The sequence below is a fragment of the Aquarana catesbeiana genome, linkage group LG03 (assembly GCF_042186555.1).
Source record: "Aquarana catesbeiana isolate 2022-GZ linkage group LG03, ASM4218655v1, whole genome shotgun sequence".
NCBI lineage: Eukaryota > Metazoa > Chordata > Amphibia > Anura > Ranidae > Aquarana > Aquarana catesbeiana.
The window spans coordinates 485004400-485076488 of record NC_133326.1 but is presented as its reverse complement, the minus strand read 5'-3'; positions in this window follow the sequence as shown (position 1 = coordinate 485076488).

The following is a 72089-nucleotide window of genomic DNA, read 5'->3' as shown; positions in this document are numbered from 1 at the left end:
CTGTCCTGAGACTAAAGACAACTGAGTTAAGGCAAAGTAAGCAAAGCTACCATTAGTAAAGCGAAGAAAGGAAAAAACGAATATAGGCAAAAGCTGTCACAAATCCTGCATAATTCAAAGAAGGAAAAATTGGATGTTACCACCAGTGAACAACACATGTTAAAGCGGTCAGTTCTTGAAATACAGATAGCTAAAGTTTTCTTTAAGTGTTAAACATTGAGCTTGATTCAACACCTTCTGATCCAAGGCTCCTTAAGCTTGGCATACACATAGAGGTTTTTTTTTTTTATTTAACTAGCGGGTTGAACAAAAAAAAATTAAATACTCAAGATCTCTGCATCCACTTAATAGATGTGAATGCTGTGATCTCTCCCTCTTTGCTATTTTATTTTGACAGCAGGGCTTTTACCACCCGCCCCATCATAATACACAGATCAGCCATTGGCTGCAGTTACTAATTGAATTCTGGAAGCAGGTTTGACAGAAGCCGTTTGATAGACAGTGTTTGACAGTGACGACCACACATGGATTGAATTTGGATGCTCCTAAACCCAACTTTAAAGGTCCTATAATTTAGTTGGTGGCCTAACTGATTAATAAGGTGGCCCAGGTAGCAAAAAGGGATTAAAACTACAGGTAAATTCAAGCGTAACATGTAATATTAGCTACATATATCGCTAGATTTACTGATTGTTTGCCATGCCGTTTTATTGAAGCTAACATCTACTTATGCTTTTTTGTTTTATAATCAGTTTATGCTGTCCAGGTTTGTGACATGGAAACTTTTAAGACTGAACTTTCAAATTTTTTCAGAAGTTCTTCATAAGTTGTTGAATAGTTCTATTAAATATAGGACTATTTGGTATTTGTTGGACAAGAACAATAGTAATCTATACTTATAACAAGGCAAAGAAACACAAAGTGTTCCCATTCTTTCAATGCTGCTTTGGAATGATATGCTTACTTTAGTAACAGCAGAATTCGTTTTGAGGTTTACGTAGGGTTGTATAATAATGTTTTACCATTTTAGTAGGGCTTTGGAAACATTAGAAATTGCAGTAAGGTAGGGTAACAATGCAGTGTGCTATGGCATCAAAATGACTTTAACAAACATGAAGGATGCTTGTGCATGCCTAAATAATACCTAACCATGGCCATCTGGACATGAGCATACAAGCTTCACTGATATTCCTCAGAGATTGCTGTTTGAATATGGCAACTGCAGTGTTACATTGTCTCTCTACTTATTCCTGAAACCTCATAGGCATAACTTCATATGCCTGTGTATGATATAAAGCTATCTTTTTAAAGTATTCTATGTGTTGTTAAATCATTGTGTGACATTGTGTTAACAGCCTCCAAATTTTAGGGACTTACCATATTGATAGGGCAAAGTGGCTGCAAAACACCTCTCCCAATCTTGCCAGCAGTTCGCTGCCACTCCCTATTCTATCACAGCCAGTGGCACTACCCAAGTATAGGGTCCTCCTCCTCTGTGAAAGTGCTTAGGCCTTGCAGCCAATCTCTAGGAAGTGATGGCGAACCTTTTTAAGCCCGAGTTCCCAAACAGCGACATAAAACCATCTTATTTATTTCAATGTGCAAACATGGAATTAAACCTACCAGTGGCTCTGTACAGAGGACGGAACTGATCATCCCTCTGAATGAGCCCTAATGGACCAAAAACGTACGATTATACTTTTTTAAAGGAGTACATTACGCTCATAATACAGGGATCAGGAATGCATTATGCTCAGAATACAGAAATCAGGAATGCGTGGTGCTCAGAATATAGGGATCAAGAATGCGTTGTGCTCAGAATACAGGGATCAGGAATGCATTGTGCTCAGAATACAGGGATCAGGAACGCGTTATACTCAGAATACAGGGTTCAGGAATGCATTGTGCTCAGAATACAGGGATCGGGAATGCGTTGTGCTCAGAATACAGTGATCAGGAATGCATTGTGCTCAGAATGCAGGGATCAGGTGAGGTGATGTGAAGGCCAGTAGAGGACACTGCTATGGGGGTGGCCCTTCCAAAACAGTATCCTCTGCCCCCTTCACATCACCTCCCCCCAAACAGTAGTGTCCCTCCCCCTTTCCCCCATAGCACTGTCCTACCTTTGTATGTGCAGCCACAGTCCTCCACATGGTCATGCATAAGTGTCAGAGACCTTGTACAGGCAGCCACTCTCCTATTGACTCTCAAAGTCCAGGAAGGGAGGAGTCACTCTTCTCTTCCTCGGTATCCAAAGGCATCGCAGAGCTGCTTAAAGCAGCAGGCACTCCATTTCCTTCCCACTGGGCTGCCCTCGGTGCATCAATGGAGGGTTTTACTCACATCTGCCGCCCCGCTGCCCGATCGTATTGATGTGAGCAAGGGAGCCGGCTGCTTCGTACCTGCACCGCCAGTGCAAGTGACTACGTGGCTGGAGGATTCCCCCCCATGCTGGCGGCGCGCTGCGTGCCCACAGAGAGGTGTGTGATAGGTTCCCCATCACTGCTCTAGCCCCAAGCATGACTGACTATAGGAGTAACATCACCACTCCCTCTGATCACCAACACTGGTGATTACAGTGGTGCCTGCATAAGAGGAGGTGGGGGGGACTTTGCAGAGGCACAGTCACTCTTCCTTGCATGAGCAAGTTGACAGCGTCTTTTTAAAGATTTTTTTTATGGCCCATATACAGTGAGTGGCACAGCATTCTCTTAATAGACATTTACCCGCTGCAAACTATTTTATTGTAATGTACTAAGCTACATGCTTGCATGCTTCCTTGCAGCAATACAACAATTTTTGGAGATTGAAATAACCATACAGGGCAAGGCAACAGTTCTGCTTAAATATTTCCCATCCCAGCAACACATACTCCCTTTGCCTTTGCTTCTTAACAACTGTTACGATAAATTATTAAATTATCAGTCACACAGGGAGGGCAGTCAGCTGACTGATAGCCTTGCAGAGTGAGAAGTCAGAGTAAATCATTGTGTAACAACAAAATTAAAATGAAAGCCCCTTCAAAAGAAGAAAATGAACACTCACCTTTCTGGTAGTTTTGGACGAACGGTTTGGTCCGAGCATTCATTTGGGCCGTAGTTTGGCTGCTATGAATTTGCATGGTGTTCGGCAATTGTTTACCCCGCTGAACACCCTGCATAGTGCATTTTGTTTTTAAATTTTGGCTTGGCCGTATTTTTCTTTCTTTTTTTTAATAGCCGGGTCCCGGCAATTGCAACCGCGAGCCAATTTAAATGTGATTTGACTCATTTTTTTTTTCTTTAGTATTTGAATTTTTGTTGCAGCATGTTCTATACACGCTACATATGTTCCACTTTACAGGCAGACTAAAGGGACCCCCCCCCCCCGGCACTTTATTAAGGGGCCTCTAGTCAAGATGTCACAGGCTTTTGTTGTTTTGACCGATTAAATGTTACATTTCAGTTTTGCAATAAATCTTTGATAGCTACATCCTACTGTCTTTACTTTTGCCCCCTTTTAGGCATACTGACCACGTGACCATGGCACACCCCAGGTCAATTCTCCATTTCTTCTTCCTTTCCTAAAACATTCCACAAGGAGACTCCAAGTAAAAGTCAAAGGCTGACCACAGGTCAGCCTGTGTTTGTAGGAGGAGTCGGGCTGCATAAAGCCTGCCCTCCCTCCCTCCTTCCCTGTCAATGCCAATCCACAAGGAGACTCCGAGTACACTTGATATTGTGCTTTGGCGCAGGGTAACCAGAGACCCAAAAATTTGCCCCTAGTCTTCAGCTGTGGGGCCATGGACTGTTCTGAACCAATACCACTGTAGTTAGGAAAGACTGTCCTCTAAACAATACTACTTATGAGAGTTTTGAAGTATTCCAGGCCAAGTTCTTCTCCCTCCTCTTTTAAGATCTACAGGCAATAAACTTTAAAAAGATACCCACTAGACCAGTGGTTCTCAACCTCAGTCCTCAAGTACCCCCAACGGGCCATGTTCTGGGAACTTCCGTTAAATAAAATAGCTCTTATCAATACCATGTCATTGATATTGATTTAAAGCAGCTTTGCAAAGTAAAGGAAAATCTAACAACATGGCCTGTTGGGGGTACTTGAGGACTGAGGTTGAGAACCACTGCACTAGACTATTCATTGGAGCCAGAGTGAATGAACAGTTGCTTGGATGACTGGCGGCATATGTACAGTTTGGCAAAGAACCAGTGGCACCTGCAGGAGTAGTGCTACAAACATTTTTAGCAAGTATATATAATCCTTTTATAATCCCATCATTTTTCATGTAATTGAGATGAACAAACCAGACATAAAACATACTTGTAGTCTAGCCTGAATGATGACCACGGCTCCATCCATAGATACTGTGGAGGAATAAGTGCGACCCCCCCAGTGACAGGCAAGATTTATGAAAATAAAGGAAAGAAAACCTGAAAACGAAATCTATTGCAGTTGTCAGGGGTTAGCTGTAATATATTAAACTGCTTATTTTGGGGTTTAGTTACACTTTACAGATTGCATAGTTTAAAATTTACAATAAAAGCAGAGAAATCTGGGTGCAAATGTGCACAGCTTTATATACAGTCTCCTATAAGTCCAGATATGAATGTGCACACAGCACATAGTTAAATGATGGCCTGCACCATGTTGTAGGTTTAATTTAGTAATTAAACATTTTTAATGAAACATTTACATTTCATGCTGTTAATGAAGTCAGCTGCAGCGGCCTCTCTGGAAGTAAGCAATGTTATAATGACTGAGAATGTCAGGTCTGCCAAATTTCTTTCTTGGTGATTGATAAGCATATGTTAATTGACGAGGTTCACCAGCGCCTGTGACTTGCTACAAGCATCACGAGTTTTACAATGCAAAGTTGCCTGTCTTTGTATTTCTCTGATCAAAAAACAGCTCTCATCAAGAAAAGATTGATAAATGAGAAGATATTTTAGGAAGTTGTCGTGATTAGTTTTCCCCGCTTCGCCTGCCCATCTTTCTTTCTGAAAGAGAAAAAAAAAAAATCTCTGCTCGTGTCTCCAAGCCCCCCCATGCTGTGTTACATGTCCCTTTTCTGACAGGGAACAACGCAGACTGCAGTGACAATGTGATATGACGCACACAGAACATGGAGTGCCTGCCTCAGGCAAGCAAGGAATTTGGATACTGAAAACTAGCAAATCAACGTGTTTGGGAAAACCAAGTTTAACTCTGTCTCTTACATACAATGTACAATCTATTCTTACAATAGAAATTCAGTTTTTCAGTGTTTCTAGTGATTGTGGCTGGAATGAAAAGCACAAAACATATGATTCACTAATGAGAAAAAGTTCAAAGATGTGTCAAGCTCAGTATCAGAGTATTTGGCAGTCTTCCCTGCAGCCCGGTGGTCCTGGGTAGGGATGAGTTTTGGGTTAGGGTCAAAAATAAGTTTGACCCAAACCCTAGTCATTTGTAAATCAAGAAAATGGCAGAATAATGTAGCTGTTTGTGTCTACCGCAACTGCCTGTGGTTAGGTGACTTAGAGGGCCGAGCACGGGTTTTTTTTTCTTATATTACAGCCTGCTTCCTATAAAAGCTAAATTTCTCAGCAGCATTGTGTTAGTGTACATTGGAGAAGATGTGGAGTAGATAAGGATAAATCACAGAGTGCTTTTAGGGAGAGGTAGGTGCTGATGCAGAAAAATGGTATATTACAATCAGCCACATATACACACAATGCATTCTGGAGAGATCTGGAGAGCAGATAGGACTAAATCACAGTCAATAATATACAAAGTCAGATTTTGTTGGAGCTTTGGAGCACATAGGTAGAGATTACGCAGTTGCTGCTATACTCATACAAATTGCAATGCTTGAATTTTGATCTAGTTGCTGGGTCATTCCTAATGAGTTATAATTTCTGTAACTCATATCCCAGGGATGTAAGAAAGCACAGTGTGCGTGACCTCATTTATCTGAGTCGCGCAAGCTGTGCTGTGAGTCTATACACCACTGAGGAGAGAGGAAACAGAGTCCAGGTTGTCCAGGCGCTGGCAAGCTGAGGAATTAAGAATAGGAAGTACTGAATGTATTGAATGTGCAAGTATGCTGTAATTAAATATTGTGCAGATCGTTTGTGAATGCAGTACAATCTGTTACTCACTCTGATAGATACAATGGCAAAACTGCTTTGATGGTGATGAGATATTTGTGAGTGTATTCTCTTTAAACCTAACTCAGTGGTTGTTTGTTGAGATGCTCAGTGACTTGCCTGTGGTGGGCTGGTGGGTCACAATGGCTACTGAGGAAGCCCAATCACGGGGCGTAATGCATATAGGTGGGAGGGGCCGAGGTTGTGTCAGGGCTGGGCCCAGCCTTTCCTTCTCTGAGCTGGCCGCTCAGCTACTTGCCAGCTCCTATCTCTCCACAGTGACTCACCTGTTGATGATATCCTGCTCGTCTGTCCTGCCTACTTAAGCCATCCAGTCAAGAAGATCTCTGCCTTCGCCTTGGTCACATCTCTAGAGACGCTCTCCTGTGTTCCTGTTAAAGACTTGCTTGTCATTCCTTCTGGCTCCCCGATGTTTTGGCTTGTTTGACTATCCGTTCCGGTTCCTGAACTCCAGCTATGTTTTGACAATGTTTACTCTGTTTACCTGTTTTTTTTTAATTATTAAACAAGTGTGATTTAACTGTACTTCTGTCTCAGTCTGATTCATGGTTTTTGACAGGTTGTGACATCATATCCAGTACACTGTGGATAATTGAATGCATGCTTTTATATGGAAGCTTGTAAGTGTTTTTAAACCTTTTTAAACTGTGAATAAATGTTAAGATAGACTATAAAAAGAAAGGGGTTGAACTCTGCTGATATAACGCCCACATTCCTGGTAATTTGAGAGACAAAAAAAAGACAGGCAAACTCTCTCTATGACAAGGTATGTGAGGTTTAATTAATGCATTGTAATTTTATTCAAACCACTGTATATTTATACTTAGACTACTGCCCTTCTCTCACCCCCTGTCCATACCAGGTGATCCCCTTGTGCCCCATGTGACTGTCCGGTAGCCAAGAGGGCTCTATACTCCTCTTCCTCTTTTCTAGTTCTGTTTTTGTTTGTTGTTTTTATTTTGGTTGGATTCACCATAAATTTTGAGTCCACCATTGGTCAGCCGTGTGCTCTATCTCATCGCTCAGGCATAGTGAGTAGCTGTTGTGTTATTCTATCCTCCCTTCACCTTTACCCCTATGTCCCAATGATTAATGAATGTTCTATGTTCTGTTTTCTAGATTGTATTTATCAAGATTATAAAAAAAACCTATCCTGAAGAAGGAGCTCTTCTGACTCTGAAACATGTTGGTATATGGTTTTCTGTAACATCACTGAGCGCTAAGAATTAGTCTATGGTTCCTGACCAATTTTTTCATGTATTTAACATGTAATTTTGTATTGATTTGATGATACCCCCTTATTTTTTATTTTTTTTTTTTTTATTTACAATTTTGATACTGATAAATATACGTTTCATACAATATTAATTGTTTGCACCTTTCTCAAGCCTTTAAAGTCCCAAATGTGAGGGGAGTTTTTCTTTTCATTAAAATGTTAAGATAGAGAGCGCTATGGTTCTCCTTCTTGTGTCTTTTGTGGGGCTGCTTTGACTACTGAGCAATAATTAAGGAGTGGGCCGGGTGGAGGAGGAATATGATTTTTTTTCTTCTTCACTGATGTGCGCTTATGAGGCTGCACTGATGAGCACTGATGGGCACTGATAGGCTTCACTGATGGGCACTGATAAGGCAGCACTGATGGGCACTGATGAGGAGGCACTGATAGGTGGCACTGATGATCAGGCACTGTTGAGGCTGCACTGATGGGCACTAATGAGGCAGCACTGATGGGCACTGATAAGGCGGAACTGATGGACACTGATGAGGGGGCACTGATGGGCACTGATGAGGAGGCACTGATGAGGTTGTACTGATAGGTGGCACTGATGGGCACTGATAGGCTTCACTGATGGGCACTGATGAGGCTGCGCTGATAGGTGGCACTGATGAGGCGGGACTGATGGGCATTGATAAGATGGAACTGATGGGCACTGATGAGGGGGCACTGATGCGCACTGATGCGGAGGCACTGATGAGGCTGCACTGATAGGTGGCACTGATGGAAACTGATAGGCGGCAATGATGGGCACTGATAGAGGGCAATGATAGGCATCACTGATAGACACTGACAGGTAGCACTGATGGGCTGAAACACGGATCTCTGTCTTCCCACAGTACAAGCACCCTCCACACAGTTAGAAAGCACTCTCTAGGAATACATTTAACCCTTTGATCGCCCCTGATGTTAACCTCTTCCCTGCCAGTATCATTACAGTGACAGTGCATTTTTTTAGCACTGATCACTGTATTACTGTTACTGGTTCCAAAAATTGTCAAACGTGTCATTTAGTGTCCAATTTATCTGCTGCAATATTGCAGTCCCACTATAAGTCACTGATCACCGCAAACAAATCAATATACGCTTATTGAGATTTTTTTTAACAAAAATATGTAGCAGAATACATATTGGCCTAAATTGATGAAGAAATTCAATATTTTAATTTTTTTATTGGATATGTTTTGCTACAGAATGTAAAAAATATTGTTTTCTTTTTTCAAAATTGTCTGTCTTTTTTTGTTTATAGCGCAAAAAATAAAAAATGCAGAGGTGATCAAACACTATCAAAAGAAAGCTCTATTTGTGGGAAAAAAAGGACCTAAATGTTATTTGGGTACAGTGTTGCACGACCGCGCAATTGTCAGTTAAATTAACGTAGTGCCGTATCACAAAAAATTGCCTGATCATAAAGGGGAGTAAACCTTTCTGGAGCTGAAGCAGTTAAACCCTGTGGTATCTATCAAGCGTTTTTAGACCTCCTGTAGTTTATGAGGTATTTTCCAAAGGTGAGCAGCATTGGAGCACTGGGTGAAAAGGGTGCACACATCTGCAATTTTCTGTATGAGCACTGTGAGGATCACGTGGGAAGCCATGTGTAATATTAATGTGAAAGATTACAACACTTTTTTCACGGATTATATCATGTTTGTGTATTTCAGTTTTGTTTAGCATTATGGACATTTCATAATTACATATAGACGGTGTTTATTCATTTTATGTTTGTGTAGATATCAATATCAATGTTTTTGTGTGGTTTAGTCACATATTGGCACTATTATGCTGCGTACACACGAGCGGACTTTCTATCCTACTTGGTCCGGCACACTTTCCGACGGACTTTGTCCGCCAGGTGCGCCGGACTTTAAAACGGACGGACTTGCCCACACACGCCGGGACTTTCCGGCGGGCTAAGTCCGCCCGTCTTTCCGACGGACTTTCGCCGGAGTTCCGGCGGACTTTCAGAATGAACGGACTTGCCCACACACGGACAAGTCCGTTCATTTTGAACGTGACTCAGGTGCGACGGGACTAGAAAAGGATGTCAATCTTGCCGCTTTTATCCGCGAGATTGACACCTTGCTAGCCCCGTCGCGGGGCATACCAGGCCCTTAGGTCTGGTATGGATTATAAAGGGGAACCCCGCTACGCCGAAAAAACGGCGTGGGGTCCCCCTAAAATCCATACCAGACCCCGATCCGAGCACGCAGCCTGGCCGGTCAGGAAAGGGGGTGGGGACGAGCGAGCGCCCCCCCCCTCCTGAACCGTACCAGGCCGCATGCCCTCAACATGGGGGGTGGGTGCTTTGGGGGAGGGGGGCGCCCTGCGCCCCCCCCCCAAAGCACCTTGTCCCCATGTTGATGAGGACAAGGGCCTCTTCCCGACAACCCTGGCCGTTGGTTGTCGGGGTCTGCGGGCGGGGGCTTATCGGAATCTGGGAGCCCCCTTTAATAAGGGGGCCCCCAGATCCCGGCCCCCCACCCTATGTAAATGAGTATGGGGTACATGGTACCCCTACCCATTTACCTAGGAAAAAAGTGTAAGTAATAAAACACACTACACAGGTTTTTAAAATATTTTATTAAACAGCTCCGGGGGGGGGGATCTTCCTCCGGCTTCGGGGGTCTTCTTCCGGCTTCGGGGGTCCCTCCGCTTCATCTTCTCCCGGCGTCCGGTTGGTTCTTCTCCGCTCTCCGGCCTCTTCTCCCGGTGTCGCAGGTCTTCGGCCGGCCCCTCCTTTCTCTTCATGTAGCTCTATTGCGAGCGGAGGTCCGGACTTCTGGGCTTCTTGGCTTCTTGGCTTCTTGGCTTCTCTTCTCTTCTCTTCCCCCAGATGTTGACACGACGCTCTCTCCGGCTGGACTGGTCTCTGAGGGCTGCGTTGTGACTTATATAGGCGGAGACCCCGCCCCCATATGATGTCACAGTCCCTGGGCATGCTGGGACTGTGACGTTTTAGGGGGCGTGGTCGACCACGCCCCCTAAAACGTCACAGTCCCAGCATGCCCAGGGACTGTGACATCATATGGGGGCGGGGTCTCCGCCTATATAAGTCACAACGCAGCCCTCAGAGACCAGTCCAGCCGGAGAGAGCGTCGTGTCAACATCTGGGGGAAGAGAAGAGAAGAGAAGCCAAGAAGCCAAGAAGCCAAGAAGCCAAGAAGCCCAGAAGTCCGGACCTCCGCTCGCAATAGAGCTACATGAAGAGAGCGGAGGGGCCGGCCGAAGACCTGCGACACCGGGAGAAGAGGCCGGAGAGCGGAGAAGAACCAACCGGACGCCGGGAGAAGATGAAGCGGAGGGACCCCCGAAGCCGGAAGAAGACCCCCGAAGCCGGAGGAAGATCCCCCCCCCGGAGCTGTTTAATAAAATATTTTAAAAACCTGTGTAGTGTGTTTTATTACTTACACTTTTTTCCTAGGTAAATGGGTAGGGGTACCATGTACCCCATACTCATTTACATAGGGTGGGGGGCCGGGATCTGGGGGCCCCCTTATTAAAGGGGGCTCCCAGATTCCGATAAGCCCCCGCCCGCAGACCCCGACAACCAACGGCCAGGGTTGTCGGGAAGAGGCCCTTGTCCTCATCAACATGGGGACAAGGTGCTTTGGGGGGGGGGGCGCAGGGCGCCCCCCTCCCCCAAAGCACCCACCCCCCATGTTGAGGGCATGCGGCCTGGTACGGTTCAGGAGGGGGGGGGGCGCTCGCTCGTCCCCACCCCCTTTCCTGACCGGCCAGGCTGCGTGCTCGGATCGGGGTCTGGTATGGATTTTAGGGGGACCCCACGCCGTTTTTTCGGCGTAGCGGGGTTCCCCTTTATAATCCATACCAGACCTAAGGGCCTGGTATGCCCCGCGCTCGCCGCAATAGGAAGATTTGTTTTTCCTATTGCAGCGAGCGCGAGATGCAATACCATCCCCTCGTGTCGTATTTGGTCTGTCGGACCAGCCTACACACGAGCGGGCTTTCCGTCGGACCAGCACACACACGAGCGGACTTTCCGCCCGAAACTGAGTCCGACGGAAAGATTTCAAACATGTTTAAAATCTAGGTCCGGCGGGCTTTTGGGAAGAAGTCCGCCGGAAAAGTCCGCCGCCGCCCACACACGGGCGGATTGTCCGGCACACTCTGGTCCGCCGGACCAAGTATGCCGGAAAGTCCGACCGTGTGTACGCGGCATTAGATGTTGCATTTAGAGATTTTTATGAGAGTTCAAGTATTTTAATTAGCGCTGCACTATTTTTGTGAATATAGAGATGCTAGCAAACTAATAGTAAACCATGTTTAGAGGTGATTTCCCAAGTAAAGAGAGAGAGAGAAAGAGAGAGAGAGAAAAAAAGAAATAAAAAAGCAAAAAAAAAAAAAAAACGGCCGGGCGGTGGTTCCGTTATCCTGACTGGACGTCATAGGATGTCTTTCAGGATAATGAGCCGAGGCGTGCCCGTGGGGGTGCGCAGCGCGGCGATCAGTGGTGCTGTGTGTAGACATGTGCAGGATGAAAAAATTAGTTTAATTTCGTTTCGAAACGCTATTTAACTAAATACGTTTAGTTAAATTTGTTGCATTCATTACATTAGTTTTCGGGATTCGTTTAGTTTCGTATTCGAATTTGAAAAAATTTGCCCGCATTCGAAAAAATTCGACTGCATTAGAAAAAATTTGACCAAATTTAAAAAAGTAAAGTATATATAACCATTTTGCGAAATTCGAATTTGGTATAGAATTGAATCGAATTCCAATAGAAAAGATTAGAATAGAATAGAATAGAATAGAAAATAATATAAAAGAATAGTATAGAAAAACAATAGAACAGAATAGAAAAAAAATATAATATATTCTATTCTAATCTTTCCTATTCAAATTCGAATTAATTCTGTACCAAATTCCAATTTCGGAAGATGGTTATTTATATATATATATATATATATATATATATATATATATATATATATATATATATATATATATATATATATATATATATAATATTTTTTTCTATTCTGTACTATTGTTTTTTTCTATTCTAGTCTTTTTTATTAGAATTCTATTTCATTCTATTTCTATATAACCATTTTCCGAAATTTGAATTTTGTATAGAATGAATTCGCATTCAAATAGAAAAGATTAGGATAAAATAGAATATAATAGAAAAGAATAGCATAGAAAAACAATAGAATATATATAAATAACCATCTTCTGAATTTGAATAGATAAGATTAGAATAGAATGGAAAAAAATAGAAAAGAATAGCATAGAAAAACAATAGAACAGAACAGAAAAAAATATAATATATATATTATATATATATTATTATATTTTTTTTATAGTCTATTCTTTTCTATTATTTTCTATTCTATTCTAATTCGATTTCATTCTATATGAAATTATAATTTTGGAAAATGGTTATATATATAATATTTTTACTTATATATGTGTATATATATATATATATATATATATATATATATATATATATATATATATATATATATATATATATATATATATATATATATATATATATATATATATATAATATAACCATTTTCCGAAATTTGAATTTCGTATAGAATGATTTTGAATTTGAATAGAAAAGATTAGAATAGAAAATAATAGAAAAGAATAGAATAGAAAAACAATAGAACAGAATAGAATAAAATACAATATATGTTTTTTTTCTGGTTTATTCTTTTCTATTATTTTATATATATATATATTCTATTGCTTTATTATTTTATATTTTATTTTATTGTATTTTTTAGAAAATCAATTTCTATTTTTTTAGAATTTGATCCGAATTTGTTTTCAAATTCGATTCAAATTTGTTTTCAAATTAGTTCGCTTTTTTTCGGATTTGTTTAAATTCGTTACTTTTGTAATTCAGAAATTCGGATGCATACAAATTTACGAATAATGAAAAATTTGTTCGAATTTTGATTCATAACGAAACGAAATGCACATGTCTAGCTGTGTGTCAGTCTGACACACTGCAAAATATCCGATCTGGGTAAAGAGCCTCTGACAGATCGCATCTGACAGACGCGACTAGAGGAGAGCCGATCGGCTGCTCTCCTGACAGGGGGGTCTGCGCTGATTGATTATCAGTGCAGCCCCCCTAGGATGCCCACATAGGACCACCAGGGATGCCCACCATTGATGACCACCAGGTATGCCACCTATGGTCACCAGGGATGCCAATCTGTGCCCACAAATTATGCCAATTTGTACCCACAAATTATGCCAGTGTCCATCAGTAATGCCTGCCAGTGCCTTTTATCAGTGATGTCCATCAGTGCCATCTATCAATGCCCATCAGTGCCACCTATGAGTGCCCATTAGTGCTGCATATCAGTGCCCATCAGTGCTGCCTAACAGTGCCCATCAGTGCTGCATATTAGTGCCCATCATCAGTACCCATCAGTGCTACCTTTCAGTGCCCATCAGTGTCACCAATCAATGCCCATCAGTGCCACCTATGAGTGCCCATTAGTGCTGCATATCAGTGCCCATCAGTGCTGCCTATCAGTGCCCATCAGTGCTGCCTATCAGTGCCCATCAGTGCTGCATATTAGTGCCCATCATCAGTGCCCATCAGTGCCACCTCATTGGTGCCACCTCATCATTGCCCATCAGTGAAGGAGAAAACTTATTTATTTACAAAATTTTATAACAGAAACAAAAAAAATTCAAAATTTTTGGTCTTTTTTTATTTGTTTAGCAAAAGATAAGGTGATCAAATACCACCAAAAGAAAGCTCTATTTGTGGGAACAATTCTGTTTGGGTACAGTGTAGCATGACTGCGCTATTGTCATTTGACCTCTTCCCACCCGGCCACTGCACATAAACGGCCTGGTGGGGTTTCCCTCCTTCTGACTGGACGTTCACCCGGACATGCCGCATCTCAGAGCGGCAGGAGGGCAATGTGATTTGCCCTCCTGATCCGCACGATGGCTGTGTGTAATCACAGCCATCGTATAGTAAACATGGGGGAGGGGTGGCATGTGACAGGAGATCGCGCCACCATGTGCCAGCGCAGCAGCGCGATCCCGATCTGCCTGTGCCCCCCAGAGACAGTGGAGCAGTACAACACAGGAGGGCCCTGTGATTGGCCCTCCTGATCACATGACGACTGTGTCCAATCACAGTCATCATGTAATGTAAATAGAGAGCGTTGTAACTGCTCTCATCTCTTCCTCTCCTCACACAGAGCCTGTCAGTGAGGAGAGGAAGAGAGATCTGTGCTGCAGCCAGGAGAACAGTGAGTTTTATAGCTGTTTGTCTGCTGTTTACCCACTGATCACCCAGCTAGTGTCCCCAAAACACAGTGTCCCCAAAACACCTGTCAGTGAACATCTGCCCATCAACAACTGGCACATCTGTCTGCCAACAGCGGGCACTTCTGTCCGCCAACAGCGGGCACATCAGCCCGTCATCATCAGGCACATCTGCCCGCCAGTCATCAGGCACATCTGCCCGCCAATCATCAGGCACATCTGCCCGCCAATCATCAGGCACATCTGCCGCCCACCATCAGGCACATCTACCGCCTGCCATCAGGCACACCTGCCACCCGCCATCTGACACATCTGCCGCCCGCCAACATCTGGCACATCTGCCGCCTGCCATCTGGCACATCTGCCGCCCGCCATCTGGCACATCTGCTGCCCGCCATCTGGCACATCTGCCGCCGGCCATCTGTCACATCAGCCCGTCATCAGCTGGCACATCAGCCCGTCAACAGCTGACACATCAGCCCGTCATCAGCTGGCACATCAGCCCGTCAACAGCTGACACATCAGCCCATCAACAGCTGACACATCAGCCCGTCAAGCCGCCCACCATCATCAGGCACATCTGCCTGCCATCCTCAGGCACATCTGCCCGCCAATCATCAGGCACATCTGGCCGCTAACATCAGGCATATCTGCTGCCCGCCATCAGGCACATCTGCCGCCTGCCATCAGGCACATTGCCGCCCGCCATCAGGCACATCTGCCACCCGCCATCTGACACATTTGCCGCCCACCAACATCTGGCACATCTGCCACCTGCCAACATCTGGGACATCTGCCGCCCGCTATCTGGCACATCTGCCACCCGCCATCTGGCACATCTGCCACCCGCCATCTGCCCACGATCAGGCACATCTGCCCGCCAACATCAGGCACATCTGCCCACCAACATCAGGCACATCTAGCCACCCACCATCTGGCACAGCCGCCTACCATCTGGCACATCTGCTGCCCGCCATCTGACACATCTGCCACCTGCCATCTGGCACATCTGCCCGCTAACATGATGAAAAGATCTTACAGTGCAGAGGAGGCTCTCCAAATACTCCAGAGTATGTCGGACGAGAGTAGCGGTGAATTTTCTCCGTCAAACTGGGATAGCGACTATGAGCCAGTGGTAAGCAGTTGCCCCCGAGATGGAAACAGAGGAGGATAGAATCCTAACAAGGAGAATCGGGAGAAATGAGCAGGAGGAGACATTCACCAGCAGCGCAGCACTCCAGGGCATCCACCAGCAGGCATCCACCAGCAGCGCAGCACTCCAGGATGATATGCAGGCATCCACCAGCAGCCCAGCACTCCAGGATGATATGCAGGCATCCACCAGTAGCGCAGCACTCCAGGGCATCCACCAGCAGGCATCCTCCAGCAGCGCAGCACTCCGGGATAGGCAGGCATCCACCAGCAGTTCTGCAACCTTCCTAGAAGATAGGCCAGATGCTAGCAATGGATCTCATCGACGAGGCAGTGCCCATACTAGCCTTCCAGATGTTCTACTGTATCCAACATGGCTGTCCAATACGTCAGTAGAACCTGTAATACCCCTTTTTATAGCCCAGCCAGGCCCTCAGATGCAGACGGAAAATGTAACCCCACTTTATTATTTTCATTTATTTTTTACCAATGATCTCCTAACCTACATTGTGGAGCAATGTAATCTATATGCCAGCCAACATATAGCCAACAATCCAAGTTCCTCATATGCCCGTCCTTTTGTTTGGAAACCCCTCACCGTGGAAGAATTTAAAATTTTCCTTGGCCTAACCCTCAACATGGGGCTGACAAAAAAAATGAACTCCATTCCTAATGGTCTACCCAACCTATCCACCACATGCCGGTCTATTCGTCATTGATGCCCAGAACCCGTTATGAGATGATCATGAGATTTTTACACTTCAATAACAATGCCCAATGCCTCCCTCATCCCAGTTACGATAAATTATTCAAAATTCGGCCCCTAATCAATTTTTTTTGCACCAGCTTCAAGGAGATGTTTACCCCTGATAGAAATATATGTGTGGATGAATCCCTAGTACACTTCACCGGAAGACTTGGAGTAAAACAATACCTCCCCAGTAAAAGAGCCAGACGTGGGGTAAAATTTTATAAGGCGTGTGACAGGGCCACGGGTTACACATATGACTTTATAATTTATGAGGGAAAAGACAGACAGCTAGCTAAACGCCCCTGGCCTACATGGGAACAAGTGGCAAAATTGTCTGGCAGCTGATCCAAACATTCCTTTGGAAAGGTTACCACCTATATGTAGACAGTTTCTACACTAGTCTCCCACTTTTCCGCCATTTGTACCTAAAGAACACTGTGGCCTGTGGGACAGCACAGACCAACCGCAAAGGCTTCCCACAAAGATTGGTCGCCAAGAAATTGAAGCAGGGTGAAATGGCCAGTATGCAGACTGAAGAAGTACGAGCGGTGAAGTGGAGAGATAAAAAAGAGATGTCTACATCCTTTCAACAATACATAATGACACCTTGGTAGAACTTCAGAGAAGAGAAGGCCCCATACAGAAGCCAAAATGTGTGCATGAGTACAACCTATACATGGGGGGGGATGGATATGAACGACCAGATGATGCAGCCCTACTTGGCCACCAGGAGATCACTATTTTGGTACAAGAAAGTCGCCATTTATTTGATGCAACTTGCCCTATTTAATTCATATATAATTTTTTCTAAGTGCACCCAAAGTTCCCTAACCTATTTAAAATTCCAAGAAGACGTTGTCACAGCCCTTCTCTATCCCCAAGACCAAGCCCCTCAACTAATTCGCTCCGATTCATTAGCCAGACTCCATGAAAGGCACTTTCCCGAAATCCTCCCTCTTACCCAAACAGGTCGCAAACCCCCAAAAAAATGTTGTGTGTGTGCAAGTAGAGGAATTCGCCATGACACCCGATACTACTGTCCCTCCCAGCCAGGCTTCTGTATTGGAACGTGCTATCAGAGCTATCATACTTCACTACACTATTAGTACAGTGAAGATGATTTTTTTCCACTATCTGCCATTTCTGTGAATGACCCGGACTGTTAACGACTATGCCTCTGCCAAACATGTTTCTGCCTTCAACGTGAATTGACCTGGACTGTTAACAACTATGCCTCTGCCAAACATCTTTCTGCCTTCAACGTGAATTGACCCGGATTGTTAAATGACCATGCTTTTTGCCTGCCTCCTGAACTGATCATTTGCCCTGCCACTGTACAGCACAGGGGTCTCACATATGTGAGGGGCTCCAGAAACGGTTTTCCAAGTGGAGAAAACATTTTTCTCTGGGTTTTTAGTTTTCTCAGATTAGGGTCTGGAGACTTGGAGGCTTCCTAGAGATTTGGGTGGGAAGAAGCCTCTACCCCTGTCCTCAGGTCTTACCTGACCAAGGCCCAATGTACAAAGTGCTGCCTGCTGCCACCTGAACTGGTCATGCCTCTGCCTGCCACCTGAACTGGCCATGCCTTTGCCTGCCACATGACCTTGCCATGCCTTTGCCTTCCACATGACCTTGCCATGCCTTTGCCTGCCACCTGGACTGGCCATGCCTATGCCTGTTACATGAACTGCCTGCTAAACCTTGGACTGTACTAAACCATGTTCATACTTTTCCATGTATGTCTGCTGCCTGGACAATTCCCGGACAATTCCTTTGGCTGTCTGGACAAATGCTTTGGCTGCTCTGGAACGGTATTCCTGCCTGCTAAAACCACAGGTGAGCTTTTTTTTTTACCTTTTGCTCAGCAGAATGTATTTTGGGGTGTAATTCTTAGTGTGTACATGCTGTGTGTTAGAAGCCTGATGGTGCTATATGGATGTTGGGCCTCTGTATGTGGCCAGACTGTGGAAAAGTCTCACACATGGGGTATCGCCATACTCAGGACGAGTAGCAGAATGTATTTTGGAGTGTCATTTTGGCTATGTGCATGCTATGTGTTAGAAAGATCTTCTAAATTGACAACTTTGTGAGCAAAAAATAGGTTTTCATTTTCTTTCCACATTTTCCAAAAACTTGTGGAAAGAAATGACATGTTCAAAAGACCCATTATGCCTCTTAGAATATACATTGGGTTGTTTTCTTTCCAAAATGGGATCATTTTGTGGGTAATTCCATTGTCCTGGTGCGCCAGGGCCATCAAAAATGTGATAGGTACTCAGGAAATGAAATGTGTAACTTATGCCTTTAGAACGCCTGATGGTGCTATATGGATGTTGGGCCTCTGTATGTGGCCAGGCTGTGGAAAATTCTCACACATGGGGTATTGCCATACTCAAGACGAATAGCAGAATGTATTTTGGGGTGTAATTGCAATTATGCCTGCACCGTGTGTGAGAAATAACTTGTAAATATGACAATTTAGTGAAGAAAAAAATCTATATTTCTTAATTTTCCAAAGCATTGTGGGGAAAAAATTTCAACTTAAAAAAATTCACTATGCCTCTTACTAAATATCTCAGACTGTCTTCTTTCCAAAAAGGGGTCATTTGGGGGGTTATTGTACAGTCCTGACATTTTAGGGCCTCAAGAAATGAGATCAGTGCATTAGGCCATCAGTGCATTAGGTTTGATACATTTTCAATAATGCGTAGCATGGCTTGTAGACTCTATAACTTTCACACAAACCAATGATCATACAATTATCAGGATTTTTTTACCAAAGACATGTGGTAGAATAAATTTTTGCCTAAATTTTCGACAAAATTGATTTTTTTTGGTTTCTTTTAAAAGAGAAAGTAGAAAATTTTGGATTTTTTTCAAAATATTCGCTCTTTTTTCGCTTATATCACAAAAAATAAAAAATGAAGTGGTGAATAAATACCACCAAAAAGAAAGCTGTATTTGTGTGAACAAAATGATAAAGATTTCATTTGGGTACAGTGTAGCATGACTGAGTAATTGTCATTCAAAGTGAGAGAGCACTGAAAGCTAAAAATTGGTCTGGGAAGGAAGGGGGTGAAAGTGCCCAGTATTGAGGTGGTTAAAAAGTGACAGCGCTGAAAGCTGAAAATTGGCTTGGGCAGAAAGGGGGGAAGGTGCCTGGTATTGAAGTGGTTAAGTAGTTATAATGGCTAATACCTTATTTTGCAGTGCACCCATGTTTTTTTGTGTTGCCATGAAATATGGCTGTTAATCCTGCAGAGTGACACACTGTTGTATGGTCCTGCAATTATTTCTCTACTATGTGTGAACTCTGCCTGACCCAAGTGAACGCTTACATAGTTACATAGCTACATTGGTTGAAAACAGACACAAGTTCATCAAGTTCAACCATATGAAAAGAAATAAAGAAATCAAGAGATTGATAAAAATCGGTAACTTCTAAACATTTAACCCCTAGGTGTTCAAAAGGAAGACAAAAAGCATATTCCAATTTGTCTTAAAGCATGTGTTGCATCATGGAATTTACTATGTATTGCATGCCTTTCTGCAATAAAACATTTTTCAAGAACTATTATATTGGGGTTTATTTACTAAAGGTAAATACACTTTGCACTACAAGTGCACTTGGAAGTGCAGTCGCTGTAAATCTGAGGGGAAGATCTGAAATGAGGGGAAGCTCTGCTGATTTTTATCATCCAATCATGCGCAAGCTAAAATGCTGTTTTTTATTCTCCTTGAATGTCCCCCTCGGATCTACAGCGACTGAACTTCCAAGTGCACTTTCAGTGCACTTGTAGCGCAAAGTGGATTTGCCTTTAGTAAATAACCTCCATTGCCTCCCTAAACAGCCCACACATGAATACATTTTTTATTTTTTCATTCAGCCGCCATGTATTCTGACAGCGGGGAGGCACTGATTTGAGTGGCAAAAATCTGACAGAATTTTGATCCATATAGGGCCAGCTTAAAACTATTAGAGCTGTAAGAATATTATGAGTTGTAAAATATGTATGCTTGTACATGAATGGAGCCATTTAGCTAGTGAGTGTAGATTTTTCTTTAACCCAGTTATAACAGTATAGGGCACCTGCAAATCATGCTCTTCAGATGAAAAATTGCCATAACCTTACACCCACACACATTGATTTTTGCATTATCTTTTTTTTTTGGTTTGTAGTATTATGCTTTGACCTGACACACCAGGAGTTCTTAACCTTTTTATAATAACAAAGTCTCAATGGCTTTCACATTATGTTCTAATAGGTACCAGCATGACTTCACAAGTTTTACATAGCTTGGTTTTACTTTATACGTGGATAGCTGTGAACAGAAAAAATAAAATAAAATCATTAGAAAGTTATCACATTTATTTATATACAACAGCATATCACAAATACACGAGCTGGCTTTTGTCAAAGATCCAGTGCCATGCTACCATTGTGTGGTTCCTATGCGCCTGGTTAAGAATGTTTGTTAGCTAGTTTTATTTAATTTTGTCCAAATTCATCGTAATTACAAATGTTTTGCATTTTGTCATTTTTTTTGCATCCTATAACTGATAGCGTGGAAAATAAGCCTTTTGATAAAACACACATGCTACATTCCTGTCTAAAATGATGGAAAATCCTCCTATTTCTCCAATCACATGTTGTTGTAATGGATTGCTTTGAAGGCATTTCAGCACAGGCAAAAAAAAGAATAAAAAATCACAACCAACTTCCTTCCCCATCCTGTTCCTTATTTAGCCACAAGAAAAGCATCACTATTAGCACTGTTTCTACTTCGCTCCCTAATAAATTGATTATCTTGACCTCAGGAAAATCAATTAAGAACAGTTATGACTACATAAAATTTCACTTTACATGAATATAAACAAACGGTGGCCTCTGTGATGTATTGATAAAGTAAACAAAATTAGGGACTTGTACCATCATCCAGAAATCTAGAGTTTAAGGAATATTGGGAGCTTGATCCCCAGTCAGGCTGCCAAAAGAAATGAAGGGCGTTTGGACTATTGCGGTACAGTAAAACATGTTACAATGTGAATAATATAACAAATTAAAAATTGTAAAAGATTGATTTATTGATGCAGAAAACAAATCATCAGTTACATGGCAAAACATGGTAGCAACAGTAAAATCATTATTCTTAGTATTTCTTCTACTATTTTACACCCCACTCATCCACTTGTTCTCTAGGTTGGCTATCCTAGTATACCCAATTGGTTAATTGATTACCCTGATCTATTTTCATTATTTCTGTAGCTCCCCCAGGTCGCCACGGTGGATCAATTTGATGATATAAGCCCTGCGTTTGGGGCCTGCTGGGACATGGGTAAGCAGCTCCGCTCCTTTCCCCTTTTAACCTTTTTAATATCATGTCTACTCTTGATGCTGTATTATGAAGTATTTCAGCAACTTTATCATGTATACTTTTATTATTTGTTAGGTTTAGACTGTTTAGTCAGAAACATAATCTACAGATTCCCTCCTGATGAAGCGGCCAGTATCTGCGAAACTAGTCGAGGAATATGATATCTGAGATTAATGGCTCTACTGTATAATCCTCCCCCTTTGGGGTTAATGATTTTACTGTTGCTACCATGTTTTGCCGTGTAACTGATGATTTGTTTTCTGCATCAATAAATCAACCTTTTACAATTTTTAATTTGTTATATTATTCACATTGTCACATGTTTTACTGTACCGCAATAGTCCAAACGCCCTTAATTTCTTTTGGCAGCCTGACTGGGGATCAGGCTCCCAATATTCCTTACACGAATATGTAGGGTTGCCACCTTTGTGGGAAAATACAAACTAACATAAGATTCAATGCTTATAGTAGCTCATACATGAGATCCAGGGCTGCAAAAAAGAGAGCTAACCACTTGGCCATCATACTACTACTCTGGAACTTTCGCTTTAAAGCGGGGGTCCACCTATCTATCGTTTTTTTTTTTTTTAGTTCATTCACAAACTTTTCTTCTCAGCATTACATACTCACATATTGTGTGTAATATGTCCGCCTGTGTCAGATTTCGTCGGAAAGAATAACTTATATTATTCACTGCAGGCGGTTTCCATCTTCATTGTGGGCATTTGAAGCCCACAAGCATTTATTTCCTGGATGTGGTGAATGCTGTGCTCCCAGCATTCACCGCTCATTCCCGCACATGCTCAGTGGCATCCTGGGAAGCCTGAGACTAGCTCCCAGGAGTCTGGGAGAGGCTAGAAACACGCCTACTCCCACGGGAGGAGAACCACGAAGTGCAAAGAAGAATAGAAAAATAAAAGGTAATTACGGCGATTTAAATTTTTTTAAATGGCATGTCAGCATCTAGGCAAGGAAGAGAGTACATACAGATATTGTTCAAAATCTGGGTGGAACCCCGCTTTAAGAACTCCTGACCCCCTGACATGCCACATTTGGCATGTCATTTTTTTTTGGGGGGGAGCGGGTACGTAGTTTTGACAGGTACCCAGCTCCCACAAGTTCTCCTCTCCCCCCTACAATCTTCTGGGACACATCACAAGTCCCAGAAGATTGCCCGGCCATTCAGGATGTGCAGCGCAACTTGCGTATGTGCAGTGCGCACCCAGCTGTGAAGCTTCAAGCTGTCACAGCCGGTTGCCCACACTAGTGATGTCGGTGCAGGGGAAAGAACAGAGGCTTCGGGAGACCGCATCGCTGGACCGTGGGACAGGTGAGTGCATACCTCCCAACTTTTTGGGGTTGGGAATAAGGGACACCTATCAGCAAAAGTATGCAGACATAGGACACACCCCTTGCCATGCCCCCTTAACCACTTGCTTACTGGGCACTTAAACCCCCCTCCTATCCAGACCAATTTTCAGCTTTCAGCACTGACGCACTTTGAATGACAATTGCGCGGTCATACAACACTGTACAATAAAATGAAATTTTTTATCATTTTTCCCTACAAATAGAGCTTTCTTTTGGTGGTATTTGATCACCTCTGCAGTTTTTATTTTTTGTTAAAAAAATGTAAAAAGACTGAATTTAAAAAAAAAAAAAAAATTGTTTTTAATATTTTGTTATAAAAAATTTAAAACAGGTAATTTTTCTCCTTCATTGATGTACGCTGATGAGGTGGCACTGATGGGCACCAATAGATGGCAGTGATGGGCACTGATTGGTGGCAGTGATGGGCACTGATGGGTGGCAATAATGGGCACTGATTGGCACTACTGGTGGGCATTGATAGCTGGCACTTGTGGACATTGATAGCTGCCACTTGTGGGCATTGATAAGTAGCACTTGTGGGCATTGATAGGTGGCACTGTGGGCACTGTTAGGTGGCAATGGCAGGTGGCACAGATGAGGCAGATGTGCCTCTTCCACTTCGGGACCGATGTCCCTTGCAGCTGAGCAGGTGAGTAGAAAACAAAAACGATTACCGATCTTTTGTTTACATCATGTGATCAGCTGTCATTGGCTGACAGCTGATCACATGGTAAGGGGCCGGGATCAGATTGGTGATCACCTGAGTCTCAGTGACTCGGTGACCACAGCGCGCTCGACAGCTGGGAGCTATGGGTGAGTGTGTGTTTATTTAAAGGCAGCAGCTACACTTTTTGTGCTGTAGCTGCTGACTTTTAGACCCCTTTCACACTGAGGCGTTTTTCAGGCGCTACAGCGATAAAAATAGCGCCTGTAAAGCGCCTGAAAAAAGCCTCAGCTGCAAACCCAGTGTAAAAGCCCAAGTGCTTTCACACTGGGGCGCTGCGCTGGCAGGGCGTCACAAAAAGTCCTGCCAGCAGCTTCTTTGCAGCGATGTAGGAGTGGTGACTACACCGCTCCTCCACCGCCCCTCCACCGATCCTCCACCGCTCCTCCACCGCCCCTCCACCGCTCCTCCACCGATCCTCCACCGCTCCTCCACCGCCCCTCCACCGCTCCTCCACCGATCCTCCACCGCTCCTGCCCATTGAAAACAATGGGGCAGCGGCGTGATACCGCCGGCAAAGCACCACTGCAGCGCCATTTTGCGGGTGGATTTAACCCCTATTTGGATCTTGTTTTGTTAAAATCGCCCCTGCTAGTGGCCGAATAGCGCTGCTAAAACGCCAGTAAAGCAGCGCTAAAAATAGCGCCGCTTTACCGCTGACGCCCGAGTTGGCTCAGTGTGAAAGGGGTCTTAATAAACGCAGAAAAGGTAGTAAAAGGCATTGTGTTGATCAAGATAAGAAAAGATTTGTGTGTAATCAAATCAGGTGAACATAAGAACAGCAGCAGTTTGCATAATCTTTGTTTTTTTATAGATAAGTTCACCTTTAAAAAAAAAAAAAAAAAAAAATGCATGCACTTTTTTTGCAGGTAAAAAAATGGGCATTTACTATTTTTTTTTTAGCAGCCTGGAAAGCATTATGCCAGTGATCGGCAGATCACTGATGCCATGCAAGTCCCCTGCAGACTGTCAGTGCAGGCTGTCTGCCCGTAAATAGTACGGCCAAGCAGATTCACACTGACAGGAAGACTCAATTAACTACTACAGCACAAAACAAAGCCGTGGTAGTTCATTGAGATTTACAAGCCAACAGCCACAAAGGCTGTCTGTAGTTGTAATTCATTCATTCACAGAACACTGCTGCCAGGCAGGTGGAGCCACACATGGTTGTTTTCTTTAGATTTTGGCAGCGAGCGAAGAAGATCCGCCACTTGCTACCAAAATGGGGGATCAGGGGGGTGTGGGGGCTGGTACATTTACATGTTACACCCTGAACATGAATGTAACATGTAACAAAATGTGAACTTATCCTTTAAGCTGGCCTTACATGGATTGACTTCTGTTCAACCGCCCTGTCGGTCAGATGATGGAAAATTATTAAAATGTCAGTTAACATTTACTTGTGCACAATGACTCATAGAGCAGTAGTACAGCAACTCGACCATGAACTAAGTTTCCGGAAAGTCAGCAGCACTGCTTAGACAGATTAGATGGACACAGAACTTTGGACACCATGCATGCCACCATATATATATAAAAAGACAAAGATATTATGAAGCTATGATACATTTAATGAAAATAGTAGCAGGGTTCAGTTGTAACTTTAATTGAAGATAATTTTACTATTCACTTTAACCTTTTGAAATGTTTGTAAAATGAAATATTAATCTTAGATTTACTGTATCTAAATATAAGTCACGTATACTGTACATGTTTAATTTCAGGTTGATTGGTTTCTATTGTTTAATTGCACTGTATTTCACCCTAGCATCTACTCACCCACTTATATTTCATGTAGACTTTCACGTTAACAATTTATCTCTATAGCAATTTTTTTTTTATAGCTACATCATTGCTCTGCTATCAGCATGTCCACTTGTTCCTCACAGTAGGGGTCATATTCAGCTATTTATAACATGCCTTTTTCTGATTACTGAGATACCCTGGTACTCTAGAAGTTCTCTATATCTAAGATTGTTAACCTACTTCTGGAGAGTAGTGAGGCTTATGGTCATTTCTGGTGAGTGATGATGACATACTCTGAAAATATCATTTATGTCTGGAGACAGCTGATATGCAAGCCACAGGATATGTGCACAGCCATGTCATTAAAAACCAAAAAAAAACTCTGCCTTAATAAACACAAAAACCTACCCACAACGTGTGAAAATGTGTTATAAATCACAACTCAGCATTAAATAAAATGTAAACAGAAGCTGCCAACATAAATACCCACATAATGATATTAATAAGAATCTAAAACTATACATGTTGCATCAGTAACCAGCACGCATGCTCGAAAACATAATAATGTCAGACGATGTGCCCCGCCCAGTGCTGCGTTTCGTTATGGATAAGACCTTCAGGTGGAATGGAAGCCCATTTTGTATATTGCAAGTATTATTTCCATATTTGCTGATTTTTGCTCACAAATGTTTTTCTTTAAAGCGTATACACTAATATTAAATTGGAGTTTTAAACAGTATCACACTATGTGCAGTGTGTTTCCTTTTTAGTTGTACAGTACATGTGGGAAGAGGTGTATTGGTTTGAGTGGCTGAATACTTGCAAAACCATAGTCCTGTGTTGTTGAATGTATACCCTGGAAACCATCCATGTGGGTCCTGTGAGTTGTCCATGAGATCCTAGGAAAGACATCCGAGCAGGTCTGGAGCAGGAAAGAACATGAGATGGTGATGAAAAAACAAGTGCTTTTTGACTTCCTTGTGATATAGGGGTCATATTACAGGGTGATGAGTTTGGCTATCTTTTCTGGTGGTGGTGGCTGAATTGGTTTGCTTGTATCCCGACACAAATAAATTTGGATTTTTTGTTTTCACAAGCACATTTGTGGAGTTTTGTTATCGCTTTATTATTTTTAATATAAAAAGGACTTTTTGGGCCCTTATTTCAAACATAAATTGCACATGGTGTTTTGTAGATTTAAAGGGACATTACCTATATTTGATGTTTATGAACACTGAGGATATCACTTTACATGTAGGGTTTTAGATATCATATTAGATAAGCCATATCATATTACTCAACATATAAAATACTTACACATATAATATAAAGTTCTTTATCTAATTGCTACTACTACCTGACTGTTCCTGAAAGAAAAAGGCTGATTATTTTGGATTCTCTTTGGCAGATATAATTCTTGAGTTCCAGGAGTGTCGACATTAGCTCGCCAGTTAACCAGTTAACCTGTCAGGAGTGTTTGGGCTGCAAGACAAAACCCACCCATAGGGAACATATGATTAATTTGGTGTTCAAAACTAGCTGCAAGGTAAGAGAGCTAACCGCTTATCCATCTTACTGCTTTGGACTGGCACTTTGGCTAGTTAAGCAGAAATATGTGTGCAATTGTCCTGTGTTCCCTGCTGATAAATTTACAAAGATGGATAAGATGCTGTCAAATCCACAGGATGATATTCCAAGTAGGGGTGGTTTGGTATTCAGGGAGCAGGGACCGTAAACACTCTTGTGCCCTGGCTGTAACAGTCAAATATTTCTGGATGTTGTGCTCACCTTATTGAAGAATTTTGTAAAAGGTAAATACTTCTTGTCCTGGACCTAATCACCGCATACATTATACAAATTTATCCATAGACAGTGGCTCTTCGAGACTTGTGGAAGTTATAGTCAATAGGAGTTGCAACTTTTAGAGGCTGAAGTCTGCTTCTTCTCGAGGCTCAATCTTCGCATTCCTTATAGAAGCTGTTTTAGAGGTGACCAGTACTTCTCTTTATTAACCAGACATAAACTGCACTCTCAGCTTATAGCTGACACCTCAGGCTAGAGGTCCCTAGTACTGCAGAGGCAGTTGATGGCACATATTTAATTATTTTAGCACCTCCTGATGTAAAAATAATATCTACAGACTAAAAGAGCTGTATTTTTTTAACCAGGTTAATACATTTCTCATTTATTGTTTGAATTTTTTTAGTTCCATAAGTATCAGTAACTTCAAATGGTGATATGCATGCAAAACTAGTCAGTGCTCACCATTATTTGCAAACTGTCAGTTCCAAATTTGGAGGCTTTCTATAAAAATACAGCATTTAAACTAATTAGGAAACTCAGCTGCAGGACATTTTCCAGGTCATGTGCCTAGAAGCTAATTTGCTCAACAATGTGTCTTTTTTTGAGAACGCCTATCAAAACCCAATTGTGTGCAGGGCTTGGGCTGAGTTCTTGAGGACAGCAATTATGGTGCAAAAGATCAGGGATGTAGGGAAGGTTTGGGCTGGTACAGGATGAGTAAGAGGACATCTGGGAAGTAGTTGTCAGAGCTGACATAATGCAGACCATCAGTATCTTAAGTGGAGTTCATTAAAGCCTGGAAGCTTGTCTTTGCTTAACTTTTAGACAGATAAATCATTTTGCACAATGTACTCCATTCTCCATGTCTATACTCTTCAGGAGCTATTTAGTCAAAATTGGGAGGCAGCTGGCACTTATTAGGATCCAGTGACCTTGGGCTCTGGTTGACAGCAATAAAAATGACCCATAAGTTTGGCAAACTACTTTGGCAGGCACAGTGACTACACAAGCTGTATATCATAGTATATATTTATGCACACAGAAACAAACAAACACACACTATATCACCATATATACAGTATATATATACTGTATATATTATTATTATACCGGATTTTACAGAATATAGCGCCAACAGTTTGCACAGCGCTTTACAATATGAGGGCAGACAGTACAGTTTAAAAAAATTAAATGCAGGAGAGGAATCACTGGGATATATATATATATATATATATATATATATATATATATATATATATATATATATATATATATTACCAAAAGTATTGGGACGCCTGCCTTTACACACACATGAACTTTAATAGCATCCCAGTCTTAGTCTGTAGGGTTCAATATTGAGTTGGCCAACCCTTTGCAGCTATAACAGCTTCAACTCTTCTGGAAAGGCCATTCACAAGGTTTAGGAGTATGTCTATGGGAATGTTTAACCATTCTTCCAGAAGCGCATTTGTGAGGTCAGGCACTGATGTGGACGAGAAGGCCTGGTTTGCAGTCCCCATTCTAATTCATCCCATAGGTGTTCTATCAGGTTGAGGTCTAATAAATGTGGTTGGACTACCAAGTCAGTCTAATAGACAGTCTGAATAGACAGAGGATCTAAAAGGAAGTATGGATCACCCCTCACCTCATCCCAAAAATATGAGCAAAGAATATTTGGAGGAAAAAGACCCCAGGGATTTTACGGGTGGGAGGGAAACAGGGAGTAGGAATGTATACAATAGTAAGAGGGATCAGGGTATGTAAAAAATATAGACTTTATTCAAAATTGCACAAAAATAGAAAATTTAAAAACAAAGAAGTATCACATACAGTAACTGCACCATATCATAATCATGAAAATTCTAATAGTAAAGAACACATGCATACATGATACACATGGAAAAATCCAACATGTTTTGGAATATTGTGGATGTTAATTCTTTCTTCAGGGATTTCCTGTGCAGTTGTGTTATATAATCTGAAAAGTGTATGGAATAGAGACATACTAAGCCAAGTGAATCAATAGTATCAGTATACAATATCGTGGATATATAAAAATTAGGGGCTTGCGAAAAAGGACAAAAAGAATAACAGATAATGGAAAGAAAAGGGACTTACTAGTTCGCACCAATTATGAATGGTTGTGTGGAGATGAATAGCACTCCAAATCCTGATCTCCCAAATTGGCAGTAAGGAATATGCTCTAATAAATAGAGCAGCTCAATACATGAGTGTATATATTTGTACGTTGAATTATTGTAGAAGGTTTCCTCCATGCATCTGCATGGGTGGCAGCGTCACATCAGGGGAATTATCGGGCCAACCCGGCCCATGCAGTCCACAAGGAACAGCATAAGGCAAAATGGGTACAAAGTTAAGATGTAAAGATGGTGTATATAGTCAGGTATACTATATTACCGTAGAGTATAATATATATATATATATAGCATATAGTATATCTAATATGAGCTGACAAAAACAGCAGACAAAAAAGGGCCCAAAAATTATTGTAGTGTATATGTTTGTAAAGTAAGAGTAGCAATGGTCTAAAAGTGGGGTGTATGTACACTATAACATTCAATAATGGCTACAAGCTAAGTATAGCGGCCCTATGGGGCAGTTGTAGATGAAAAACAAGGAGAAAGACTGAAGCATGTGGAACATGTATAGACACATAATGATGAGCCTTTCAGAGAATGGATCAATGAAAAGTGTCATATGATTAAAAAGTTGGAACATTTGTTTTATGCTCATCTAATATGTCAAGAGTATAAAGTGAATGTTATAATATCTGATAGGTTCTAAGGCACAAATAAAGTGTAACCAAGATAAGCACAGCCAAGAGTACTTACTTTGTAAATTCTGGATAGGAGCCAGGCTGCTCTTGATAGAAAAATCAGAGTGTGTGACAGGGAGGTAAACACTCCCGGAGAATATATGCCAGCTGATAACGAGAAAGGCCCGCCCTGTTAGGGGGGGAAATCTCGTTGTGGGACTAAGTACTGCAAGGGAGAACAGCAAGGGGGAGGACTGCACTAATTGAGCGACTCACCTCCAACAGCTGACCGAAGTGTCAGCAAGGAGGTAACACGTCGCCCAATTGCTCGTTCCCCGGCGCAGTGGCGTCCGGCGTCACCACGCTGGTGAGCGCGATGACGTCAGATGCCAGAGCGCCGCCGACACGGAAAGAAGGGACCTAACCATAGGTGAACCGAGGGTCCGCCGCACAGCGCATGCTCGGGCGGCGGAATACAGCGGATCACAGGGCGTCCAAAGTGAGGCCCCACACATAATTTGCGTGGAGCCTACCCATGCCGGGGGACAGCGCAGGGCAAGGGAAAACATCGATGGATGCCTGATGATGGATGCTTGCCAGGCGAAATCAAACTAAACATAGTGGACAAGATAATTGCAATGTAGAAGATCAGAAGTGGGAGTAAGGCTAGAAAACAAAGAAATGCATACATCATTAACAGTTATTACAGTATAATATTTGCAGTGTACAAAGTCATAAAAAACGAGATGTTGTGAATATACATTGCATTTTTAGGACTGATATGTTATACAGCAAACTTGGTGATATCAACAAAGCTTAAAATAGCTACAAATTTGCAATGAGCTAACAATAAAGCACATTAATTAATAATATTGTGTCTGTACCTAGTATATTAATGTTGAAATGTTTATATGAAACAAGAAAGATAAATAATATATACAAGACAAAGGGAGAATGATTTCCTAAAGATTACGGTGTAAAAATAAAAATGAAGGGAGGATAGATACATCCAAATTCTGGTATAAGGATGCCTACATGTCACCTTCGTAACCCCCCGACGTAAAGCCCTGTAGAAAGGGTTTGAAACTTAAAATTTCATTCAAACCTGGAGGTGAGGTGGCATTTAAAGTCAAAATCCACCTCATCTCGCGCTAGAGGAGCAACTTGTTTAAATCACTTCCTCTAGGGGTCTGGTGAAGTCGGTCCAAGACCAAAACTGATATTTTTGGAAAGGAGTCTCTGTGGACTGTGGCCATATGTCGTCCCCAGGGAAAATCTGGGTTTCTAGTTTTCAGGTTGAGGTCAGGACCAGTCAGGTTCTTCCACCTCAAACTCGCTCATCAAAGTCTTTATCAACCATTCTGATGCTCGGTTTGAACTTCAGCAAGTAGTCTTTATCAGGTCTAGATGCCTAAATGCATTGACTTGCTGCCATGTGATTGGCTGATTAGCAATTTGTATTAACTGAAGCAATTAAACAGGTGTACCCAATAAACATATATATATATATATATATATATATATATATATATATATATATATATATATATATATATATATGTTGTACTGTTTACGTAAATGTATGGTAAGCACTGTTCATGACAGACTAATAAGTAAGAGACTGATAGGTGCTCAATTTATCCTCTTTCAGACTATAGGAAAATGTAATTTAGACAGTTTGCTCTGAAGATTTTTTCTTTTTCAAAGCACATCACACAATAAATAAATATTTTATATGACACAACCCTGATAAGCTAATAACTTACCTAGATTTGATTTACTTAAAGCGGAGTTCCACCGAAAATTGGAACTTCCACTTATCTGTTTCCTCCCCCCCGTCTGGTGCCACTTTTTGTGCCTTTAGGGGGGAGCCCCCCTGTTTTTGACAGGTACCCTTCCCCACTTCCGGGAGGCTGTGCCGTCCCTCGGAAGTTCGGCCCCCTCCTCCTTCCTCCGCCGCCGGGCCAGTTACAAAGCGCAACGCGCTTCACACATGCGCAGTAGGGAACTGCGGTTCCCTTACCCGGAATCCCGGCGGCAGCACCCGACAGCTGATCTGAAAATCGGCTGGGGTGCTGACATCGTTACTTACCTGGACAGGTAAGTGTCCATATATTAAAAGTCAGCAGCTACAGTATTTGTAGCTGCTGACTTTTATTTTTTTTCCCCAGGCGGAACTCTTCTTTAAATCACAAAGACCCTTACAATATGTTTAATACTAGAAGCAAGGCGAAGGTCAAATAACGTAGCAGTATGTTGGATTGTGGGAGGCAGCTAATAAACTGTGAGGAAACCCACATCAACTTTATGTAAATGGTGTGCCAGGTGGAATTCAATTCCAGGACCCAGAGGCACAACGAAGGACTAATTAGCCACTGTGCAGCTTGCAAAAGTGTGACCAAAAACCTGGATGCACACCTATGACAGCATGCAAACATTTAGATGTGTACAGAACAAAAAGGGAATAAATATATATTGGTTTGCTAGGAATACGTAAGGGTTAACACGTGGTTACACCTCTTTAGTATCTCATGTGTTATACATATGGAAGCCAACTAGGACCTGAGACAAGACATATTGTACTGCATAGTGCAGATCATTGATTAAAAGGACAGGGGTGTAGAATGTTACTATACTACAGTGTTCTTTAATGGGAGCAAATTGTACTCTCTGTGCTTTAACTGCTCTCTGTGCTTTAACCACTTGACCCCGTTCCCAGAAGTGAAGACACCAGGACAACAGGGAGCACCACGAAGCATCCACCGCCTGCGTCCAAGCCACCCGGAGGCCCTGAGTACCCATAGTACCACCGGAGAGCTACTAGGACACAGGACCCAGGACACAGGATCCCCCCCCACCAGCCCGTGAAACCCACATCTCCCGAGAACATGCGGATGAACCCATCTTACTGTTCTATATGCTGGATTTTATCTACTCAAATGTGAGTGTTTTTTTTATCCATTTGTAATAAATCTTTTGTCAAACACGCTGCATTTAGAGGGTGCCGTCCTTCTCTCTCTCTTGTATTGTTCCAGAGCTCATTCTAGCTTTTACACACTGGCTGCCTTCTACATACTCAGCATCCTAACATGGACTAAATCTTGCTGTGAAACATTAACATTTACCACCAAGTTCCCCCTCCCATTTTTGCCCGATCCTAACCTTCCCCCTTCCAAAACCAACCCACCCCTCTGCTTTTTCAGTTATACTGTATGTATCTAGCTACATCCAGAGTGTGCCATATTAACCCCTTGATTATATATTTTCTTTTAACAGAAGTACATTTATGATAAGATTATTAAGGCATTTTGGGCACAAATCTATGTCTGGGGGACTTTAAGGCATAATTAAATACAAGAAGTGGTGGAAGCAATGTAGAAATGATGTCTGCACTTGTGAGCTTAATAAATGCATACTACAGATATGGAGTGGTATTAAGAACGTGCCAGCAGGGCCACTTTTAGAGGATTTAAGGTAAAGGTTGAGGGTCTTATTTTTAACTTTATTATGAAAAAATTATACTGAATATATTTTACATTTTTAATTTAGTGATGCGGTTTAAAGTTGGAGTCAGGTGGATATTAAAATTTACTCTTTTGCAGTACTTAAAATTCACATTGATAAATTAGAATGGTAAGATTGTTGCATCCTCTTTTTCCCTTAATTTGACAGTGACCCTCTCTGCCTTGATGGCCCTGGAGCAAATGCCCTTTTTTGAACTTTGTTAAAATATTTGTGTGTACCCAGAGATACTTTTCATTGCCAAGTTGGAAATACTACTTGCTGTTTCCTGCGATTAGATTTTTTAATTAACTTTCAATTCTGCAAGTAGTAATTCCAATAGTGAATTATAATAGATGATGTTTAAGAACAAAGAAAACATGGTTAGAATGAGGACCATAATGAATACAATGACTCCGTTATACTGGTATTTGTGTAGTGTATGTAGCCTGTTTGCAGATATCATTGTAGCCTTTGTGGTCGCAGCACATGCAAATGGTAGGCCCATGCAAGAGGAGAGATGTGTATATTGTCTACTCCATCTTCTCTGATCTAATTGGCCATTCAGAGTTTGTTACATAGTTGGGATGAAAAATCAGTTCAAGTTCAGCTAAAAGACAATAATAAATAAAAAAAATGAAAAAACTCTGCATCTTTAGAACTCTAAACCCACTTATACAGTGGACAAAACATTACAAAGCTTGGTAAAATATGCTTCAAAAGGAAAAAAAAAAACCCATTTTGCTCCCCAGAGGCAATCCGATCAATAGTCTACAGTATTATTTCTTAAAAATATCAATATCTGTTTATTTTTTCTGCATTTAAAACACACCCATCCCTTTTTAAACCATCCTCTGAGATGGCTAGAACCATCCCTATGGAAGATATTTCAAAATTTTTACTGCTTTTACTAAAAAAGGACCCCCCACTGGCACAACGAGTAGATGCAAGGATGCAAGTGATGTGGGCTAAGCATAACATACCCTGTTTCCCCTAAAATAAGACCATAGCGTGATCGTCGGTGATGGCTGCAATATAAGCCCTACCCCCCAAATAAGCCCTACCCTGTTTCCCCGAAAATAAGCCATACCCTGAAAATAAAACCTACAAGGACTTTAACTAGGGCTTATTTGGGGGGTAGGGCTTATATTGCAGCCATCACCAACAATCACGCTAGGTCTTATTTTAGGGGAAACAGGGTAGTCATAAGTCAACCATGGTGCAATGTAAAATGTAACTTGATGCTTCATCTAGTTAAATGCAAACTAGTTATGTCAAAGAGACGCTTAATTTTCTGTCCTTGAGATTTTTGGATTATCAATTTTAGCTCTGAATAGTACAAAAAGTCTGATATACTGTTGGTAAACAGCTTTTCACACTGTATAGTGGCAATTGAATTTTGTGTTTTGCCTGAAGTAGTCCCTTAAACAGGCCATTCCTAGAATATATACATCTTTGATGACTTTAGTGTGCACAAGGGTTGACCACACACGTCTTGACCTTTGTTACCAATGAGATCCATTTTATTATTCTTAACAAGATGGATCAGAGAGAAGACTTCAGACAGACAACAGTGAACAAACCCTGTGGCTTTCTAGCTGTAATCAAGATGACATCCTGCCCTATTATAATACTATGAATGGGTCATTGATACATTTAGGGATTCCAAAATGCCCCATTGTGTGATAGATTTGAAGATCTGGCATGTCACTTTGTTAGAAGAGAAATGCCACCGATTTAGTCAGGGCTACATGTTGATTGCAAACGGAAAGTATTTTTGTCCCTTGACTCATTCTTAGAGGGAAGAATCACAAAAAATTTCACATCTTTCTCTGGCCCTGTGAAATGTTGCCATCTACTTGAAAAATGAAATCATTTATCCTTTGAACGCTTAAAATAAGATTCTATTTTGAGATTGTAAAGAAATTTGATCAACACAAACACATCATTTTTTTTAAACAGGAAAATTTTATTTAATAAAACAGTGTTGCAAAACATTGGTCCATGTGGCACAAGTACAAAAATAAAAGATCACACTTCTAAAAATACAGCACGGACATGAAGGTCTGAGAGGAGTACATACATCTCAAGTAGCCAGAGGCTAAGATAATGTCTATCAAAGTTAGTTACATGTCACAAATCACAAATCAGAACCTTCTATATACTGTATACAGTTTTGTGTGGACGAAAGACCTCCAGAGAGAACAGTTTAAGACTTGGAAAGGGTATGGGGATGGGGATTGGAGAGGAGGAGAGGGGGAAAGAAAGGGAGAGATACCCTCCAACAAGGCACATAACATCAACATTTGATATATACAGTAGTTATTGCAAGTATATTCGCAGGGTTTTGAACTGGAAATCATAGGTAGGTTGAATGGTAGTAATAGCCATGTAGTTTGGTCACAATGTCAAGCCTCTAGTCTCCACCCAAGGTACCCACATTTTGTGGAATTTTTGGGGGCAGTTTCGTACCATATATATTCATTTATATAGAGGCAACCCCTCATTCACCTTCATTCTCCATAGGTGGAGCATGGGGGGAGTCTGCCAATTATCACTTACAGTAGCTAATAACACCTTTGATGGAAGGAAGCAGCAATTTTTTCACAAACACCCAGAAGGTAAAGAAAAGTAAGGGGTCAACAGGAAGTGTTAGCCCAGTAATTACATTAAGATCATTCACCACCTCTCTCTAAAAATGCCGTATACAGGGGCAGGACTAAACCACTTGCAGGAAAGTGCCTATGTCCAGCCTACATTTGAGGCAGTTTCTATGAACCGTTGGGTAGGTAAGGGAGTAGGATCTCTGAAGTGTATAATACACATTATGAGGTACATTTCGTTTGAATGTACCTATCCCTGGTGGAAATAATAAGGTGTATATATTGCTATACTCCTTCATCCTAATCATCATCTGTGAGGGTTGGGAGATCTTGTTGCCAGGTACAGTATAACTGAGTAACCTAGGCCATATCTTTCCCCAATGTCCACAAATAGAGGGAGGAAAAAAAATTATCAGCACTGCAAAATTGCTCGACTGAGTGAGAATTAAGAATAACAAGAACTGTGCTCGGACTGCATGGCCAGCTGGAAGTATTTAAAAAATATTACGTTGGAGAGGTGAAATTTTGCCTTTAATCTACTGAAGGAAGGAAGATTTCTAGCATAAATAATATGTTTAAGGGTGCTAATACCATACCGCGCCCAAATAACTGGTTGGGGACAGTGCAGAGATGGGGGAAAGTGGGGTAACCCCAAGGAGATGTATGGGAAGAAATTGTATTTGGCTCTTCCATATACTTATTCATTTATCTCCAGACCAGGATGGTTGTTTTCATCAGCATAGTAATATTGGGTTAGTCTGGGATCCAAAAAATACTAAGTTACTCTGCATTAGATCCCAACAGACCAGATTCCAAATTAACCACAGGGTTAATATGTAATTGGGTAAACCACCATCTCATCGTCACAAGGACTGCTGGCCAATTGTACTGTCTACAGCTAGTTAGGGCCAGACCACCTAGTGAAAGTGGAATTGAAGCGTAGGTTTAGCTATCCTAGGAACCATACCCGCCCATATGAAGGTAGCGAGGATATGACCAATCTTGGTAAAAAAAGGCCTTAGAAATAGGGACCTGAGTATTACAGAATACATAAAGGAACTTGGGCAGGAAGGACATCTTTATAGGATTTATTCTTCCTAACTGGATCAGTGGCAGAGTTTTTGTCACACTCCACATTTTTGGTGGAGGCTGACATAGAACTGGTTGGAGGTTATCAGGCAGGTATTGCATAAGGTCATTGTGTATAGCAATGCCCAAGTATTTGAATTGAGTAACCCTGGTGAGGGGGTGTAGATGGGAGATGGGAGAACAGTACAGGTCTATCCCAATTCACTTGGGTTCCCAAAAAATCGCCAAACTGGTTAATAAATTCCAATGCTGCGGGTAATGACAAGTTTGCATTCTTTAAGTATAGCAGCGTGTGGTCTCCATATAAAAATACCTTTTCTTCCAGGGGTCCCACGAAAATACCCTCTACCTTCTCAGAAGAGCGCAATAGAATCAACATTAGGCCTATAGAAGGACTAACAGCCCTGGGGATGGGAGCAGCCTTGTCTGGTTCCCCTAAATAAGGGGAAAGGTTGCAAAAGAAAGCCATTAGTCCACACCCTGGCTGTGAGGCTTGAACATAGCAGTTTAAACCAAAGCCAAATTTACTTGAGACCAAAGAAATAGTGCGTTGCCGACAAACTGTGATGTGATGAAAGCCGTGTCAGCTGCTGCAATCACAAAAATGTGTGTTCTTCACATATATTAAAAATATAACATGACAATGTGTTACGCTGCTGTGAATAAATCCTGCATATAAATGTGAAAAATAATAACAAATATAGCACATATGTAGGATAGTGAAACCACCGTGATCAATATAAAACTGAAATAATAATGAAAAAAAAGTTTGTCCATATGCAGATACGGTGGCATGTTAAAGGCCCCTGCTAAGATAATATGGTCTGTAGGGTACAAAGCAATCAGTTGAATAAGCTTGTTGAGTATAGATACAGTACATTGGCTGGAGGAGTTAAATATAAACCGACTATTACCACTTCAACATTTTCAATCATAGCATATAATACAACATACAAAGGCAATGATTTGTGTATCAATATACTGCCACCTCTGGCATGAGAGTAGTGGGTGGCATGGTAATAGTGACCTACCCAGGGCTTTTTCAGACCAAGTACCCTACTCCCTGTCAAATGGGTTTCCTGGAGAAAGAAAAGATGAGGGAAATAAGTTTTGAGGTAGTTAAACACCAGGGAATGTTTGATTTTAGCAGTTAAACCCCGGACATTCCATGATATACAGTAACTGTTACCAGGAATGTAGAGAAAGTGGGAGATAATGATTGCCAATATAAATTCCAGCTAGACCTATGTAGGAAGGAAAGTGTTTCCCCCTGGTACTGCAGTTCCGAACAACCTTGCATATAGGACTAGACAAACATGTAAGTATCTTCATTGTACCAGATTGTGGCATCAGACAGAAAACGTACAAACAACCGTGTAGCACCCTGGAGTTTAGGCAGGAATGCTCCTCACAAATTTACTTGCCAGGAGTAGTTACCCTGGTTGATTGTTAGAGATCTATTGATTTCTCCCTAAGTTTGGCCTGGTTGCACTTTTCTCTTCTACCACTAGGTGGCCGGGTACTTGGTGGTACTAGATTTGAGAAGGGCAACTCAAGGTAAGGTTATGGGTATATGGGGTATCTCAGCCAATGGGCAGGGGTTTTCTTGAATCCCTTGGCCTGCTGGGAGAGCCTATATAATTGGATGAAGTCAGGTGATCTATGTTCTGTGCCACCTGGACGGCTGTCTAGGTGGACATGTGTTGTGTTGCCCCGGGCTGCTAGGCCAGAGATTGGGCCTATCCCGGGGGCATCTGGCTGCTAGGCTGTCTGAGGGCCTATCCAGAAGCAAGAGAGCAGCACAGGGTTGGGATTGCGGCTTGCAGTCCAACCAGAAGTGACGGTTCTGCCGGCCAGAGAACCTGTCTGTGGTCGGAGGTAGAAGAGAAGCTGTCGCCACTAAGGGACCAACCACCTTATTACCAGGGACCACAGGGAGTAACTGAAGCAAGTACCATAGAAGTATTCTCACCGAACGGGCACAGTGGAGAATCGTGAAACTTCAGGCGGTGATCAAGTCAGGGACCCAGCCAGTAGAGGTGACGTGTGCAGAGCAGCCTTGTGTGTCAAGCTAGGGACCCAGCAGAGAAGCAGGGGTAAAGCTTGAGGAAGATACCACTGTCAAGATTTGAGGAGGTCAAGGGATTCAGTGGCAGTGAATCAGCGGGTCTAGTGAGAGACTGGGAGCTCAGTGGGCTGAAGAACTACAAGGAGAATTTGTAGTGAAGGTGAAAGAACTGTTACACTTTGTGTTAGGAACTATTAAAGACTGTTGCCATAGGAGACAGTATTCCTGCATGTGCAGATGTGGCTTCTTGCTGGTGGCCTTTCCCTGCACGGCTGTCCTCCTATTGAAGTCTCTGAGTCTGCTAAAGGGTGTCCTGGCCCTAACCCTCTTTCCCCCAAAAAGTTTGTAAGAGAAATAAACATCTCTTTTGCATTCAAGAAGTGTCTGGCACCCAATAACTTTATCCACCTTGCACCCACCATGCCTCACAACCCACCACATACAGAAGGATGTCAGCTATCTCTGGCCCTGGAGGTTCTCATTAGACCAGAGGAGGCAGGAGACCTTGCTACAACTGCAAAAATAAAAAGACAACCCCTCACCACTCCACCCTGCATCACCAACAAAACTATGGTGTGCTTGAAACCTCAAACCAAACATGGTAAACAACCAGTAGGGGGCTGTGAACAATTCAGGTGAGTGATACAAAAGGCACTTCTTGTCCAAGAGTTGCCACTTGACAGCAGAAAATTGCACCGTATTCACTTGGCTATAGCACAACCTTAAGTTTCAAGTTATTATTATTATTCACAATTTATATAACACCAACAGTTTATGCAGCGCTTTACAATGTAGAGAGGGGACAGCACAATTACAGTACAGTTCAATACAGAAGGGACAGGAGGGCCCTGCTCGTTATACATCAAAAGAACAACAAAATTAAAAATCAAGAAAAAAAAATCAAAAGTTATACATCAAAACAACAGCAAGAACATTTTATAGCATATTAAATCTCTCTCTAGGAGCAAGATAAGCCTTCCAGGAACCACCTAGACTTGGAGCCACAAAGTAACGTCTTCCATACTCAGGGGATGTAATAGGGAGACCCCCTTAGTTTAACAGTTACGTCAGGATACCTTCAGCCAGTAGTGGTACAATTTAGTACACCAGAGGCTCAGTAAACTAGGTGGGCCCCAGAACCACACATGTTCAGAGAGGCAGAACAAGAGCTGCAGAGAAATGGCATCAGTTCAGAAGCAATTACCAGCTCAAAAAAAACACGGCAAGGATTTTATCTGGGAGTGGTTACCTGATGGAGATTTACCAATACACTCATGATCTGGGAAGTGTTTCAATCCAGTGGGACACATCCTCAAGAGAATCAAAAAAGCAAGTAGCACCCCCTTCATGAGCCCACAATCGAGCAGGGAACAACACACTATATATGATTGCCTTGTGATGAAGGACAAGCGCAGCTGGTCGAATGATCTATGGAGTCTCTGTGTTTCTCTGAGTAATCAGGGAAGATAATAAACTTGGCAGTCTTGCATCAAAGAGAGTCCTGTTTCCTTGCCTCTCAAAGGACCATGTCCCAATTGTGGAAATTAAAGAGACAAAGGTACATGTGGAACTACCTAGTGAGCCCCTATCTGCATCTGATGGGCACACTCCACTGTGAAGAAGGGTGAAAATGGTGCCTGAGGTAGTGGGGTACGGAGAATGCGTTCAGAGAAGGCGGTTGGATCCTGACCCTCTACTACCTCAAGCAATCCCAGGATGCGCAGGTTGTTCCTGCAATTGCAATTTTCTGCATCTTCTGCCTTAGATTCCAGGGAGCAAACCTTAGTGCAGAGGGTGTGCACCTTGGTAGTTCTCTAATGTCCTTGGGGTTCCTCGGATGGTGTTCTGCGTTGGTCATCAGCTTAGGAAATGTCTCCATATCCCACTGGATCAGCTCAATATCAGTCTGGAGAGAATCTATTTTGGCAGTAAGTGTTGTCTGATATCCAGAGATCTCTAGCATAATAGCTGTGAAGTTGTCTTGGTCAGCCAACGTATGATCACAGCCTTCTGTTTGTGTCGCCATATTGGCAGAACAGCCTGCCTGCTGTGCCACTGAAGGAGTATCCCTTACTGGATCATCAGCTGCATGTCAGTTGGCGGAGTGCAACCGAGCTCTGGTAATCATCAACAGGGAGAGCTGAAAAAAAGAATGTAGGTGGCGGTAGTCATTGCTCCACAATTACAGAGTAATAAACAGCGAGAAGGCAAGACTCCTTTCTTACACCATTATCACCATCTTTGACTTGCCCCCAACACAAACACATTTTTATTTTTGCATATTGAGAGTTCATAACAAAACTGTATTTTTTTATATTAAATGTCCAATCGAACCTTCTTAATTTAGTGCTGTAATGCGGTCAGGCTAAAAATACAAAATTAAATATGACTGTGTTTTTGCCTATTTTTTACATACTATGTGCTGCACCAAAGGTTAAATCAGAACTAAAGCCAAAACGTTTTTTTTTTTTCGTTTTGGGTAGAGAAAGGAGGATAGTAACCTTTTTGGCATTTGTGTCCCATTGGGGAGATTTAGTTTCATTTCCTGTCCCATAGTCACAAAGGGAAGTGAGAGGAAATCCCTCCAAAGTGAGGGAAATCCCCAGTTGTTACTAGAACTAGTATTCCATTAGAAGATTTCCCCTTTATTTCTGTTCTGGTGACAACTCAAAGATTGTAATTTTCTTTCACTATCAGTTAAAATGGTCGTCGGAACAAATAGATAGAGTGAATCTTCTCAGTGGGGACGCAGACAGAAAAACTGACAGTTAGCCACTTGCTTACTGAGCACTTAAACCCCCCTCCTGCCCAGACCACTTTTCAGCTTTCAGCGCTGACGCACTTTGAATGACAATTGTGCGGTCATACAACACTGTACCCAAATTAAATTTTTATCATTTTTTTCCCACAAATAGAGCTTTCTTTTGGTGGTATTTAATCACAGCTGGGATTTTTATTTTTTGCTAAACAAACAAAAAAATATGGAAAATTTTGAAAAAAAAAAATCAAGTTTTATAGTTTGTTATAACATTTTGCAAACAGGTAATTTTTCTCCTTTATTGATATGCGCTGATGAGGCAGCACTGGTTGGCACTGATCGGCTGCACTGATGGGCACGGATAGGCACAGTTAAGGCGGCACTGATAGGCACAGTTAAGGCGGCACTGATAGGCACAGATAAGGTGGCACTGATAGGGACAGATAAGGCGGTACTGATGGGCACAGATAAGGCGGCACTGATGGCCACTGATGGGCGGCACGGATGGGTGGCACTGATGGGCACTGATAGGTGGCACTGATGGGCGGCACTGATGGGCGGCACTGATGGGCACTGGTAGGTGACACTGATGGGCACTGATAGGTGGCATTGATGCGCAGCACTGTTGTTGAAGCACTGATAGGTGGCACTGTGGGCACTGATGGGTGGTGCTGGTGGGCATTGGTAGGCGGCACTGCTGCCTATTGCTAGATGGCACTGGCAGGGGGAACAGGTAGGCACTGAGGATCTGCAGCAGCTCGCTGTGATCAGGACTGATGTCCCTCTCACAGCCGCCGGTGATCGGCTTTTTTTTCCTCCTCACGCTGTCAGCGCGAGGAGAAAAAATAGCCGATTACCGGCTCTGTTGACATCACATGATCAGCTGTCATTGGCTGACAGCTGATCACGTGGTAAGGAGTCGGGATCGACCCCTTACTCCGATCTGTGATCAGACGAGTCTCATAGAATCGCTGATCACAGAGCGCGCCGCGTGCGCCCTGCAGGGGGCATGCAGGCCGTTCGTGCACGGGACGATGTCAATGGACGTAGTCCCGGCAAAGCAGGTCCGTGCTGTAGCCATCATTAGGCTATAGCGCGGATCTGAAGTGGTTAATCTAATTCTCCTTCACTCTATCCGAAACTGAAAAAAATATTTTGCCATTAGTTACACTTTAAAATATTCTGTGCTGGCAACACATTAGAGAGTCAGGCTGGTGATTTCACACACATTGCATCAGCCCAGGTCTCCAGCAGTCCAACTTGTCCCCTAATACAACAGCACTCCTGTTTAACCTGAGCAGCACTGTTATTGGAGCAGTGTGCAGGGGCACATGTCAAACCAATAGGAAAAAAAGTCACAATATTTATTACCACTTATTACAGTGAACCATTTATATGCAGAGTCCAGTGGGTATAATTAAGAAACATAAACTTAATAAAGACAAGTCCATCCAGACATGAAGTCACAGGTGCACAGCAATGTCATCAGATCAGGGCAAGTCTCTTGTGGGGAGCACTCCAGGGACCATGTAAAAGAGAAATCTAGTCAGGCACGCTCCTTTCTCAAGCTACTGGTATGGGACTAAAGATGCCTTTCATAGGCGCGCGCAGCCTATTGCTTTTGGGTGTGCACCCCAAAGCTCAAACACACAAAGCTCAAACACACATATATATATATATTTATTTACACTAAATTACCAGAAGTATTGGGACGCCTGCCTTTACACGCACATGAACTTTAATGGCATCCCAGTCTTAGTTCGTAGGGTTCAATATTGAGTTGGCCCATCCTTTGCAGCTATAACAGCTCCAACTCTTCTGGGAAGGCTGTCCACAAGGTTTAGGAGTGTGTCTATGGGAATGTTTGACCATTCTTCCAGAAGCGCAGTTGTGGGGTCAGGCACTGATGTTGGATGAGAATGCCTGGCTCGCAGTCTCCACTCTAATGTGAAGGCCAGTCAAACTCGCTCATCCATGTCTTTATGGACCTTGCTTTGTGCACTGGTCCAAATCATTTGGTGGAAGGGGGATTATGGTGTGGGGTTGTTTTTCAGGGGTTGGGCTTTGCTCCTTAGTTCCAGTGAAGGGAACTCTTAAGGCGTCAGCATACCAAGACAATTTGGACAATTTCATGCTCCCAACTTTGTAAGAACAATTTGGGGATGGCCCCTTCCTGTTCCAACATGACTGCGCACCAGTGCACAAAGCAAGGTCCACAAAAACACGAACTTAGCAAGGGTGGTGGAAAATAAACTTCAAGTGCAAAAATTCACACTATAATAGTAACTAAAACAGATAAAATTAAGTGTAAAATCTAAAAAAAAAAAAAAAAAAAAAATTCCAAAGTGCTATAATGGTGTGAACCTCCCAACTAAAAAGTTGTAGCACTTGAAGTTAATTTGTATTGTAATTATCTGTAGAGGGGTTTCCACCATCCTTGCTAAGTTTAAAAAAAAAAAATGTCTTATTCTCATTTTGATGTGTATTACATGTGAAATCACATATCACTGGAATTATTGCACTTGAAATTAATCTGTATGACAAATATAATTTTTTATTTCTTTTTTCGGGTTAATGTGTATCATATGCGATGTTACATATCACAGAGACCGGTATTGTGGTAATATTGACGTTTATTGAGATTTCCGTACATAAGAGGGTTCCACAATTATTGTTAAGTTATTGATTAGTAAGTTAGCGCTACACTTTTTTTTTTTTGTGGTGTGGGAACACATAACAGTTCTTAGCAGCAAGCCTTTTACTGACACGTTTTTATTTTACCTCCAGTAGTTTATTGTAAATAGTAGTGTGGTGATTACCTATTATACTAAAGATTGGCATGTGGCATTATTAAACAGACGGATTTCAGTTGTGCCCCACCAGACCGGCCCCCATGGACAATCTGCCTGGCTGCTGAGTTCATCTCCCCATCCCTGCACTCAGTGCACTGATGGGCACTGATTGGAAGCATTGATAGGCAGCACTGATTTGCAGAACTGATGGGCACTGATTGGCAAATATAGGTGTCACTGATTGGCAGCACTCATGGGCACTGACAGATAGCACTGATTGGCAGCACTGATTGGCTGCACTGATGGGCACTGATAGACGGTACTAGTTGGAAGCACTGATTGGCACTGATTGGCAGCACTGATGGGCACTGATAGGCACTGCTTGGTGGCACTGATAGGTGGCACTGATTGGCACTAATTGGCAGCACTGATTGGCACTGATGGGCGGCACTGATAGGCAGCACTGATGGGCAATGATAGGCAGTACTGATGGGCACTTATTGGCAGCACAGATGGGCACTGATAGGCTACACCGAAAGGCAGCACTGATGGGCACTGATTGTCACTGATAGATGGCACTGATAGGCAACACTGATTGGCAGTACTGATGGGCACTAATAGATGGCACTGATAGGCAACACTGATTGGCAGCACTGATTGGCACTGATTTGAAGTACTGATTGGCACTGATAGGCAGCACTTATTGGCACTGATAGGTGGCATTGGTTGGCAATGATAGACGGCACTGATTGGCAGCACAGATGGACACTGATAGGCAGCACTGATAGGCACTGATTGATGGCATTGGTTGGCACTGATAGGCGGCACTGATAGGCAGCACTGATGGGCACTGATTGGCAGCACTGATGGGCACTGATGAGCACTGATAAGCGACATTGATAGGCAGTGCTGATGGGCACTAATGGGTGCCCATTGGAAGCACTGATGGGAAGCACTGATGGGCACTGATAGGTGGCACTGATTGGCACTGATAGGTGGCATTGATTGGCACTGACAGGTGGCACTGATGGGCATTGATAGGCAGCACCGAATGGCACTGATCTAGGAGAGGGGGAGTTTCACATTGAGCAGTCAGCGAGGCATGTAAGAGCCGCTCAGTGTGGGAAACTGTAATGTAATGTCACTGCTTGCAGAGACCAGCTGCCAAAACTTGGCGTTGATGTCGGGGTGTGTGGGACCAAACAGCTAGCCTATCAAACACAAGTCAACGGGATATGGGCTGGGTGGGTCACTCTGTGTATGTGGCTCTGCCCCCTTTCTATCAGCTATCAAACACCAGCCAACGGAATAGGGGCTGGGCGGGCCGCTCTGTGTATGTGACTCCACCCCCTTTCTTAAGCAGCCCGATCGTTGGCTGGTGTTTGATAGCTGATATAAAGGGGGTGGATCCACATACATGGAGCGGCCCGCCCTGCCCATATCCCATTGACTTGTGTTTGATAGGCTAGCTGTTTGGTCCCGCCCACCCCGACATCAGCTCCGAGATTTGACAGCTGGTCTCTGCAAGCAGTGACATTACATTACAGTTTCAAGCACTGAGTGGCTCTTACATGCCTCCCTGACTGCTCAATGGGAAACTGTCTCACAGGCAGCGCGCTATACAGTCTCTTGCAGCATTTTACAGCAGATCTCGGGACACACATTAGGGTGCACGCATTTATTACCTTTATTTAGCACTATCTATTGGTTGTTTTTTTTTCTTTTTTTTAATGTGAGGGAGCTACAACTCATTCATTTTATGATTGTTATTGTAAAATGACAATACACTTTCTGATTCTTTCTGATTCTAAATTGGGAATGCATGTTGTACAAAAGGCCAAATTATAACAATCAATACATTTAGAGAGAATGAGCATTAAAATGACTAAATATGTATAAACAACAACTTACATATATAGCCAGTTATAAATAATGATAAAAATACACTGTAAATAACATTATGCTAACAACATAAAAAAATGCAGTTCATTTTAAAATTGATGTGTCAAATATTCATCAGGCACAGTTACCATCTGTCATATGGATCTCTACATGTTATATAAAAATGTCTTAAAAATGTATTATGCTATATCACTGGTGGTAAGACACAAAATAAATAGTTAGATAAATTGATAGTTAGATAAACGTATTCTTACATGGATAATTATAATGGGCGAGGGGCTATAAGTTTCAGTCCAGCTGAATAGAATAAAAACACTTGTATATATTAACAGATAAGGGGGGGGGGGTATAAAAAAGGGAATAAGGAATGAAATGGGACCAACTCCTAATTTTCTTATATTTATAGATTTGAATTTAACCACTTGCTTACCGGGCACTTAAACCCCCCTCCTATCCAGACCAATTTTCAGCTTTCGGCGCTGACGCACTTTGAATGACAATTGCGCGGTCATACAACACTGTACCCAAATGAAATTTTTATCATTTTTTCACCACAAATAGAGCTTTCTTTTGGTGGTATTTGATCACCTCTGCGGTTTTTACTTTTTATTAAAAAAAATTTAAAAACTGATTTTTTTAAAAAAAAAAAAGTTTATTTTTTTATATTTTGTTTTAAAAAATTTTAAACGGGTAATTTTTCTCCTTCATTGATGTACGCTGATGAGGCGGCAGTGATGGGCACTGATAGGCGGCAGTGATGGGCACTGATGGGTGGCAGTGATGGGCAGCACTGGCAGGTGGCACTGATTGGCACTACAGGTGGGCATTGATAGGTGGCACTTGTGGGCACTGATAGGTGGCACTTGTGGGCACTGTTAGGTGGCACTGTGGGCACTGTTAGGTGGCACTGTGGGCACTGTTAGGTGGCACTGTGGGCACTATTAGGTGGCACTGTGGGCACTATTAGGTGGCACTTTTATTGGGTACTGATGAGGCAGATGTGCCTCTTCCACTTGGGGACCGATGTCCCTCACATCCGATCCGGTGATCGGCTTTTTTTTCTACTCGCGCTGTCAGCGTGAGTAAAAAAAAAAAACGATTACCGATCTTTTGTTTACATCATGTGATCAGCTGTCATTGGCTGACAGCTGATCACATGGTAAGGGGCCGGGACCGGCCCCTTACACAGATCGGTGATCAGCCGAGTCTCAGTGACTCGGTGATCACAACGCGCCCGGCGCGCGCAGGGAGCGTGCACAGGGGAGGACGTCATATGACATCCTCCCGGGAATGTAGGTCCGCGCTGTAGCCGTCATTCGGCTATAGCGCGGATGCCAGGTGGTTAAATCATATACAGTTATGTACACATAAGTATTGTCATGGTCTTGCGTCAGGCTCAGAGGGCAGTAGCTATAGCAGTGGAGCAGCACTCACCAACAAATGGAACAGGCTTACATGCAGGTCTAAGTACTAACCAGTATTCACCAGAGCTCTTGATGGTGGAGAGGGTTTTGCTGCATGTTAGTACCAGGTCGCAGTCTTCAGGATCACCCCAACAGAAGGGGAGCAAGCCAGGGTCCAGTAGCAGATATAGCAGGTAGGGATCAAAAAGCAAAAGCATAGTCAGTAAATAAGCCAAAGGTACGTAAGGAATAGTTGCAGGTTGGGATTAAGCAGAAGCGTAGTCAAGTAACAAGCCAAAGGTCGACTTGACGACAAATTAGCAGTGGTTAAAAAGCAATATTCTTGCTTGTTTATGAAACTTAGTTTTATTTATAAAGAAGTTACTTGATACTTGTTTTCATTATTAACAGTGAACTGTTATGCCCCATACACGGTCAGATTTTCAGATGGAAAATGTGTGATAGGACCTTGTTGTCGGAAATTCCGACCGTGTGTGGGCTCCATCACACATTTTCCATTGGAATTTCCGACACACAAAGTTTGAGAGCTTGCTATAAAATTTTCCGACAACAAAATCCGTTGTTGGAAATTCCGATCGTGTGTATACAAATCCGATGCACAAAGTGCCACGCATGCTCAGAGTAAATTAAGAGATGAAAGCTATTGGCTACTGCCCCGTTTATAGTCCCGACGTACGTGTATTGTCACCGCGTTCAGAACGATCGGATTTTCTGACAACTTTGTGTGACCCTGTGTATGCAAAACAAGTTTGAGCCAACATCTGTCGGAAAAAATCCATGGATTTTGATGTCGGAATGTCCCATCAATGTCTGACCGTGTGTGCGGGGCATTAGGCTTCATTCACACTTGTGCAACTTGTCTTGCAACTTTGGACACCAAAGTCACATGACAAGTCGCATCCCATGTTTCCCTATGATAACCATTCATAAGTGTGTGGTTTCAAGTCGCAGTGACTTCAAAGTAGTTTGTGGGGTCTCCCCCAAAATCCATACAAGACCCTTATCGGAGCATGCAGATGAACAGGTTAGGAAAGGGGGGGACGAGCAAGCGCTCCCTCTCCTGAACCATACCAGGCCACAAGCCCTCAAAATGGAAAGGTGCTTTGGGGCACGGAAGGATATGCCCCCCCCAAAGCACCTTGAGGCCCTTGTCCCCATCAACATGGGGACAATGTGTGTTGGATGAGGGGCAGAGCACCCCCCTTCCTCAAAGAACCTCCAATGTTGAGGGCATGTGGCCTGGTACCGCTTGTTCGCACCTCCTCTTTCCTGGCCTGCCCGGCTGCATGCTCGGATAAGGGTCTGGTATGGATTTTTGAGGGACCCCATGGCAATTTCTTTTTTAAATTTTGACATTGGGTACCCCTTAAAATCCATACCAGACCCCGAGGGCCTGGTATGCATGGGGGGGACCCCCACACCACTTTTTTCATTTATTTTTCATTGCCTACATTCTTTTTTTTACATTCAGTTGTCAGTGGGTCATCGGTTGTTAAGGACATGGGCTCCTTAACAACAAGCTCAATTTTCGATGCAAATTCAGATCGTTCTGAAAATCTGGAATTCATTAGAAAATAAAGAAACCAATCCTACCTTTCTTTTTCCTTTCTTATACTCCTTTCTCTTCATCAGGTTCATATAACGTCACTTTTAATTATATTTCATGTTTCTATGACGTTATTAACCATTGGAACTTCCTCTTACTTGAAATATGAGAGCGACAATTCCTTAACGCTTCTTTTATTTAAAGTTTTAGATATTCTCAAATTATAATTTTATTGAGATTCCATTATTCTATCATAGTCTATGTTTAGACATTTTTGCTTTCTTAACACTATAGGAAATGTCTCTCTGAGTTGACAATTTTTTGTTTAAAGTAAGAGACAACTTTATCTTTTGTCATATTATAATGTTAAAACTGTACCTTACTATTGTATATTCCTGTATTGCTTTTGAACCTGTTCCCTGACTTATAAAACTTCAATAAACAAATTTGACAAAGAAAATAAAGAAACCAAACAAACCTAAAAAAAAGTTTTCTGTTCTGCACATGTTTAACAACTTTGTAGAGCACAAACAAAACAATCACATTGGTCATAGCCAAAGACGTAACAAAGTCGCACTCACCTAAAGTCGCATCAAAGTTGCATCACAGGGTCACAGGCTAAAGTTGCAATGGAATTAGCACAATTTTTAGGTCACACAAGTGTGAATGGACACAGTTTTTATATTCATGTAATACGGCACTATAGCCAACAGAGTTTACAGGTTTTTTTTGTATATATTTTAAAGTTGCACTTCTGTTTGTCTGTAAGTAATATTTTTGTTTGTTTATGATACTGGAGATTTTAGTGGACTAAAATGTACTGGCGATTTTAGTTGATTTAAAAAAACATCTAAAACTAAAACAATTAAGCTGACTAAAATACGACTAAAACTAAAATGACAGTTTAACCATTTGCCCACAGGGCACTTTTCCGTCCTTCCTAACCAGACCAATTTTCAGCTTTCAGCGCTCTCACATTTTGAATGACAATTACTCAGTCATGCAGCACTGTACCCATATGAAATGTTTGCCCCTTTTTTCACACAAATAGAGCTTTCTTTTTATTTAATCACCACTGGGTTTTTTATTTTTTTACGCTATGAATGAAAATTTTTTAATTTTGCAAATTAGTAATTTTTCTTCATAAATTTTGGCCAGAATTTATACTGCTACATATCTTTGGCAAAAATAACCAAAATCAATGTATATTATTTGGTCTTTGTGAATGTTATAGAGTCTACAAGCTAAGGTGCCAATAACTGAAAATTGATCACACCCGATGTACTGACGACCTATCTTATTTCTTGAGACACTAGCAAGCCATGGCAGCACAAATACCACCAAAATGACCCCTTTTTGGTAAGTAGACATGCCAATGTATTTAGTAAGAGACATTGTGAGTTTTTTGAAGTGTTAATTTTTTCCCACAATTTTTTGCAAAATTAAGATTTTTTTTCACAAAATTGTCAAATTAACAGGTTATTTCTCTCACATGGCATATGCATACTTGCAACTACACACCAAAACACATTCTGTTACTCCTCCTGAGTAGGGATGAGCCGAACACCCCCCCCGGTTCGGTTCGCACCAGAACTTGCGAACGGACCGAAAGTTCGCGCAAACTTTAGAACCCCGTTAAAGTCTATGGGACGCGAACGTTCGAAATAAAAAGTGATAATTTTAAAGGCTAATATGCAAGTTATTGTCCTAAAAAGGGTTTGGGGACCTGGGTCCTGCCCCAGAGGACATGTATCAATGCAAATAAAAGTTTTAAAAAAGGCCGTTTTTTCGGGAGCAGTGACTTTAATGATGCTTAAAGTGAAAAAAAAGTGAAATATTCCTTTAAATATCGTACCTGGAGGGTGTCTATAGTATGCCTGTAAAATGGCGCGTGTTTCCCATGCTTAGAACAGTGCCTGCACAAAATGACATTTTTAAAGGAATAAAAGTCATTTAAAACTGCTTGCGGCTTTAATGTAATGTCGTTCCCGGCAATATGGACGAAAATCAGTGAGACAAATGGCATGGGTACCCCCCACCCCCCAGCCCATTACCAGGCCCTTTGTGTTTTGTATGGATATTAAGGGGAACCCCGCACCCAAATTAAAAAAGGAAAGGCGTGGGGCCCCCAGGCCCTATATACTCTGAACAGCAGTATACAGGCGGTGCAAACAAGACAGGGACTGTAGGTTTGTTGTTAAGTAGAATCTGTTTGTAATTTTGCACTGGTACATTTTTACAGTGTAGCTCCAGCCAAAATGTCTATTTTTAAGCTTTTTGGAAAACATAGGGAAGGGTTATCACCCCTGTAACATTTGTTTTGCTGTCTGTGTACCTCTTCAGAAGATTTCACCTCACTTTCTGTCCCAATGACAAATGTGTTTTGAAAATGTGTGGTTTTTAGTGAAACAAGGATTGGTGATAAAGCATCAGTGGAGAGGAGACACTTTTTTCCCATATTAACTCTTACAGGAGAGAATTTCCCTTCCTAGGGGTAGATTTAATGTCACTTCCTGTTGTCTCCTTCCGTTTGCAAGTAGGAGTCGTTTGTAAGTTGGATGTTTGAAAGTAGGGGCCTTCCCTATATACTCTGCAGAAATTGGGGCCTGGTGTTGCCATAACACTGTAAGCCCTCACAGTTACTCTTGGTGGGCGCAGGAACGGGCCCTGCTGTGAAATATTAGATCAAGAATTGTAATTACATGCCATTGCTGAACAGTGGTAGAAAAATTGGGCCTTTGGTGGTGGTGGTAGTACTGGTGCCACAACACTGTAAGTCCTCACAGTTACTCTTGGTGGGCGCTAGAACGGGCCGTGCTGTGAAATATTATATCAAGAATTGTAATTACATGCACCTGTTGAACAGGGGCAGAAAAATTGGCACTTTGGTGGTGGTATTGCCACAACACTATAAGCCCTCACAGTTACTCTTGGTGGGCGCAGGAATGGGCCCTGCTGCAAAGTATTGCATCAAAAATTGTAATTACATGCCCCTGTTAAACAGGGGCTGAAACATAGGGCCTTAGCCACTGCTGCCACAACACTGCAACCCCTCACAGATGCTATAGTTGGAGCGCAGGAATGAGCCCTGCTGCAAAGTATTGCAGCAAAAATTGTAATTATATGCCCCTGTTAAAATGGGGCTGAAAAATTGGGCCTTGGGCACTGGTGCTGCTGCCACAACACTACACCCCCTCACAGATACTATAGCTGGAGTGCAGGAATGAGCCCTGCTGCAAAGTATTGCATCAAAAATTGTAATTACACGCCCCTGTTAAACAGGGGCAGAAAAATTGGGCCTTAGCCACTGGTGGCGGTGCCCAGAACCAAAAATGTTCTTACAAGCTATCAGCATAAAAATTGAGGAGGAAGAGGTTTGTCACTCAGCATAACAGGATAATCACTCAGCATCAGCATAGGCAGTCTTGAAGGGATCTCAAATAAAAAAAAATCAATCGGTTACATCAGCATCAGGTGCTTGGTAGCTGATGATCCAAGACTGATTCATTTTTATGAAGGTCAGCCGATCGACCGATTCTGTGGAAAGGCGCACCCTGTGATCGGTTACAAAGCCTCCAGCAGCACTGAATGTGCGTTCTGAAAGAACGCTGGATGCAGGACAGGCCAGTAGCTCAATTGCATACTGTGCAAGCTCTGGCCAGTGATCCATCCTCAAGTAACCCAGAGAATTTTCGGTGGGAAAGGTGTCCAAGTCTGATCTTGCCCCTAGGTATTCCTGCACCATGTAAATCAGACGCTGGCGATGGTTGCTGGAACCAATCATATCTTGGGGCTGCAAACTAAAAAATTGTCTGAACGCATCGGTCAGACGGCCACCTTCTCCACCGCTCCTTCTGTGACTGATCGAAGCCTCAGCAACACGTTGTCCAGGCGGACCAGGAAATTGTAACCCCCAGGCTCTGGAAACGCATTGCACAAACCTTTCTGCAAGGTCTCCCGAAGATGTTTCATTCTCTGCTCCCTCTGCGACGGCAAGATAAGGTCCGCAACCTTACCCTTGTAACATGGATCAAGGAGGGTTGCCAGCCAGATATCATCCCTCCCCTTGATACCACGAATAGGAGGATCCTTCCGCAGGCTTTGCAGGATCAGGGGGGCCATGCAGCGTAGGTTTGCTGAGGCATTCAGTCCAGAGTCCTCTGGGTCACTAAGGATGACATGATCCGCAGCCACCTCCTCCCAGCCACATACAAGTCCATGGGTTTCTTCGGACTGTAAATGATCCCTTGAAGACTGCTGATGCTGAGTGCCAGGCTCCACCTCCATGCTGACACAATCCTCCTCCTCCTCCTCCTTGTCCTCTTCCTGTGTGTAAAGGGGGCCTTGAGAGGTAAGGAAGTCCTCCTCTTCCTCCCTCTGTTCTGCCTCAAGTGCCCTGTCCATTATTCCACGCAGCGTGTGCTCCAACAGGTGGACAAGAGGGACAGTGTCACTGATGCATGCACTATCACTGCTCCCCATCCTCGTGGCCTCCTCAAATGGTGACAGGACAGTGCATGCATCCCTGATCATAGCCCACTGGCGTGGGGAAAAAAAAACATGCTCCCCTGACCCTGTCCTGGTGCCCTAGTCACACAGGTACTCATTGATGGCCCTCTGCTGCATGTGCAGCCACTGCATCATGGCCAATGTTGAGTTCCACCTGGTGGGCATGTCACAGATTAGGCAGTTCTTAGGCAGGTTGCATTCCTTTTGGAGGTCAACCAGCCGAGCACTGGTATTATATGACCGGCGGAAATGCACACAGACTTTCCTGGCCTGCCTCAGGACATCCTGTAAGCCCAAGTACCTGCCCAGGAACCGCTGCACCACCAAGTTAAGGATGTGAGCCAAACAGAGCACATGGGTCAGTTGTCCCTGTCGGAGGGCGGAGAGGAGGTTGGTGCCATTGTCGCAAACCACCATTCCTGGCTAAGCTGGCGTGGCGTCAACCACCTCTGAGCCTGCCCCTGCAGAGCTGACAGAATCTCTGCCCCAGTGTGGCTCCTGTCTCCCAAGCACACCAGCTTTAGCAACGCATGGCATCTTTTTGCCTGCGTACTTGTGTAGCCCCTTGAACGCCTACGGAGCACCGCTGGTTCGGAGGACAAATCAGCACAGTAAGAGGCCATGGAGGAAGAAGAAGAGGAGGGGGTGGAGGAGAGAGGTGTGTCAGAATTGCCAGTAGTAGAATTTTGGAGGCGTGGTGGCGGAGCAACCTCCAACACTACTGCACCTTGTCCTGCATCCTTCCCAGCTGCCAGCAGAGTCAACCAATGCACCGTGAAAGATAGGTAACTTCCCTGTCCATGCCTGCTGGACCATGAGTCAGCGGTATTATGAACCTTACCACTGACTGCCCTGTCCAGTGAGGCCAAGACATTGCCTTCCACATGCCGGTAGAGAGCCGGAATTGCCTTCCGTGAGAAAAAGTGGCGTTTGGGACCCTGCCACTGAGGAATCGCACATTCCACAAACTCACGGAAGGGGGCAGAGTCTACCAACTGAAAAGGCAGCAGTTGAAGTGCTAGCAATTTAGCCAAGCTAGCATTCAACCGCTGGGCATGTGGATGGCTGGGAGCAAACTTCTTTTGGTGGTGCAGCAGCTGGGGCAGGGAAATTTGCCTGGTACAAGCTGACGTCGGTGTACCGATAGCAGATTGCCTGCAAGTACTTGTCTGTGACACACCTAATTCTACACCTTCATTCCTTTCAGTGCAGGTTTCAGAGAGGATTGAAGGTATAGTGGGGTTGTATATCCCAGCTAATGAGGAGCAAGGAGAGGTCCGCTTTGTTCTTTGGTGTGGGTCTTTTAGGTACGCTTGCCAATGAACTGCATGGCAGGTCGACATATGTCTGCTCAAGCATGTGGTGCCCAAGTAGGTGATGTTTTGGCCACGCGAGATACGCTTGAGATATATGTTGCAAATAGCAGCAGTGGGATCTGATGCACTCATCTCAAAAAAGGCCCACACCAAAGAACTTTTGGAATAACGCGCATGCAGAGCTCTGCGGTGTGATGCAGTCGGTGTGCTGCCCTTAGGCTGGCCCCTGGAGGGCATCCTGCCTCATTAGAGATGTGCCTCCTCCTCCTCTCTCCTATTAGGCACCCACGTGGAGTCAGTGACCTCATCATCCCCTCTCTCATCACTGGAGCAAACATGGCAGTATGCTGCAGCTGGGGGAACATGACTGCCAGATTGCTTTCCTTCTTGGGCACCCCCTCTCTCTGGGCTCACGTTACTACCTTCCTCTAGCTGGGTACCATCATCAGAGCCTTCAAAACTCTGGGCATCCTCTTGGAGCATGTACCCAACACTGTGGTCATACAGTTAGGGGGACTCTTCAGGAGGACATGTTGGGGCTAGGGAAGGAGTGACTGATGCCATTGAGCTGAGGGAAGAGGCCGCGTTGGCAGCTGCTTTGCCAGACAAAGTACCCTGAGCCTGGGAGAGAGAGGATGAGGAGGATGAGGAAGGCTTGGTCATCCACTCTACCAAGTCTCCACTCTACCAAGCCGCATGTTGAGGCTCAACACGACCAGCTGCCGAAAAAAGGACAAACATGTCCCACGGCCACGTGCTGATGAGGATGCACCGTCTCCACAACCAGCACTGTTGCCTCTAGACACAGAGCCTGCTTGCCTTCTTTTATTGGCTTGTGACTGTCTGCTTCTCCTTGTTGGCTTTCCAGACATACTAATTGGCTGTAGTGAGATGTATCTGCACAAAGCTGGGATGTATATATATATATATACTGATAATGCAGGTGGCAGAATCAACTGCCTACCTGTAGTATTATTAGTATGAGAACACCAGCAATTGTCTTCAGGTAGATTTAGGTGCACACTGTGCAAAAGACACTGTACACTAACTGTAAATACTGCAGCTGCCTGCCTGTGGTATTAATAGGATCAGAAGGACACCAGCAATTGTCTTCAGGTAGCTTTAGGTGCATGCTGTGCAGAGCACACAGTACACTAACTGTAAATACTGCAGCTGCCTGCCTGTGGTACTAATAGGATCAGAAGAACACCAGCAATTGTCTTCAGGTAGCTTTAGGTGCACACTGTGCAGAGGACACAGTACACCAACTGTAAATACTGCAGCTGTCTGCCTGTGGAACTAATAGGATCAGAAGAACACCAGCAATTGTCTTCAGGTAGCTTTAGGTGCACACTGTGCAAAGGACACAGTACACTAACTGTAAATACCGCAGCTGCCTGCCTGTGGTATTAATAGGATCAGAACAACAGCAATTGTCTTCAGGTAGCTTTAGGTGCATGCTGTGCAGAGCACACAGTACACTAATTGTAAATACTGCAGCTGCCTGCTTGTGGTATTAATAGGATCAGAGGAACACCAGCAATTGTCTTCAGGTAGCTTTAGGTGCACCCTGTGCAGAGGACACAGTACACTAACTGTAAATACTACAGCCGCCTGCCTGTGGTACTAATAGGATCAGAAGAACACCAGCAATTGTCTTCAGGTAGCTTTAGGTGCACACTGTGCAGAGGACACAGTACACTAACTGTAAATACTGAAGCTGCCTGCCTGTGGAACTAATAGGATCAGAAGAACACCAGCAATTGTCTTCAGGTAGCTTTAGGTGCACACTGTGCAGAGGACACAGTACACTAACTGTAAATACTGCAGCTGCCTGCCTGTGGTACTAATAGGATCAGAAGAACACCAGCAATTGTCTTCAGGTAGCTTTAGGTGCACACTGTGCAGAGGACACAGTACACTAACTGTAAATACCGCAGCTGCCTGCCTGTGGTATTAATAGGATCAGAACATCAGCAATTGTCTTCAGGTAGCTTTAGGTGCACACTGTGCAGAGGACACAGTACACTAACTGTAAATACTGCAGCTGCCTGCCTATGGTACTAATAGGACCAGAAGAACACCAGCAATTGTCTTCAGGTAGCTTTAGGTGTACACTGTGCAGAGGACACAGTACACTAACTGTAAATACTGCAGCTGCCTGCCTGTGGAACTAATAGGATCAGAAGAACACCAGCAATTGTCTTCAGGTAGCTTTAGGTGCATGCTGTGCAGAGCACACAGCACACTAACTGTAAATACTGCAGCTGCCTGCCTGTGGTATTAATAGGATCAGAAGAACACCAGCAATTGTCTTCAGGTAGCTTTAGGTGCACACTGTGCAGAGGACAAAGTACACTAACTGTAAATACTGCAGCTGACTGCCTGTGGTACTAATAGGATCAGAAGAACACCAGCAATTGTCTTCAGGTAGCTTTAGGTGCACACTGTGCAGAGGACACAGTACACTAACTGTAAATACTGAAGCTGCCTGCCTGTGGAACTAATAGGATCAGAAGAACACCAGAAATTGTCTTCAGGTAGCTTTAGGTGCACACTGTGCAGAGGACACAGTACTCTAACTCTAAATACCGCAGCTGCCTGCCTGTGGTATTAATAGGATCAGAACATCAGCAATTGTCTTCAGGTAGCTTTAGGTGCACACTGTGCAGAGGACACAGTACACTAACTGTAAATACTGCAGCTGCCTGCCTATGGTACTAATAGGATCAGAAGAACACCAGCAATTGTCTTCAGGTAGCTTTAGGTGCACACTGTGCAGAGGACACAGTACACTAACTGTAAGTACTGCAGCTGCCTGCCTGTGGTACTAATAGGATTAGAAGAACACCAGCAATTGTCTTCAGGTAGCTTTAGGTGCACACTGTGCAGAGGACAAAGTACACTAACTGTAAATACTGCAGCTGCCTGCCTGTGGAAATAATAGGATCAGAAGAACACCAGCAATTGTCTTCAGGTAGCTTTAGGTGCACACTGTGCAGAGGACACAGTACACTAACTGTAAATACTGCAGCTGCCTGCCTGTGGTATTTATAGGGTCAGAAGAACATCAGCAATTGTCTTCAGGTAGCTTTAGGTGCACACTGTGCAGAGGACACAGTAAACTAACTGTAAATACTGCAGCTGCCTGCCTGTAGTACTAATAGGATCAGAAGAACACCAGCAATTGTCTTCAGGTAGCTTTAGGTGCACACTGTGCAGAGGACAAAGTACACTAACTGTAAATACTGCAGCTGCCTGCCTGTGGAACTAATAGGATCAGAAGAACACCAGCAATTGTCTTCAGGTAGCTTTAGGTGCACACTGTGCAGAGGACACAGTACACTAACTGTAAATACTGCAGCTGCCTGCCTGTAGTACTAATAGGATCAGAAGAACACCAGCAATTGTCTTCAGGTAGCTTTAGGTGCACACTGTGCAGAGGACACAGTACACTTACTGTAAATACTGCAGCTGCCTGCCTGTGGAACTAATAGGATCAGAAGCACACCAGCAATTGTCTTCAGGAAGCTTTAGGTGCACACTGTGCAAAGGACACAGTACACTAACTGTAAATACTGCAGCTGCCTGCCTGTGGAACTAATAGGATCAGAAGAACACCAGCAATTGTCTTCAGGTAGCTTTAGGTGCATGCTGTGCAGAGCACACAGTACACTAACTGTAAATACCGCAGCTGCCTGCCTGTGGTATTAATAGGATCAGAACATCAGCAATTGTCTTCAGGTAGCTTTAGGTGCACACTGTGCAGAGGACACAGTACACTAACTGTAAATACTGCAGCTGCCTGCCCATGGTACTAATAGGATCAGAAGAACACCAGCAATTGTCTTCAGGTAGCTTTAGGTGTACACTGTGCAGAGGACACAGTACACTAACTGTAAATACTGCATCTGCCTGCCTGTGGAACTAATAGGATCAGAAGAACACCAGCAATTGTCTTCAGGTAGCTTTAGGTGCATGCTGTGCAGAGCACACAGTACACTAACTGTAAATACCGCAGCTGCCTGCCTGTGGTATTAATAAGATCAGAACATCAGCAATTGTCTTCAGGTAGCTTTAGGTGCACACTGTGCAGAGGACAAAGTACACTAATGCCGCGTACACACGGTCGGACTTTTCGTCTACAAAAGTCGGACAGCCTGTCCGACAGACTTCCGGCGGACTTCCGGCGGACTTTCGGCGGACTTGCAGCAGACTTTCTAACGAACGGACTTGCCTACACACGACCACACAAAAGTCCGACGGATTCGTACGTAATGACGTACACCGGACTAAAATAAGGAAGTTCATAGCCAGTAGCCAATAGCTGCCCTAGCATGGGTTTTTGTCCGTCGGACTAGCACACAGACGAGCGGATTTCGGGGTCCGTCGTAGTTACGACGTAAAGATTTGAAGCATGTTTCAAATCTAAAGTCCGTCGGATTTGAGGCTGAAAAAGTCTGCTGAAAGTCCGGAGAAGCCCACACACGATCGGATTACCAGCCAGCTTTAGTCCGTCAGCGTCCGTTGGACTTTTGTAGATGAAAAGTCCGACCGTGTGTACGCGGCATAACTGTAAATACTGCAGCTGACTGCCTGTGGTACTAATAGGATCAGAAGAACACCAGCAATTGTCTTCAGGTAGCTTTAGGTGCACACTGTGCAGAGGACACAGTGCACTAACTGTAAATACTGAAGCTGCCTGCCTGTAGAACTAATAGGATCAGAAGAACACCAGAAATTGTCTTCAGGCAGCTTTAGGTGCACACTGTGCAGAGGACACAGTACTCTAACTCTAAATACGGCAGCTGCCTGCCTGTGGTATTAATAGGATCAGAACATCAGCAATTGTCTTCAGGTAGCTTTAGGTGCACACTGTGCAGAGGACACAGTACACTAACTGTAAATACTGCAGCTGCCTGCCTATGGTACTAATAGAATCAGAAGAACACCAGCAATTGTCTTCAGGTAGCTTTAGGTGCACACTGTGCAGAGGACACAGTACACTAACTGTAAGTACTGCAGCTGCCTGCCTGTGGTACTAATAGGATTAGAAGAACACCAGCAATTGTCTTCAGGTAGCTTTAGGTGCACACTGTGCAGAGGACAAAGTCCACTAACTTTAAATACTGCAGCTGCCTGCTTGTGGAACTAATAGGATCAGAAGAACACCAGCAATTGTCTTCAGGTAGCTTTAGGTGCACACTGTGCAGAGGACACAGTACACTAACTGTAAATACTGCAGCTGCCTGCCTGTGGTACTTATAGGGTCAGAAGAACACCAGCAATTGTCTTCAGGTAGCTTTAGGTGCACACTGTGCAGAGGACACAGTAAACTAACTGTAAATACTGCAGCTGCCTGCCTGTAGTACTAATAGGATCAGAAAAAACACCAGCAATTGTCTTCAGGTAGCTTTAGGTGCACACTATGCAGAGGACACAGTACACTAACTGTAAATACTGCAGCTGCCTGCCTGTGGAACTAATAGGATCGGAAGAACACCAGCAATTGTTTTCAGGAAGCTTTAGGTGCACATTGTGCAAAGGACACAGTACACTAACTGTAAATACTGCAGCTGCCTGCCTATGGTACTAATAGGATCAGAAGAACACCAGCAATTATCTTCAGGTAGCTTTAGGTGCACACTGTGCACAGGAGACAGTACACTAACTGTAAATACTGCAGTTACCTGCCTGTGGTACTAATAGGATCAGAACACCATTAATTGTCTTCAGGTAGCTTTAGATGCACACTGTGCAGAGGACACAGTACACTAACTGTAAATACTTCAGCTGCCTGCCTGTTGGACTAATAGGATCAGAAGAACACCAGCAATTGTCTCCAGGTAGCTTTAGGTGCACATTGTGCAGAGGACACAGTGCACTAACTGTAAATACTGCAGCTGCCTGCCTGTGGAACTAATAGGATCAGAAGAACACCAGCAATTGTCTTCAGGTAGCTTTAGGTGCATGCTGTGCAGAGCACACAGTACGCTAACTGTAAATACTGCAGCTGCCTGCCTGTGGTATTAATAGGATCAGAAGAACACCGCCAATTGTCTTCAGGTTGCTTTATGTGCACACTGTGCAGAGGACACAGTACACTAACTGTAAATACTTCAGCTGCCTGCCTGTTGGACTAATAGGATCAGAAGAACACCAGCAATTGTCTCCAGGTAGCTTTAGGTGCACATTGTGCAGAGGACACAGTGCACTAACTGTAAATACTGCAGCTGCCTGCCTGTGGAACTAATAGGATCAGAAGAATACCAGCAATTGTCTTCAGGTAGCTTTAGGTGCATGCTGTGCAGAGCACACAGTACACTAACTGTAAATACTGCAACTGCCTGCCCGTGGTATTAATAGGATCAGAAGAACACCGACAATTGTCTTCAGGTTGCTTTATGTGCACACTGTGCAGAGGACCCAGTACACTAACTATGAATACTGCAGCTGCCTGCCTGTGGTACTAATAGGATCAGAAGAACACCAGCATTTGTCTTCAGGTAGCTTTAGGTGCACACTGTGCAGAGGACACAGTACACTAACTGTAAATACTGCAGATGCCTGCCTGTGGTACTGATAGATGAGAAGAACACCAGCAATTGTCTTCAGGTAGCTTTAGGTGCACACTGTGCAGAGGACACAGTACACTAACTGTAAATACTGCAGCTGCCTGCCTGTGATACTAATAGGATCAGAAGAACACCAGCAATTGTCTTCAGGTAGCTTTAGGTGCACACTGTGCACAGGAGACAGTACACTACCTGTAAATACTGCAGCTGCCTGACTGCCTGCCTGTTGTACTAATAGGATCAGAACACCAGCAATTGCCTTCAGGTAGCTTTAGGTGCACGCTGTGCAGAGTAGACAGTACACTAACTGTAAATACTGCAGCTGCCTGCCTGTGGTATTAATAGGATCAGAAGAACACCAGCAATTGTCTTCAGGTAGCTTTAGGTGCACACTGTGCAGAGGACACAGTACACTAACTGTAAATACTGCAGCTGCCTGCCTGTGGTATTAATAGGATCAGAACACCAGCAATTGTCTTCAGGTAGCTTTAGGTGCACACTGTGCAGAGGACACAGTACACTAACTGTAACTACCGCAGCTGCCTGCCTTTGATATTAATAGGATCAGAACACCAGCAATTGTCTTCAATTAGCTTTAGGTGCACACTGTGCAGAGGACACAGTACACTAACTGTAAATACTGCAGCTGCCTGCCTGTGGTATTAATAGGATCAAAACACCAGCAATTGTCTTCAGGTAGATTTAGGTGCACACTGTGCAAAGGACACAGTACACTAACTGTAAATACTGCAGCTGCCTGCCTGTGGTACTAATATGATCAGAAGAACACCAGCAATTGTCTTCAGGTAGCTTTAGGTGCACACTGTGCAGAGGACACAGTACACTAACTGTAAATACTGCAGCACCTGTGGTATTAAAAGGATCAGAAGAACACCAGCAATTGTCTTTAGGTAGCTTTAGGTGCACACTGTGCAGAGGACACAGTACACTTACTGTACATACTGCAGCTGCCTGCCTGTGGTACTAATAGGATCAGAAGAACACCAGCAATTGTCTTCAGGTAGCTTTAGGTGCACACTGTGCAGAGGACACAGTACACTAATGGGGCGTACACACGGTCGGACTTTTCAGCTACAAAAGTCCGACAGCCTGTCCGACAGACTTTCAACGGACTTTCGACGGACTTGCGGCGGACTTGCGGCGGACTTTCTAATGAACAGACTTGCCTACACACGATCACACAAAAGTCCGTCGAATTCTTACGTGATGACGTACACCGGACTAAAATAAGGAAGTTGATAGCCAGTAGCCAATAGCTGCCCTAGCGTGGGTTTTTGTCCGTCAGACTAGCATACAGACGAGCGGATTTTTCGACCGGACTCGAGTCCGTCGGAAAGATTTGAAGCATGTTTCAAATCTAAAGTCCGTCGGATTTGAGGCTGAAAAAGTCAGTTGAAAGTCCGGAGAAGCCCACACATGATCGGATTACCAGCCAGCTTTAGTCCGTCAGCGTCCGTTGGACTTTTGTAGACGAAAAGTCCGACCGTGTGTACGCGGCATAACTGTAAATACCTCAGCTGCCTGCCTGTGGTATTAATAGGATCAGAACATCAGCAATTGTCTTCAGGTAGCTTTAGATGCACACTGTGCAGAGGACACAGTACACTAACTGTAAATACTGCAGCTGCCTGTCTATGGTACTAATAGGATCAGAAGAACACCAGCAATTGTCTTCAGGTAGCTTTAGGTGTACACTGTGCAGAGGACACAGTACACTAACTGTAAATACTGCATCTGCCTGCCTGTGGAACTAATAGGATCAGAAGAACACCAGCAATTGTCTTCAGGTAGCTTTAGGTGCATGCTGTGCAGAGCACACAGTACACTAACTGTAAATACTGCAGCTGCCTGCCTGTGGTATTAATAGGATCAGAAGAACACCAGCAATTGTCTTCAGGTAGCTTTAGGTGCACACTGTGCAGAGGACAAAGTACACTAACTGTAAATACTGCAGCTGACTGCCTGTGGTACTAAAAGGATCAGAAGAACACCAGCAATTGTCTTTAGGTAGCTTTAGGTGCACACTGTGCAGAGGACACAGTACACTAACTGTAAATACTGAAGCTGCCTGCCTGTGGAACTAATAGGATCAGAAGAACACCAGAAATTGTCTTCAGGTAGCTTTAGGTGCACACTGTGCAGAGGACACAGTACTCTAACTCTAAATACCGCAGCTGCCTGCCTGTGGTATTAATAGGATCAGAACATCAGCAATTGTCTTCAGGTAGCTTTAGGTGCACACTGTGCAGAGGACACAGTACACTAACTGTAAATACTGCAGCTGCCTGCCTATGGTACTAATAGGATCAGAAGAACACCAGCAATTGTCTTCAGGTAGCTTTAGATGCACACTGTGCAGAGGACACAGTACACTAACTGTAAGTACTGCAGCTGCCTGCCTGTGGTACTAATAGGATTAGAAGAACACCAGCAATTGTCTTCAGGTAGCTTTAGGTGCACACTGTGCAGAGGACAAAGTACACTAACTGTAAATACTGCAGCTGCCTGCCTGTGGAACTAATAGGATCAGAAGAACACCAGCAATTGTCTTCAGGTAGCTTTAGGTGCACACTGTGCAGAGGACACAGTACACTAACTGTAAATACTGCAGCTGCCTGCCTGTGGTACTTATAGGGTCAGAAGAACACCAGCAATTGTCTTCAGGTAGCTTTAGGTGCACACTGTGCAGAGGACACAGTAAACTAACTGTAAATACTGCAGCTGCCTGCCTGTAGTACTAATAGGATCAGAAGAACACCAGCAATTGTCTTCAGGTAGCTTTAGGTGCACACTGTGCAGAGGACACAGTACACTTACTGTAAATACTGCAGCTGCCTGCCTGTGGAACTAATAGGATCAGAAGAACACCAGCAATTGTCTTCAGGAAGCTTTAGGTGCACACTGTGCAAAGGACACAGTACACTAACTGTAAATACTGCAGCTGCCTGCCTGTGGAACTAATAGGATCAGAAGAACACCAGCAATTGTCTTCAGGTAGCTTTAGGTGCATGCTGTGCAGAGCACACAGTACACTAACTGTAAATACCGCAGCTGCCTGCCTGTGGTATTAATAGGATCAGAACATCAGCAATTATCTTCAGGTAGCTTTAGGTGCATGCTGTGCAGAGGACACAGTACACTAACTGTAAATACTGCAGCTGCCTGCCTATGGTACTAATAGGATCAGAAGAACACCAGCAATTGTCTTCAGGTAGCTTTAGGTGTACACTGTGCAGAGGACACAGTACACTAACTGTAAATACTGCATCTGCCTGCCTGTGGAACTAATAGGATCAGAAGAACACCAGCAATTGTCCTCAGGTAGCTTTAGGTGCATGCTGTGCAGAGCACACAGTACACTAACTGTAAATACTGCAGCTGCCTGCCTGTGGTATTAATAGGATCAGAAGAACACCAGCAATTGTCTTCAGGCAGCTTTAGGTGCACACTGTGCAGAGGACACAGTGCACTAACTGTAAATACTGAAGCTGCCTGCCTGTGGAACTAATAGGATCAGAAGAACACCAGAAATTGTCTTCAGGTAGCTTTAGGTGCACACTGTGCAGAGGACACAGTACTCTAACTCTAAATACCGCAGCTGCCTGCCTGTGGTATTAATAGGATCAGAACATCAGCAATTGTCTTAAGGTAGCTTTAGGTGCACACTGTGCAGAGGACACAGTACACTAACTGTAAATACTGCAGCTGCCTGCCTATGGTACTAATAGGATCAGAACACCAGCAATTGCCTTCAGGTAGCTTTAGGTGCACGCTGTGCTGAGTAGACAGTACACTAACTGTAAATACTGCAGCTGCCTGCCTGTGGTATTAATAGGATCAGAAGAACACCAGCAATTGTCTTCAGGTAGCTTTAGGTGCACACTGTGCAGAGGACACAGTACACTAACTGTAAATACTGCAGCTGCCTGCCTGTGGTATTAATAGGATCAGAACACCAGCAATTGTCTTCAGGTAGCTTTAGGTGCACACTGTGCAGAGGACACAGTACACTAACTGTAACTACCACAGGTGCCTGCCTTTGATATTAATAGGATCAGAACACCAGCAATTGTCTTTAGGTAGCTTTAGGTGCACACTGTGAAGATGACACAGTACACTAACTGTAAATACAGCAGCTGCCTGCGGTACTAATAGGATCAGAAGAACACCGGCAATTGTCTTCAGTTAGCTTAAGGTGCACACTGTGCAGAGGACACAGTACACTAACTGTAAATACTGCAGCTGCCTGCCTGTGGTATTAATAGGATCAGAACACCAGCAATTGTCTTCAGGTAGATTTAGGTGCACACTGTGCAAAGGACACAGTACACTAACTGTAAATACTGCAGCTGCCTGCCTGTGGTACTAATAGGATCAGAAGAACACCAGCAATTGTCTTCAGGTAGCTTTAGGTGCACACTGTGCAGAGGACACAGTACACTAACTGTAAATACTGCACCACCTGTGGTATTAATAGGATCAGAAGAACACCAGCAATTGTCTTTAGGTAGCTTTAGGTGCACACTGTGCAGAGGACACAGTACACTAACTGTAAATACTGTAAAAACACCTGCCTGCCTTTCAGTATATTAGGAAGAGAATAACAGGAACGGATCTAGCTAAACTGAATACAGTGTATATATATATATATATATATACACATATATATATATATACAAACAACACCTGGGATGCATATATATACACAATACACTGTAAGTGCAGCTACTCGCCTGCCTACTCTATCTAACTTAAATCAAATTACACTGTCTCTCTGTCTATCTCTCTCCGCCACCGCAACACACTACACAAGGCCACCACGCAGGCAGCCTTATATAGTGTGGAGCGTGTACTAAACCTCCTGAGCCATAATTGGCCAAAGCCATCCTGGCTTTGGCCAATTATGGCTCTCTGTACAGACGGCGCTTTGATTGGCCAAGCATGCAGGTCATAGCGCATGCTTGGCCAATCATCAGCCAGCAATGCACTGCGATGCCACAGTGAATTATGGTCCATGACGCGCCACTCGAATTTGGCGTGAACGGCCCATAACGTTCGCAATTCAATGAACAATCGAACAGGCGATGTTCGATTCAAACATGGGTTCAACTCGAACTCGAAGCTCATCCCTACTCCTAAGTATGGCGATACCACATGTGTGTGTTTTTATAGCATGGCCACATACAGAGGCCCAACATGCAGAGAGCACCGTCAGGTGTTCTAGGGACATAAATTATACATTTAATTTCTTGACTACCTATTACACTTTTGAAGGCCCTGGAGCACCAGGACAATGGAAACGCCCACAAAATGACCCCATTTTGGAACGCAAACACCCCAACACATAATCTTTGAGGCATAACAAATCTTTTGAATATGTCATTTTTTTCCACAAGTTTTTGGAAAATGTGGAAAGAAAATAAAAACACATCTTTTTTACACAAAGTGATCAATTTATAAGATATTTCTAACATATAGCATGTACATAGCAAAAATTAAACCCCAAAATACATTCTGCTACTCCTCCTGATTAAGGCGATACCACATGTGTGAGACTTTTACACAGCCTGGCCACATACAGAGGCCCAAAATGCAAGGAGCACCTTCAGGATGAGCACTGTTGCGGCATGGATGAGGCAAGGATGAACACTGATGTGGTATGGATGTGGGCACAGATGGGCACTGATGAGGCACCGATGAGCACTGATGTGGTATGGATGTGGCAAGGATGAGCATGAATGTGACATTGATGAGGCACGGATGTGGCATGGATAAGGCACGGATGTGGCATAGACAAGGGATAGTTCCAAAGGTTTCCTTACTGCACTATCCCAAAGGTAAAAATTGATAAATAATATTGTGAATTCAATTTTTGTGACTTAGCTGCAACTAATAAATGCAAGACACACGCATTAAAAATAACATTCAAAATAATAAGCTGCGTTATATATTAAACTTGCATGAATCTTGTGATTAATGCCTATACACATATGTATGAAACAGTGTTCAATATCATATATCAATATAATATAAATGCTTTTATTTATATGTGTAAGTCCATCAAAAAAAATTTTTCTTTTTTTAAATGTTATTTAAAAAAAAAAAAAACAATGAGTCCACTGAAGTAGACACTATCCCAGAGAATAGATTATAGACATTTCCTGGATAGTGACATGCAGTTCCAACACTGTACGTATTGAGTGTGAGGATATGTGGAACAAAAGGTGCCTCCACCACAGATACTACTGCTGCTTACCAGCTCCCTAGGCCTCCTTTCACAGAGACCCAACGTGCCTTAGGCTTTTACCCAGCCTCGGGTGTTGTGGTAGCTGTCAGCGCCAGAAAGATTTCCCCCACTTGAATCCTGAGGACGGTCTGAGACGGTGATTTCTGTAACAAAAATTGACGTCCCTTTTTCCCCACAAATAGAGCTCTCCCTTGGTGGCATCTGATCACCTCCGCTGCCTTTATCTTTTGCACCAAACAAATGCCACCACCAGCAAACAAACCAGGCCAGGCCTTAACAGTCACCCCACATGCCCCGATTCAAGAAAATCATTCAAAATGTGTGGCCATAGAGGACAGAAGGGCGAGATGGGGGATAAAACTCCATGATGGACACCTTTTGGAAGCAATTTTAAAATGCCTGCTTTAAAATGCTTGCTTTAAAATTAAATGCAGGAAGCAAGCATTAGTATGAATGAAATGTCACCCTCCCGCTCGTTTTTTTTTTTTTTTTTTTTAAATAACATTTAAAAAAAAAATAAAAGTTTTTTTGATGGACTTACACATATAAATAGAAGCTTTTTGGAATGTTTTGATATTTTTTCACTTCTTTCTTTTTTTTTTTTTTTTTTTGTTGTTGTTGTGCACTGATCACGGGTGATATTGAACACTGTTTCATACATATGTGTATAGGCATGACTCACAAGATTCATGCAAGTTTAATATATAGCGCAGCTTATTATTTTCAATAGACAAGGGATAGATGAGGCATGGATGGGCACAGATGAGGCATGAATGAGGCATAATTGGGGCATGGATGAGGCAAGGATGGGCTCAGATGAGGCATGGATGTGCAAGAATGAGGAATGGATGGATAGGGATGGGCATGGATGAGGCACAGATGAGGCACAGATAAGGCATAGATGGGCACGGATGAGGCATGGATGAGGCATGGGTGGGGCATGGATGGGTAGGGATGGGCACAAATGAGGCATGTATGAGGCATGTATGAGGCACGGATGGGCATGTATGAGGCACAGATAGGAAGGTATGGGGCACTGATGGGTATGTATGAGGCATGCATGTGCACAAATCAGTGCTGTGATTCACACTTTTTTATACCATATATTTAATAAACTATTTTTGTATCAAAACACTACTTTACTCTATGTGCCTAAAAAGTCCACCACTAGGGGTTTTTGTTTCTTAGCTTACAGATCAGCGCTGTGGGCACTTCAGATACAGCCCACTCGCGCTGCTATACCAGCTCCCTCCTCTCCTCACACACTGTACCGATCGCATGTGAGGAGAGAGCTAAACTGGACATGCGCCAGTTTGTTGACAAGTGATCGCTCCATCATCAGACAGAGCGATCACGTGGTAAAGGGTTGGTGACATCAGCCCTTTACCCCGATCTATGATGCGCCAAGTCCGGAGGACTCATGATCAGGAACACTTCTGGGTGCACGCCCCAGGTGAAAGTGCGGGTTTGGGAGGACGTCATAGTATGCCCTCCCAGAACTAGCCAACCGTGCTGTAGCCATAGTCATTTGGCTATAGTCTAGTCGGCAAGTGGTTAATCAAAAGACTATGACTAAAACTAAATTGAAATTTGATGTCAAATTTAACACTGTTACATATCTAGTTTCCTACCTTTCACATTTTTGAGGGCCCTGAAGCACCAGGACAGCAGAAATGTCCACAAAATTAGTAATTTTGGAAAATCAAACTTTAACAGTCAGGGGTCAGGCTTAGAGATCAGTAGCTATAGCAGTAGAGAGGCTCCCACTGACCAGGACAGGTATACAAGCAGGTCACCCTGGTGGATGACGCAGCTCATCTGAGTTGTGGTTTCTAAAAACTAACCGGTATTCACCAGAGCTCCTGATGATAGCGATGGGTTTTGCTGCATGTTAGTACCAGGTAACAGTCCTCAGGATTGCCTCACCACGAGGTGAGCAAGCTGGGGTCCAGTAGCAAATATAGCAGGTCAAGCCGAAGCATTATTAGTAAAAAAGCCAAAGGTCGGTAACAAGTGATTGTAGGTTGGAATCAAGCAGAACCATAGTCGTGCAAAAGGTCAATAAGCAAAGATACCGATAGCAGGGGGCGCATGCGCGGCTCCTAAGATGGCAGACGCATAGGACCAGAGCTCTGGCCTCCGTTCCCTTATCCAAAGCTCCAGCTCCACTATATCAGCACTCACAGCTCCGGGAGCCGTCTCACCCGATCCCGGAAACATCCAGGCACCCCGCAGGTGGTTTTATGGGTAAGATCGGTGGTTAGAGACACATCTATCAGAGGCACTCATCACAGGCCGCTCTCACACCCTCCCAGCTTATTGTTATCTGCGTAGGCTGCAATCCCTGGTCTCAGGTAGTCTGGAGTATCCCACAGAGATAGCCAACTCACTCCCACTCATCGATCCCTCTCTCTACGCTGAAAGAATCTCACACAAAGCACAACCACCCGCACAACCAGCTTCAGAAATAATGGTGACTGTGGAGGTCTTAGATTCAAAGCTGCAGGCCCTGCTCCAGAATCTGACCCAGAGTATCGCTAAGGAGGTGGGGAAATTAGCACATGAGCTCAGGGGGGAAATTGATCAACTGGGGGAATGCACAGACACACTTGAAACCAAATTTGATGATATGGTGCAGTATGTCCATGTCTTGGAGGAAGAAAATGTTACCCTTAAATATACAGTATCCCAATTGAAAATGCAACAGGAGGATCTGGAAAATAGGGAACGTCGCCAGAAGATACGGATCCAGGAGGTCCCTGAATCCATTGTGGATAAAGAAATCCGTCCCTATCTCCTCGCTCTGTTTGTTACTTTGGCACCCCATATTGCGGATATTGATTGTCGCCTGGATAGACCCCACAGATCTCTGGCTCCTAAACCTCCTCAGGGTGCCAACCCCAGAAACATCATTGTCCGTTACCACTGCTATGAAAGCAAAGAGGCTCTCATCATCGCCACCCGCAATAAAACACGGATTGAATTTAAAGGTGCAAAAATTCAAATCTTCAGTGACTTGTCCCCCTTTACTCTGGCAAAATGGCATAACTGGCGCCCTGTCATTGCACATCTGTAAGCCCACCAAATTCCATACCACTGTGGCTTTCCATTCCGCCTTTCAGCGTCTAAAGATGGGGCACAATACTCCATAGGGGACCTCCAGGAAAGCGAGATGTTCCTTTGGAACTTAGGTCTCCCGCTACCTTCAGACCCCTGCTCCTACTTCAAGACCATGCTCCACATCTGGGAAGATCTGGACCCCAGTCTGCTAGAAATTGCAGAAAGCTTGCTCCACTCCCCAACGAGCTGCAACTTCCAGAGACCCCAACTGAGGATCATCATCTG